This window comes from Oryx dammah, unplaced genomic scaffold, assembly GCF_014754425.2.
Source record: "Oryx dammah isolate SB20612 unplaced genomic scaffold, SCBI_Odam_1.1 HiC_scaffold_27, whole genome shotgun sequence".
NCBI lineage: Eukaryota > Metazoa > Chordata > Mammalia > Artiodactyla > Bovidae > Oryx > Oryx dammah.
In genome coordinates, this window is record NW_024070211.1 from 16614447 (window position 1) to 16685889 (window position 71443).

At 48.4% G+C, this 71443-nt stretch overlaps 1 protein-coding gene and 1 non-coding gene across 2 annotated transcripts; both read right to left on the reverse strand.

The window, feature by feature from the left end:
- Window positions 1–15378: 15378 nt before the first annotated feature.
- Window positions 15379–55014, reverse strand: LOC120854264 (lisH domain-containing protein ARMC9-like). Its single transcript, XM_040228124.1, has 6 exons — window positions 54883–55014; window positions 41115–41230; window positions 34358–34494; window positions 27313–27442; window positions 18147–18319; window positions 15379–16696 (listed from the first exon to the last, which is right to left on the reverse strand). Exons 1-6 carry the CDS (start codon window positions 55003–55005, stop codon window positions 16674–16676), a joined length of 702 nt encoding a protein of 233 aa, XP_040084058.1. The 5' UTR covers window positions 55006–55014; the 3' UTR covers window positions 15379–16673.
- A 3692-nt stretch (window positions 55015–58706) lies between these two features.
- LOC120855249 lies at window positions 58707–58813 on the reverse strand. Its single transcript, XR_005719213.1, has one exon. It is a non-coding gene; the product is annotated as a U6 spliceosomal RNA (small nuclear RNA).
- Between the last annotated feature and the right edge of the window lie 12630 nt (window positions 58814–71443).

The window sequence follows — 71443 nt, forward strand, 5'->3', positions numbered from 1 at the left end:
TGTGACTTCTGCAAGTTCAGGTATCCATGCCCACTCTGCAGGTCACTGGGGAGATGCCTAGGCCCTCCTTGCCCTCCCAGAGCTCCCAGCAAGGACCCTCAGGGTGTCTGTGCTGTGACAAAAAGAGTGAGAAAGGTCTATTGGAAGCTGGGGTCCCAGTGGAGGCCCAACGAGGAATGGAGGTGAGTGGGGAAGGGTAGGAGGGGGCCAAAGCACACGTGGGATGTTGGCCAGCGAGAGAAAGGCAGGAGACGCCCAGCTCTGTGTCTCCTGGGGTCTGACCCCTCCCCAGGGGTCCGCAGGGCCTTCTTCCATCGTGGGTGTGGTTCCCCGACTTCCACCTGGGCCAGGGCGAGCCTCCCAGACCCAGCACCCCCACTCCCTCCATGGCCCCCCCTGCTGGTCTTGCTTTCCTCCCCCCAGCCCCAGCACAGGGCAAGGTCTCAGGAAGCCCAACTCTGCCCAGAAAGTGTTAACAAATACGAGGTGTGATACATACTTCAGGGTGCTGGACCTCTGTCCCAGTGGAGGCCTCAGCCTGCTCCTGGCACTGTGGAAGGGCATCCTTCAGCCAGGAATAAGAGGCTGATATGATCCTGTCCGGTGTTGAGAGACCTCCGATCCAGTGTTGCCAAGAGAGGCTGGGCACAGACATGGTGGCGCCATGCGCCAAAGTTGTCTGGGCTGCAGGCAGCTGCCCACCTGTGCGCCTCCCCCTTGGGCTTGGACAGTGGAAGAAACGAAGCTGCGAGGCCCACCTTTCTTCTGGCCTTTCCTGCCTTCTTGCAGCTAGAGGTGCTTTGGGAAGGTGAAACCCCACACCCAGTCCTACTTGACAAATGAAGCTGGGCTCAATGTCCCTTCCTAATCTCGGGCGAGGCAACAGTGAGCAGTGATGCGAAGTGAGATCTTAATTTTCTGCCCAGGAATTGAGCTTGGGTAGCCTGGAAGAAAACCAGGGATCCTAGCCACCAGACCAGCAAGGTCTAGAGGCTATTTTTCCCTGGATCTTTGCCCTCAGTAAAAAATGCATTTGTCACACAGGCAGAAGCTGTAAATGCAGGTACAACATAGCACAAGTGGGAGAACGCACAGAGAAATGGTTGGTTTATTATAGTTGAGACAGAAGCCAAGCAGAGATGCACATGGGGAGAGAAAGGGTATGGGCATCCCACCTTGTGAGGAGGAGCACAGTAAAGAGGAGGTTAAGTCATTTATATAGGGCAGTTCTTTCGGGGTTTTGTCTTCCTTCAGGCCATCTATCTGGTTTCTTTATCCACACCTGACCTACCCTGAGACCCTCTCCTAGGTACACACGCACCCCTTAGTCAAGATGGATCTCGAAGTGAAGGCTTCTGGGAGGAGCAAGACTCATTAGGGCTTGGTGTTACCTCTTGACTTTTGACCCACAAGGACCCTTTCTGTGCATGCGTAGTGTCTCCCTTGTCCCCAAAGAGGGGAAAGCAGAGATCCATTAATCTTTTACTCAAAAAGGATTTTGCCCCTCTTTGTCCTTGCCATGGCTATTACCCTGACTATTGCCTTGACTGTTACCTCAAGGTGTTTACAAAAAACAAACAATGACTATTTATCCTGTTTCTGTTGTTACTTTCATTTTGGAGGGCAAACAGGAGGCTGATTGTACATGCCTTAACTGGAGCCCACATATCTTGCCTCAGACAATGTTACACCCTTATGGCAGAAAGCAAAGAGGAACTAAAGAGCCTCTTTACGAAAGTGAAAGAGGAGAGTGAAAAAGCTGGCTTAAAACTCAACATTCAAAAAACGAAGATCATGGCATCAGGTCCCATCACTTCATGGCAAATAGATGGGGAAACAATGGAAACAGTGACAGACTTTATTTTCTTGGGCTCCAAAATCACTGCAGATGGTGACTGCAGCCAAGAGGTGCTTGCTCCTGGAAGAAAAGCTATGACCAACCTAGACAGTATCTTAAAAAGCAGAGACAATGCCAACAAAGGTCCATCTAGTCAAAGCTATGATTTTTCCAGTAGTCATGTATGGATGTGAGAATTGGACTATAAAGAAAGCTGAGCACCAAAGAATTGATGCTTTTGAACTGTGGTGTTGGAGAAGACTCTTGAGAGTCCTTTGGACTGCAAGGAGATCCAACCAGTGAATCCTGAAGGAACTCAGTCCTGAATGTTCATTGGAAGGACTGATGCTGAAGCTGAAACTCTAATACTTTGGCCACCTGATATGAAGAACTGACTCATTGGAAAATCCCCTGATGCTGGGAAAGATTGAAGGCAGGAGGAGAAGGGGACGACAGACGATGAGATGGTTGGATGGCATCACCGACTTGATGGACATGAGCTTAAGCAAGCTCTGGGAGTTGGTGATGGATAGGGAAGCTTGGTGTGCTACAGTCTATGGGGTTGCAAAGAGTTGGACGTGACTAAGTGAGTGAACTGAAATGATAAGTATCCAGTCTGAAATCCACTTCTTTGTGCCCCAGGAAATGTAAACAGGGGGCCACTTGTAAATGTTTAACCTGGAGCCTCACATCATTCATATCTCCTACATCATTCCCACTGTATTCTCCATGGACAGATATTCTCTAAATAGCCTCAGGCTCCCTGTGGGAGAGCAAGGCCTCTGGGCGTGGAAGGCTGAGCTGGTCCACTTCTGCAGAAGACACGGGGCTTCATTCTCAGGAGTACCCCACTTCTGAGTGGCAGCTCTTTTCCCATTCTCCTCCTCCCAATCCCTGACCTTCTCTCCCCATCAATATAGGGAGGGGAGATGCTGAGACAATCATTTCTTCTTTGACAGGGAGCTTCCTCTCTGGGATTTGTGACTCAAGCCATTTCGGCCCAGTCGTGCGGGAACCACAATTCTGACTTGGTTTGAGGCTGACATTAGACCCAGGAGACCGTTTCCACTTCCAGAATTTAAGGAGCCAGAGGCACCCAGGGACAGAGAGGGAGAGATGGTCGGTCCCCTTCTTTCTGCTTAGGCCTTCTTATCATTGGATGGAGTCTCTGGTGCCCTTCCACTCTCCCAGATGGTCATCTGTCTGGAGCAGGCACTGGGAGATTGGTTGGATCCCCGGAAAGATGAGACAGGAGTGCTGGGAGGAAGTGGGCCGGTGAGGGCTGGGTGAAGGGCAGGAGTGGATAAAACCATTTTTAGAGCCAGCCCTCGCACCCCTGATTCTGGACAATTGGACCCAGGATCTTTCCTTAACGTGAGCAGACCTAAAAAATATCCACAACCTAAAAGTTGAAAGTTTTATTTGGTGGGAATTTTTAGGACTTCAAAGCTGGAGGCAGCATCTCAAGTAACCTTGAGAGAACTGCTCTGAGGAGGCAAGGAGGGGATCCGGGTTATATATAAGGTTTGTAACAAAGAGCAGGGAGTTGGAAGATCAAAAGATGATTGTTAATTGAAGACAATCAGATAACCCAAGTTAAGGAATTTAGTGCTTTTCTGTGTCTGGGAAGATGCAGGAGACTGGGCTCACTGAAATCATTCCTTTGATATGCACCTCAGCTCTCTGGGGCCAGGGTCCTGTGTTTTCACATCCTGAGTTTCCTCAGGGCTCACCATAGGGAGTGATTGCAGTTTGATGGCAGTGGGGTGGCAGGTCTTTTCTCTCCTGAGTTTCCTCAGGGCTCACTGGCTCATATTGCAGGGCTGCAGTCACTGGTGGCTGTGACGTCCTTGTTTGCTGATATGGGAGGAAATACTCAATGTCTCACCCGGGAGGGTCACTGCAGGTGTGGGGAGCCACTGATTACAGATGTTTGATTATGGATGTTGGCAAACCAACAGAGGAGAAAAGAAAAGTGGGTCCTGGACCTGATGCTATAACAGCAGAAGATGACCAGCACAGGTGTGAGTGGCGTGGGAGTGGGGGTTGCTGAGCCTGGAGCCCCAGTCCTGGAAGGTCAGCTCCAGGACACAGAGAGGGCAAGGCCAGAGCCATTTGGGGTGGCGGGGGTGTGGTGGGTAGAAATAGCCGTGAGGGCATTTTCTGCCTGCCTGGTCCACCCCAGGCACCAGCTGGGTGCCTTACCTTCTGGCAGAAAACTTTTTTGTTAGCCACAGAGCCATGCAAGAAAAAGGAGGTGGTGTATTTTATCCCTGGGTCAGACTGAGTTTCTGTGAAGACGTTATTTAACTACAACTATGACCTTGGACTTTTGGGTTCAGTTTGCTTGACCTGCTGCTGCTTCTGCCTTACAGTGACCTCAGGATCCTTGCGGAAACCCTGACCCTCACGATGGAGACTGTGGAGGGAGCCTAGTCCTCACAAGACCTTGAGGTCGGCCTGCAGTGGCCTCCTGGTCCCACCTTAACTCCTTTTGCTGATTCCCCAGGGCTTCCCTTGTGGCTCAGCTGGTAAAGAATCTACCTGCAATGCGGAAGACCTGGGTTCAACCCCTGGGTTGGGAAGATCCCTTGGAGAAGGGAAAGGCTACCCACTTGAGTAATCTGGCCTGGAGAATTCCACAGACACAGTCCATGGGATCACAGAGTTGGACACGATTGAACAACTTTCACTTTCATACCTGGCCTCATCGGTCCCATTCTTGTCCCCTCCTAGTCTTGTGTTTGTCACAGAGGGTGTGTTAGTCGCTCAGTCATGTCTGACTCTTTGTGATCCCATGGACTGTATAGCCCACCAGTCTCCTCTGTTCATGGGATTCTTCAGGCAAGAATACTGCAGTGGGTAGCCATTCCCTTTTCCAGAGGATCTTCCCAACCCATGGATAAAACATGGGTCTCCTAAATTGCAGGCAAATTATTTACTGTCTGAGCTACCAGGGAACCCCACAGAGGGGGTCCTCACTATTTTGCAAAAACCATACAGGTGGAAAGTTTTTCTTTCAAGAATTTAAGGGTGAGTGGTTTGGAACTTTGTAAGGCAGTGTTTGTTGCTGAAGAATCACCAGGGACCCAATCAGATGACATTTCCTTGAAGGGACCTGAGGCCGAGGGGCAGAGCCGCAACATCAGACCACACTTCCTGAGGGCCAGGTGGGGAGCACGTCCGTGTGTGTGTGGGTGGGTGGGTGGGAGGGAGAGAGGGTGGTTGCACGAGAAAAAATTCACAAGTTGAGTTAGAGACGCTTTTCTCCAGCTGCTAAAAGAAGGTGGGTTTGGAAGAAACATTGGGAGTGATGTAGCTAGCAGAGCCTGACAGCAACCCACATCTAAGTGGGTGGGGTCACTGTTTTGGTTGCTATTAAGTGACTATGCCAAAGCCTTTGACTGTGTGGATCACAATAAACTGTGGAAAATTCTGAGAGAGATGGGAATACCAGACCACCTGACCTGCCTCTTGAGAAACCTGTATGCAGGTCAGGAAGCAACAGTTAGAACTGGACATGGAACAACAGACTGGTTCCAAATAGGAAAAGGAGTACGTCAAGGCTGTATATTGTCACCCTGCTTTAACTCCTATGCAGAGTACATCATGAGAAACGCTGGACTGGAAGAAACACAAGCTGGAATCAAGATTGCCGGGAGAAATATCAGTAACCTCAGATATGCAGATGACACCACCCTTATGGCAAAAAGTGAAGAGGAGCTAAAAAGCCTCTTGATGAAAGTGGAAGTGGAGAGTGAAAAAGTCGGCTTAAAGCTCAACATTCAGAAAATGAAGATCGTGGCATCTGGTCTCATCACTTCATGGGAAATAGATGGGGAAACAGTGGAAACAGTGTCAGACTTTATTTTTGGGGGCTCCAAAATCACTGCAGATGGTGACTGCAGCCATGAAATTAAGACGCTTACTCCTTGGAAGAAAAGTTATGACCAACCTAGATAGCATATTTAAAAGCAGAGACATTACTTTGCCAACAAAGTTCCGTCTAGTCAAGGCTATGGTTTTTCCAGTGGTCATGTATGGATGTGAGAGTTGGACTGCCAGGAAAGCTGAGTGCCGAAGAATTGATGCTTTTGAACTGTGGTGTTGGAGAAGACTCCTGAGAGTCCCTTGGACTGCAAGGAGATCCAACCAGTCCATTCTGAAGGAGATCAGTCCTAGGTGTTCCTTGGAAGGACTGATGCTAAAGCTGAAACTCCAGTACTTTGGCTGCCTCATGCCAAGAGTTGACTCATTGGAAAAGACTCTGATGCTGGGAGGGATTGGGGGATTGGGATTGGAGGAGGAGAAGGGGATGACCGAGGATGAGATGGCTGGATGGCATCACTGACTCAATGGACATGAGTCTGAGTGAAGTCTGGGAGTTGGTGATGGACAAGGAGGTCTGGGGTGCTTCGATTCATGGGGTCGCAAAGAGTCGGACACGACTGAGCGACTGAACTGAACTGAAGAGACACCCTCCTGGAGAAGGAAATGTCAACCTGCTCCAGTACTCTTGCCTGGAAAATCCCAGGGATGAGGAGCCTGGCGGGCTGCAGTCCATGGGGTCATGAAAGACTGGAGCATGGCTGAGCGGCTGAGCGTGCAAGCACATGCACACCCGTGACACCCAACCTGAAGAATCATTAACCAATCAACAAAGTAGGGATTTGTTGGTGAATTATTTGCCCAGGTAAGCAGAAAAGGTCAAGGTGTTACTGGAGACATCTGCAAGTGGACTCTGCCAAGGGATCATGGCTCTGTCTCCTCCTCAGTGGCATCTCCTTCTCTGCTCCTGCAGAAGGGGACTCAGCCTAGGGAGCCAGCACTTCAGCTTTGCTGTCCAGAGGGAGAGGGGCCTTGGGGCCTGACCCCTGAGGCTCCAGCCCACCTCCTGCCCTGCATGACTTCAGAGGGCAGGGGCAAGGTGGAGAGTGGTATTTCCCTTTGGACCATGTGGCTGCTGGTAGGGAAGGAGATGCCACCCTACTTGGAGGAAGTCTGCTCAGGCATCCCATGTGCTGTGCTGTGCTTAGTTGCTCAGTCCTGTCCAACTCTCTGGGATCCCATGGACTGTAGCTGGCCAGGCTCCTCTGTCCCTGGAATTCTCCAGGCAAGGATACTGGAGTGGGTTGCCATGCCTTCCTCCAGGGGATCTTCCTGACCTAGGGAATTGAACCCAAGACTTCCACATTGCAGGCAAACTCTTTACCATCTGAGCCACCAGGGAGGTTGAAGTGTACTGGAGTGGGTAATCTATCCCTCCTCCAGCGGATCTTCCTGACCCAGAAATTGAACTGGGGTCTCCTGCATTGCAGGCAGATTCTTTACCAGCTGAGCTATCATGGTAGTATCCTAATTTCTGATCGTCAAGGAATCCCAGGCACAGGTGGGACGGCCCTCAGATGTTATGGCAGAGTGTCACAACGTCCATGTCCGGATGTTGGGTGACGCTGCTCTACCCCCCAGCTTTGGTGGTGCCTCTGCAGCCTGTGGGTTAAGGCTCTCCTTCGCTGGCTGGCTGCCCCCTGCACCCTACTTAGTGCTAAATCCTCCTTGAAGTCATTGTAATGGAAGTGCAACTACCTCCATTCTTCCCCTCTCTTTGTAGTCACCGGGACAACGGTCCAGTTGCCAAGGTGCAGGCGCTCAGGTTGCTCAGGGGAGGGTCTGGCCCTGCCCAGCCCGGATCCCTTTCTGACGATGGGGGACTTGTTCTCCTTGGTGTTCCAAGGTGGTCCAGTGAGAGCCAGGTTCCCACCTCCCTCCCTATTTCCATGAGCCCCCCGTCAGGGACCCTGAAACCTCAGAAATACTTCCTTTGGCCTGAATTTTGTGTTTTTCCACTTTTCCCTCCTCCCTCCACTCCACGCCCTCTAGTTCAGTTCAGTTCAGTCGCTCAGTCGTGTCTGACTCTTTGCGACCCCATGGACTGCAGCACACCAGGCCTCCCTGTCCATCACCAACTCCCGGAGTTTACTCAAACTCATGTCCATTCAGTCAGTGATGCCATCCAACCATCTCATGCTCTGTCATCTCCTTCTCCTCCCGTCTTCAATCTTTCCCAGCATCAGGGTCTTTTCCATGCCTTCAGTGGAGGGCAAGTCCTGGTCACCGACTCCCTGCCTGGGAGCCCACGCCCAACACTCTCCCAGCTTTTGGGCCCCTCTGCCCAGGGTTCTTGTCTGTGGGACTTTGGGCTCAGAAACTGGGTCCCCCCAGAAGACGGTCCCGCAGGGAGGCTCACACGAGGCTATAAATCGATCCTCAAGCCCCGGGGCCGGGGGCTCCCAGGAGGCTCCAAGCTCCTAGTCACGCTGCTTCCCAGGTGGGGCCCTGGAAGGCTGGCCTTCGTCCTGGGGCTCGTGTCTCCCCAGCTCATGTCCTGGCCACTTTTGCTCCTGCTCTTCTTGTCTTTCGCTCAGACATTTAACCAGACTCGATGCCTGTCTTCTCCCAGTGCAACCAGTCTCCAGGACACCCAGACTCTGCCCCTTTGGACTTACAAGTCACTGAGTCCCTCTGCCTGGCTTCTCTCTTGAAGATGCTGTTGCCTGAGGTCAACCTGGCCTGAGTGCTGCTGGTGTGAGCAGGGCATCCACTCTTATCTGCTGGGCGTTGAAGAACCAGATCACAAAGTCCTCAGAGTGTAGCTAGGGAAGCCCTCCTGGCTCCTTGGGAGGGTGACCCGCCACGATGACGGGTGGGCAGGAGCAGTGTCACACCCTTGAGCACACACGGTGTGTGCGTTTCTAGGTGGCACAGAGATTGCTGAAGGGCAAGCAGCAGCAGTGTGCCAAGAGGGAGGTGTCCAAGGACACCCGGGGTCACTGGACATCACCCTCAGTTGGCGCATGACTCACACGGAAGGCTCCGGCAGGGCAAAGGCCTGGTCGTGAAGTGATGTAACCATCACCTGTCCCCTTCACTTGCCATCTTTAGGGTGTCCCATGCCAGGGGACACACACTGCCCTGCTCCTTCCACCTTGTCCCTGATCCACCCAACCTTCTGCTTCAGGCTGCACTGGGGGTGCGGAGGGCGGGGTGCCCTGGTTTGTGAAGTGAAAGTGTGAGTAGCTCAGTCACTTTCAACTCTTTTGTGACCCCATGGATTATAGCCTGCCGGGCTCCAATGTCCATGGAATTTTCCAGGCAAGACTACTGGAGTGGGTAGCCATTTCCTTCTCCAGGGCATCTTCCCAGCCCACGACTGAACCCTGGTCTTCTGCACTGCAGGCAGATCCTTTACCATCTGTGCTGTGAGGGAAGCCCTATCTCCCCCCATATGGATGTTAATACAACACGGTGTAAGAACCCTCCAGGATGCAGACAATGGTAAATGGTAAAATTAGGAAGGGATGAGATTTGAGCATTTATTACTTTTATTTTTAATAGAAATTATTTAGTTTTTTTCTCCCAGCAATCTTGATTCCAGCTTATGCTTCATCCAGGTCGGCATTTCCAATGATGTACTCTGGATAGAAGTTAAATAAACAGGGTGACAATATACAGCCTTGATGTACTTCTTTCCCAACTTGGAACCAATCTGTTTTTCCATGTCCAGTTCTAACTTGCTTCTTGACCTGTATACAGATTTCTCAGGAGGTAGTCAGATGGTCTGGTATTCCCATCTCTTTAAGAATTTTCCACAGTTTGTTGTGATCCACACAGTCAAAGGCTTTGGTGTAGTCAATAAAGCAGGAGTAGATGTTTTTTTGGAACTCTCTTGCTTTTTGTATGATCCAATGGATATTGGCAATTTGATCTCTGGTTCCTCTGCCTTTTCTAAATCCAGCTTGACCATCTGGAAGTTCTCAGCTCACATACTGTTGAAGCCTAGCTTGGAGAATTTTGAGCATTACTTTGCTAGTGTGTGAGATGAGTGCAATTGTGCAGTAGTTTGAATATTCTTTGGCATTGCCTTTCTCTGGGAAAGAAACTGTGGACACTGCTGAGTTTTCCAAATTTGCTGGCATACCGAGTGCAGCACTTTCACAGCATCATCTTCCAGGATTTGAAATAGCTCATCTGGAATTCCAATAGCTTTGTTCATAGTGACAGTTCCTAAGGCTCACTTGACTTTGCATTCCAGGATGTCTGGCTCTAGGTGAGCGATCCCGCCATTGTGGTTATCTGGGTCATGAAGATCTTTTTTGTACAGTTCTCTGTATTCTTGCCACCTCTTCTTAATATCTTCTGCTTCTGTTAGGTCCATACCATTTCTGTCCTTTATTGTGCCCATCTTTGCATGAAATGTTCCCTTGGTATCTCTAATTTTCTTGAAGAGATCTCTAGTCTTTCCTATTCTAATGTTTTCCTCTGTATCTTTTCACTGATCACTGAGGAAGGCTTTCTTATCTCTCCTTGCTATTCTTTGGAATTCTGCATTCAGATGGTTCTATCTTTCCTTTTCTCCTTTGGCTTTAGCTTCTCTTCTTTTTACAGGTATTTGTAAGGCCTCCTCAGACAATCATTTTGCCTTTTTGCATTTCTTTTTCTTGGGGATGGTCTTGATCACTGCTTCCTGTACAACGCCAGGAATCTCTGTCCTGAGTTCTTCAGGCACTCTATCAGATCTAATCCCTTGAATCTATTTGTCACTTCTACTGTATAATCATAAGGGATTTGATTTCAGCTGGAATCAAGATTGCTGGGAGAAATATCAGTAACCTTGATATGCGGATAACACCATCCTTATGGCAGAAAGCAAAGAGGAACTAAAAAGCCTCTTGATGAAAGTGAAAGAGGAGAGTGAAAAAACTGGCTTAAAACTCAACATTCAAAAAACGAAGGTCATGGCATCAGGTCCCATCACTTCATAGCAAGTAGATGGGGAAACAATAGAAACAGTGACAGACTTTATTTTCTTGGGCTCCAAAATCACTGCAGATGGTGACTACAGCCATGAAATTAAAAGACATTTGCTCCTTGGAAGAAAAGCTATGACCAATCTAGACAACATATTAAAAAACATAGATATTACTTTGCCTACAAAGGTCTGTCTAGTCAAAGCTATGGTTTTTCCAGTAGTCATGTATGGATGTGAGAATTGGACTATAAAGAAAGCTGAGCACCAAAGAATTGATGCTTTTGAACTGTGGTGTTGGAGAAGACTCTTGAGAATCACTTGGACTTCAAGGAGATCAAACCACTGAATCCTAATAGAAATCAGTCCTGAATATTCATTGGCAGGACTGATGCTGAAGCTGAAGCTCCATTTGGCCACCTGATGCGAAGAACTGACTCACTGGAAAATCCCCTGATGCTGGGAAAGATTGAAGGCAGGAGGAGAAGGGGATGACAGAGGATGAGATGGTTGGATGACATCACCGACTCAATGGACATGAGTTTAAGTAAGCTCTGGGAGATGGTGCTGGACGGGGAAGCCTGGTGTGCTCCAGTCCATGAGGTTGCAAAGAGTCGGATATGACTGAGTGACTGAATTGAACTGGCTGACTTAATTTTTTTAAATGATTTTTTTGATGTGGACCATTTTTAAAGTCTTTATTGACTTTGTTACAATGTTGCTTCTGTTTTGTTTTTTGCCCTTGAGGCATGTGGGATCTTAGCTTCTTGACCAGAGATCAAGCCTGTACCTCCTGCATTGGAAGACGAAGTCTTGACCACTGGACTGTCAGGGAAATCCCTAATTTTAAGCTTGTAAAAGTTGAGCTTTGGAAATGGCTGTCTTCAACACCAGCTCAGGGAACTCCTGAAAACGTAGCGAGCAGGTACGAGCTGGCTCCAGAATAGCACTGCCTCCCATCCAGGTGGACGTGGCTCAGGGCCTGGTGGACACCCTGCTCCCAGCAACTTAAGTCCACTGCTCGGTGGCCTTGGCTCCAGCTGCCCGTCTGAGAGGTCATGCCATGGCCTTGTCCTTCTCCAGCCAACCCCCTGACCTCAACGCCCCTAGCATCCAACTGATCACCTCAGTTCTTCCCGGGCCAGGCTCACCTCTGGCCCAGGACTGCTCTCTGGAATGTGTCCTCAGGCAGCCCCACCCTCCTCCGGCTCTGACCATGGTGACCATGGTGACTACCCGCCATGCACTGCTTTCCTGCCCCGGTTCGAGAGCACGTGTTCCCAGGCTACCTCCTCCCCTGAGACTGTCTCCTGCAGCAGACCCTCTTTCTTCTCTCACCCCTGGTTCTGCCCCAGGTTTCTTATTTCTCCAGTCCTCTCCTCTGAGATTCTATCCACTCCCAGGCTTCAACTGACACCTTAATTTACAACTCTGGGTAGGTGTCTCTAGACCTGACTTTCTCCAAATTCCACAACCTCCTGGAAATCTGCCCATGGCTTCAATCTGGCACTGATGCCTGCCCTGAACCCCGGCTATCCGCAGAGTCCAGGGATTCTTCCTAGAAGATGGATGGCAACTCGCTGGCCAGTGGAAATTTGTCTCCTGCTTCAAGTTTAACCGAGCTTCTCTAGGATGTTGCGGCGGCATGTGCTCTGTGTGGGTAAGGGAGGCTGCAGGGTCCTTGAACTGATCCCAGCCTCCTCACCAGTGCATGGCCCAGTGCAGCCGGCAGCTTGGAGCTAACAGTAAGTTTCCAATAGGGCTTCCCCAAGGGCCTTGTGACACAGTCTCCCCTGCCTCCCGGGACCCTCCACTCCCAAAAGAGCCGTGTGCCTCCCTGGACTGTCTCCATTGCACTTTCCCTTCACCAGGGTTCAAGCTAACCAATGCTAATTTAACATAATCACAACCCCCAACAACCCAGTGCAGAACAGTCCCCCAGGATACGTTGAACTGAATTAAAATGGAGAGGTTATGCCCCGGTGGAAAATTCATGCGGGAAGATTCAATTCTGAGATGTGTAAGTTCTGAACACCCTCTCTGGGGCAGACTGTTGCAGTCCTATCAGGTTTGTCTTTGTTTCCTTTTAGTCCCTCTGCAGAGACTAGGCCTTGGCTGTGAGACCTGCATTGGCCAATAGGAGAGCAGCAAATGTGATGCAGGCAGAAACCTGAACAGCATGCGGGCTTGATCTCTCTCATTGCAGATGTCCTGAGAACACCAGGTGAACTAGCCTGAGCTAACTTGAGCGTGAACCCAGGATCCAGCCCACAGCCAACTCCCAGACCTGAGTGAGGCCCTCAACTGCCCTCTGATCACATATGTGCACCTAGGTCCAGCTGAGCCCGAGAGAGCTGTCCATCTGGGCCCGAGAGAGCTGTCCATCTGGGCCCAGCCCCATCACTGATCCACATAACTGCAACACTCACAAATTTTTAAAATATTTATTTATTTGGCTGCACCAGGTCTTAGATCTTCGTTGTGGCATGCAGGATATTTAGCTGCCACATGTGGACTTAGTTGCCACATGTGGGATCTAGTTCCTCAACCAAGGGTTGAACCTGAGCATTGAGAGCTCGGAGTCTTAGCCACTGCACCACCAATGCGTCGCTTTAGTCACGTCTGACTCTGCAATATTATGGACCACCAGGCTCCTCTGTCCATGTGATTCTCTAGAGATGAATACTGGAGTGGGTTGCCACGCCATCCTCCAGGGGATCTTCCCTACCCAGGAACTGAACCTGCATCTCTTATGTCTCCTGCATTGGCAGCTGGGGTCTTTACCATTTGTGCCACCTGGGAAGCCCAGGGAAGCCCCATAAATTGTTGTTTTAAGCCATTAAGTTTTTGGGGTAGCTTTTTTGTGCCAAGGTGGACTGCATTGCTCCTTTAGTCTCTGGAGAGCTGAAGATGATCAGACAGGCGGGTCTGGTGCCTCAGCCACAAGGCTATACCTCGAGCACCCTGGGAAGCCCTGGAGGATTCCCCCCACCCCCAGGTCCTGGGTGAGGCCAGTGCGGCTTCACCTTGCACACAAAATGGAAGGGGTGCCCTGAGACTCAATAACGTTTTCATGCAGTTCACTAAACTATGGCTCGTGGGCTGGCTGCCTATTTGTGTAAATAAAGCTTTATTGGAAAAGGTGCTGGATCAAGGTTCTGCAAGCAGGGTAGGGTCACAGAAGCACAGGCTCAGATCCTATCCATATTAAAAATTTGAGACTTTGTCATGGATTTTTTGTGTTAATCTTATTTATTTGTGCTTTTTTTTTTTTAAGCTCCTTTGATTTGGGCCAAGTCCTTTCCAACGTACTGAGTGAGCCCTTTTATCTGACTGGATCTCAAATCTCTACCTGATTATTACATTCCCACCAAGGGTCATCATTTAGGCTGTTGCTGGACATTTACATCCTTTTGTGAATGAAGATCAAGTCCTACTCAGGGGAAATCAGAGGGCCAGGTAACCAGAGAGCTGGGGTCAGCTTCCAGGGAAAGAAGGGCTCTTCCTAAAGGTCCCCATTTCTTAAAAGTTCCATAGACTCCTCTCCGTGGCCTCCCTGGGTAGGTGTCATGGGCAAAACCTAGGAGCTGTAGGATTTGGTCTCCAGATGACCTGTGAAAACATTTGTTTATTTGTGTATTTGATTCTCACCCCTCTCCCACCTTAGACTATGGTTGTATCCGGCTCCCCGTAAGGCCGGATACAACACATAGCTGGAATATTTATGCTAGTTGGTATTTTCTAAAGTCTCTTTTGCACCATCAGCCCTGGGATGCAGAAGTGTGTGTCTGCAAGAGGGCTCTCCCAGAGACCATATTTACTCCCCAGAGAACCATCCAGGCCGCACCTGGTGACCTCAGTGTAGTCTGTCCACATTTTTTTTACCCGAAGTGGCCAGACATCTTCAAATCAGACTCGAGCTCATCTGTGGGCCTGAGGGAGAAACAGAAGTCACCCTGGCTCCGGGCAGACCGTGGGCGGTAACGGACAAGTCACCCACTCCCTCTGGATTCTGGAGACGGGGCTGCTCTCTCGTCACGGCAGGGCCAGGCTGTGTCAGTCGGCGGCATGTGAGGAATCCGAAGGGAGTGGATTTGCTGGGAGAAAGGGAGAGATCTTCCCATGATGCTCCTCTGCTGCTCATCTGCAAACACTCTCTGCCTTTTCAGGGTTTCTCCAGGAGCGCTTCCATTTCAGGGACCCAGTCTCCGCTTCTCCTGCTGGTCCATTATCCACAACACCGAGAGAAGCGTTTGCGTTTTCTCTTTATCCCTCCAGAGGTCAAGCCAGGAGTTTGGAAGGGCTGGAGGGCAGTGTTCTGCCCAGCCTTCCTCCCCCCAGAACAGAGAAAAACTCACATATTTCCAGAGGATCGAGATGGGCTAGTCACGTGACCACAGAGTTCTACTGTGCCCACCCTGGCACCACTGCCAAGAACTTGTGAAATTAACCCAGGGCCCGGCTCATGATGCGTCTACGGTCGTCACAGGGCTAACCTGGCGTCTCTCCTGCTCCAGCGTTCTTCTGTTTGCCTCTTCTGCCTGCTCTCCTCAGGAGTTGGAAGGATACTGAAAAACGCAATGTTGTCCTTTATTTACACCCAGTGGGACCACCGAGATGACTCCCAGTGGGCCTGGCCAGGGCAGATGGACTGCCTGGGGGACAGCACACGCACGCACACACACACACACACACACACACACAAACTCACACAGAGACACATTCACAAGTGCCATCTCAATACTCATCATTTTATTTTAGTATTTCTGTTTTAGGTGAGGTCAGACCCTGCTACAGGCTTGGGTAACAGTGCTGACTCTGCAGGTGAATGTTCTTTCTCTGTCCCAGTGCTGTGGAATACGGAGTTGCAAAACACACCCTGGAGGACACTTAAGACAGTGGAGTCTAGTTTATTATGCCAGCATGTCCAAGGGGGAATTGGTTTCCAACAAGGACCCTGATGTCTCTGAGAGGCCAGGGTTTATACCCCCTACTACGTGACTGGTTACGTGTTAGCAACCTCTCTGTTGCATATGATTGAGTTTTAGAACAAGTAGATGCTAGGAAAACAAACAATTAAGGTTAAAGGAGGGGGGACAATGATTATACATCAAGGGGGGGTGTCTCCAAGGTTAATCTAACAGGGGCAGCCTGACTTCAACTACAATCTCTGTTTGCCATCTGTAGGGAGGGAAGTCTCCAGGAGACCTGGTTTTCACTAGCGACCGTTTCCTCACTCCTGGGCAGGGTTCAGGCCCAGCTCACATCCTGTCTTTAAGATGGGTGACAGGCTTCAAGATGGAGTCTCTCCTGCTTTCCTCACATGGGCCCCAACACTAGGATGTGGCCCTGATGTCACCCTGGGCAAGGAGGGAGCAAAGGGCCTCCCCCAGTGGGGACCAGTCACCCTGCTGGGGGCACAGTTTGTGCTTGTGGTCTTAACGGACGGAGGGAGGGAAATAGCTTTAAACTGGTCAATGCTCTGAGCCCTTAGAACACGTGTGCAGAAGCACAGGGCCACTTTGGAACAGCTGTATTCCAGCCACAGAGGGGAACACCCCATATTCTTACCAGGTTTTAAGAGGAAGAAAATACCAAGTCTGCCGCTCAGGCAGTCGATGTGAGAAGGACTTTCTCTTATTCTAACCCCCTTCTGTTTCTTCATACTTGGTCTGGGTGAAGAGGACCGGTTTCCTCCAAGGTCAATGGCCTGCCTCTGGCTGAGGCTTGCTCCCCGAGAAGGACGAGCTCCCGGCTTTGGCTCTGCTGTGCCCCGCTGCCACCAGCCCCAAGCTGGGTGCTGGTGGGGAGGGTGGGCAGGAAGGGCAGTGGCAGGACCCTGGGGCAGGGGCTACGGTGGACCTGCTCCCGGACGCCTGGAGGGCTGTCCTCCTCAGCTTCTCGAGTCACCTGGTGGCGTGATGACAACCGTCTCGTCACTTCTGTCATCTGCAGCTGCCAGCTGCCCGAGAGCAGGGAGCGGGCTGGTCACTGGGCAAAGGGACGGTGACCTTGGGGAAGAACCCATCCTCACTTCCTGGAAGACGGGCTGCCTGGAGAAGAAAAGCCAGGCAAGCTGCCAGCACCAGGGCGGGCTTGGGCACAGAGACCCCCTCTGTCCCTGCACAAGCCCTCCTTTCAACGGGCCCTGTGCAAACCGAGTGCAGAGCGCCTTCCTCCCAGGTCACCTGCTCTGCGGCTAGGGGGCCCTGACTCACTGGGGTGGCCACGCACTTTCCTGACAGGAAGCTCGGTGTGGGAACTCGGTGAGCCTCGCTGCCAGCAGCTCCTGTGTTTGTGGAGGCCGAGGGGGTGGGTGTGTGCTGCCCCCCACCCTGTGCAGCCAGCCAGCCGGGCAGCCTGCCTGCTCCTGGGCACTGCTACTGTGGTTACTTCAGTGGGGGCGTCCAGCCTGGCGGCCGGGCAGGGCCCCGGGGAGGCCGGCCTGGCTTGCTCCTGGCCGCTCTCTCCCTGTACTTGCTGGCGTTTCCTCTGGGCTCGTGTGCAGAAGCACTGTGGTGGGGAGATGGGGCCGGGGCTCCGCTGGGAGTTTCTCAGCAGAGAGGTGGTGAGAGCAGAGGGAGGCCTGCCTACCCACCACAGGCTGCCCAGACTTGGCTCATGAACCACAGTCCCAGCCCAATGCTCCCTGGTTGGCCAGAGCCCCCAGGGCCCTGTCAGGAAGGAGGGGGTGGCCAGGTCACAGGACTCACACATCCTGAGTGTGACTGATTTTCTGTCGCTTGACGTCCTTTTGTTCGGTTTTGCCTTCCCTTATTTTTAGTAAAGCCCTATTAGAAAGTTCCAGGCTTGGGTTGGGGAGTGGAAAGGGCGGGGGTGTCAACTGGCTGACTGGGAGGCGACAGCGAAGTGGTCTTTATCAGGAGCAAAAGAGTGGGAGAGTGGCCCCAGGGACACAGCGGGTTCCCTAGGGCCCACCCCACCCCCAGGCCCTCGGGGGGGGCCTCTCCACCCAGCCTGTGAGGAAGTACCTGCTTCTGTTTCCCACCAGAAGGTCGATTCTGGTTTCAGGCTGACCCGTAAGCCCCCAGGCAGGGGAATCTTATCCCCGAGTGACTGGAAGGGTCTCACTCCGCCAGCTTGTGCGTGAGCCGCTGAAGTGTGAAAGTCGCTCAGTCGTGTCTGACTCTGCGATTCCATAGATTATACCGTGCATGGAATTCTCCAGGCCAGAATACTGGAGTGGGTAGCCTTTCCCTTCTCCAGGGGAATCTTCCCAACCAGGGATCGAACCCAGGTCTCCTGCATTGTAGGCGGATTCTTTACCAGCTGAGCCACCAGGGAAGCCCATGACCCGCTGAGGCCAAGGGCAATTTCTTAAACAGAAAGATGAGTGAAGAACCGGTCCCTGGGGCAAAGGAAGTGGAGCTAGAGCCCTGCTTGTGGGGAGGGGAGGTGGGCCTTTCCCCTTGGTCTGGTGGGCACAGAAGGAGCACGAATCAGACGGGGAAGCCCAGTGCCCTCCCGTACAAGGTGACTTACTCTGCAGGCTCCTTGTGGAAGACATTGTGGAGCTGGGACGGCTGGCCTGCTGGGGGCCACACGAGGAGAACTGAGGGCCCAGAGCCGATGCCTTGACCTTGGGTGGGTTCATGTCCAGCATCTCTGGGGTGCGGGGGGCCCGGGGCTTGCAGGCAAAGCTTGATGTGAATCCCCTAGAACAAAACATCCAACCTAAAGTCACAGGAGGAAGAAGGAAGGACTCCCCCTTCTGGCTCTAAGAGATGTCAGGCAGGCACCATCCTGGGCACCGGGGGTGGGGTGGGGTGGGGTGGGGTAGAGCAGGGCACCTGGTAGCATAAATCCCTGCCCGTGGGGCCCACACTTTGGGGGAGGAGGGAGATGATGAGAGAGGAGATGAAGCAAGGGAGCAGAATAGGGAACCTGAGAAAGTATTACAGTGTCAGACCCAGTGGCCAGGAAAGGTGTGTCTGGTTCCAGTTAGTTCCATGTCCCAGTCCCTGGAACCCTACATGACAACAGGAAATCAGGGCTGCAGGTGTGGGGTTATCCTAGGTTACTGGGATATCTGTAATCACAAGCATCCTTAAGAAGGGGAGAGAGGCAGAGGAAGAAAGAAATAGGCTCGGCTGTGGAAAAAAAGACACAGATGTAATGCCACTGGCTTTGCGGATGGAGGAAGGGGCCATGGGGCTTTTCAGGTGGTGCTAGTGGTAAAGAACCTGCCTGCCAATACAGGAACCTGGTTTGATCCCTGGTTTGGGAAGACCCCCTGGAGGAGGGCATGGCAACCCACTCCGTTATTCTTGCCTGGAGAGTCCCATTAGACAAAGGAGCCTGGCGGGCTGCAGTCCCATAGGGTCACAGAGTCAGACACAACTGAAGCGACTTCTCATACGCCCGCAGGAAGGGGCCACAAGCCCAGGAGGGCAGGAGGCTTCTTGAAGCCAGAAGGAAGAGAAAAGAGATTCTTCCTTAGACTTCCAGGGTGTAACCTGTCCTGTGGACACCTTGATTCCAGCCCATGAAGACCCATGTGGGACTTCTAATCTACAGAACTGGAAAATAATAAATTCGTGCTTATTTAGTGACTAAATTTGCGCAATTGGAAGTTTATTACAGCATCAATTGGAAGCTGACTTTAGATGGGGTGACCAGGGAAGACCACAGTGAGAAGATGACATTGAGCCCCCAAACAACCCTGCCAAGCAACCCTACCTTATTTTTCAGATGTCAAAACTGAGGCTTCAAGTTGGTCAAGTTTCCCAAATTTACACACATAACAAGCAGGCAGTCAACCTGGTGGGATCTTATAGCCAGCCATTCTCTAGACGCCCTCAGGACCCCAGCCCACTGGGTCGGCTTCACAGAGACAAGAGGCCACGTCTTAGAGCCTGTTCCCTCGTTCCTACCAGCGCCCGTAGCCACAGCAGCTAGGGCTGGGAACGTGATTCCCCACCCAGCCCTTAGCTCCCTGGCTGTCACTGAGGTATAAACATGCTCAACTTTTATTCCCATCTCAACTTCGGTTGCTATTGTTGTTCCGTCGCTCAGTCGTGTCGGAATCTGTGACCCCATGGATGGTAGCACACCAGGCTCCTCTGTCCTTCACCATCTCCCAGAGTTTGCTCGACTTCTGGGGACTTTGCTATGTGCCCATTTTTCTGACACCTAACTCTGAAGACTGGAGTCCCGGGGGCCGTCCCCCAGGGCTGTGGTCACCACTGACTGAGCTGATGTAAGCACCATCCCAGCTCCTGGCAGGCAGCGGGGCTACTAGTCTGACCCTCCTTCAGTAGGTGGGCACCTCGGTCTGCAGGCTCCAAGTGTGAGTGCGCAGCAGACACTGTGGGCTTGGCTAGAAGGGGGGGCTCTCCCCACTGCACCCCCAGGACAGAGAGATGCTGACCGGCTGCAGGGCTCCTAGTGGGCAGTGTGTGTGTGTACACCGTGCTGGGGGCTGAAACTGAGGACTGGGGCAAGTGAAGGATCTGGTGGCAGGGAGGAAGGTGAGGGCCCTGGAATGGCCTGGACTCTGTCTTGCTCTGTTGCTTTCTAGCAGGTAAGGGAGGGTGAGCAATCTGCTGACATCTTGGGAGCCTCAGTTTCCCCACCTGTGAAATGGCTTCTGTAGTACAGCTCTGAAGGTTCAGGTGATATCCCTGGGCCCAGCTGTGGTAAAGCGCTCCATGAACGGGGATGATGGCTCTGGGGAGTGAGACTCGGGAGGCAACTGCATAATTTGTTGATTCATTTCATTATGCCTCCCCCCGCCTTTTTTTTTTTTTTTACATTGAGAATCTATTACTTTAATACTCAGGAAAATAACACTTAAATATTTGAAAAGTCCCCAAATTCAAATTTAGGAAAAGACATGTAAAAAACTGCCTGTACTTTAGACAAGAAATCTTTCATACCTGGTTGAAAAGGATAGAGGAGAGTTAGCCCTCTTACAATTTTTAAACTTTTTTTTTCTTTAAAAATCAAATTTATTTTCATGTCATGTATAACATTGTCCTTCCAGGTGAACTGCCTCAGAGCAGCAATTTGGTCTAGTCCACTTTGACATCCACTGTCCAGCACAGTTCTGAGCACACATGTGCTAAGCTGCCTCAGTCGTGTCTGACTCTTTGCAACCCCATGGACTGTAGTCCGCCAGGCTCCTCTGTCCATGGGATTCTCCAGGCAAGAATACTAGAGTGGGTTTCCATTCTTCCTCCAGATCTTCCTGACCCTGAGCACACACCCATGTGCATTATCAGTGAATGAAAGAAATCTAAAAAGTTAGAGTAAACTGATCACGTGAAAGAGTATGCAATCATCTCAAATAACTGTGGGGGCTACTCAGGCACATGAGACAGAATGTAGTGAGGCTCAGAATAGAGGAAAAAAGCTGCTGTATAACACAGGGAGCTCAACTTGGTGCTCTGTGACAACCTAGAGGGGTGGGATGGGGTGGTGGGAGGGAGGTTCAAGAGGGAGGGGACGTATGTATACTTAGAGCTGATTCACACTGTTGTACAGCAGAGACTAACATACCAGTGTAAAGCAATTATCCTGCAATTAGAAATAAATTAAAAACAAAGTAAACACAAACACACACACCCCAAAATCCCAGAGCAACACAGCGTGTTCAGTTGCTAAGTCTTGTCTCTTTGTGACCCCATGGACCCCTGTCCATGGGATATACCAGGCAAGAATACTGGAGTGGGTTGCTGTTTCTTCCTCCATGGGATCTTCCCGACCCAGGGATCTAACCCACATCTTCGGCCTTGGCAGGCGGATTCTTTACCACACAGCTGCCTTGGAAGCCCTTGGAGCGATGCTGAAAGTGGCTCAGTTGTGTCCAACTCTTTGTGACCCCATGGAATTCTCCAGGCCAGAATACTGGAGTAGCCTTTCCCTTCTCCAGGGGATCTTCCCATCCCAGGGATTGAACCCAGGTCTCCTGAACTGCAGGATTCTTTACCAGCTGAGCAACAAAGGAAGCCCAAAGGAGTGATACCGAGCAGCATGTAAATCTGACTGCAAGTGTGTGAAAACAGGCATGCATTGCTGACATTTTTCTGACACACACAATGAAGCTTTTCTAATTTTGAGATATATATTCTTTTATTTGTTTGTTTGGTTTTGGCTGTGCCGCATGGCTTGCAGGATCTCAGTTCTCTCTCCAGGAACTGAACCCAGACTATAGCAGTGAAAGCCCAGAATCCTAACCACTAGACCTCCAAGGGACTCCCTAATGTTGATATTTGTTATCATTCTTATGGTGGTAAAATATACATACCATAAAATCTTGATTGTTTTAAAATGCAGCCCCATTACACTTTCAGTTCAGTTTGGTCACTCAGTCATGTCCGACTCTTTGCGACCCCATGAACCGGAGCATGCCAGGCCTCCCTGTCCACCACAAACTCCCGAAGTTCCCCAAACCCATGTCCATTGAGTCAGTGACGCCATCCAACCATCTCATCCTCTGTCGTCCCCTTCTCCTCCTGCCCTCAATCTTTCCCAGCATCAGGGTCTTTTCAAATGAGTCAGCTCTTCGCATCAGGTGGCCAAAGTATTGGAGCTTCAGCTTCAACATTAGTCCTTCCAATGAATATTCAGGACTGATTTCCTTTAGGATGGACTGGTTGGATCTCCTTGCAGTCCAAGGGACTCTCAAGCGTCTTCTCCAACACGGCAGTTCAAAGGCATCAATTATTCGGCACTCAGCTTTCTTTATAGTCCAACTCTCACATCCATACAGGACTACTGGAAAAACCATAGCCTTGACTAGACAGACCTTTGTTGACAAAGTAATGTCTCTGCTTTTCAATATGCTGTCTAGGTTAGTCATAACTTTCCTTCCAAAGAGTAAGCATCTTTTAATTTCATGGCTGCAATCATCATCTGCAGTGATTTTGGAGCCCAGAAAAATGAAGTCAGCCACTGTTTCCACTGTTTCCCTATCTATTGGGCATGAAGTGATGGGACTGGATGCCATGATCTTCATTTCTGAATGTTGAGCTTTAAGCCAACTTTAAGAAGGAACAATTGAGAGACTCTGGTAGAAACTCCTCAGGTGAGCCCTGGGGCTGTTCCTGGCAGTGGTAGTGGCAGAGAGTCAGCCTTGGGTTACCTGGGGATGTCCCCTCACACAAGGGGGCCAGATCTGGAGGAGCTAGCTGTGCAGATTTAGGACAGCTTGGCCTACTTCACCCCGCGGGGCCTTAGAGCCAATGGACAGCAAGGTCAAGTTGTAGAGTCTCAGGGATAGCTGAGGTGAGTTGTCAAGTGAAGGGAGGGGATTTTCCTGGGGGGTCCAGTGGTTAAGAATTTGCCTACCAATGCAGGGAACATGGGTTCGATCCCTGGTCCAGGAAGATTCCACATGTTGCAGGGCAGCTAAGCCTATGGGCCCCGAATGGAGAAGCCTGTGCACTGCAATAAAAGATCCCGTGTGCTGCAACTAGGACGTAGCACGGCTGAATAAACACAGAAAGCAATGAAAGAAGAAGTGAAGGGAGAGAACAATCAGGGCAGCAGGGCTGGGGGTCTACTAGCCTCCCCACCCAGGGCACCCAGGAGAGGGCCCCATCCTTCTGGAGAGCCACATGGTGATGCGTGCGAAAAGCCTACACACAGGTTAATTTTACGTGGCAGTGTCGTCGTGGGGCTGAGGGGCTCAGGTATCTGATCAAACACTGTCTGCATATTTCTGTGCAGGTGTCTCTGGACAAGGCAGACATTCCACAGCGGGGACGCTGAGTAAAGCAGACTGCCCTCCAGAAAGCGAGTGTGCCCCATCCACTTGCTCTCGGGTTCTGGACTTGCCTCTGCAGCCATGTGAGCCGATTCCTTAATTAAATCTCTTTCCACACACACTTCCTGTTGGCTCTGTTTCTCTGGAGAATCCTGACTAATACACCTAAGAGAGGGCCTCCTCTTGGCCCTGGGACATGACCTTTGTTTGACTGGGGTCATGTTGTTGCTTTGAAAGAACATCTCAGACACAGCCTCCCTCTGGCTGGCACCTCCCTCTGGCACTGGGGAAAGTGGCCCTTGGCACACACCAGGGAACCACCCCTTCAGCTTGGCAGACCCTTCACCTCCATGGGGTCCCCACCTGGGAGGCTGCAGGAGGCGGCTGTGTTGACTGAGGGTGCTGGTCACTGTCGCTGAACTCTGAGTTTGGGGCCCCCTGGAGAGGACACTGTGGGAGGCAGGGAGGGATGGCTGTCGGGAAGGGTCAGCTTGGCCCCTGAGCGGTCCCCCAGCCCCCTCAAGCCCCTGAATGGTGTGAGCTTATTAGTCTAGGCAGCCAGGAGCCAGAGCCAGGAAATGGCGATGGTCTGGCCGGGGATGCAGCCAGATTAGGGCAGAGCAGAAAGAGCACATGGGAAGTGCACATGGGTAGCAGTCGGCTCTGACTCAGGAAGATGTGACCGGCTGCAGGAACACACGGTGCTGGGTCCTAGAAAAAGGTGAATGTCGATCGATATATTGGTAAATTGGGAGGTGCCCTGCAAGGTAGGCAGTTATGTATCAGAGAAGCCTGGCTGGCTTCTATGATCTCTGCTTGTCAATAGGAACACTGTGTTGGAAGGGAGTCACAATAAAAAGGTTCTGGAGATATTTAATCTTTATTTGTGTTTGGAATGCTGCTGAGTCATAATCCCAGAGCTGAGATTCCCACGGCAGAACATCCCCGTGTCCCTTCATTTCTTCAGAGGGAGATATTGTCTGTATTAAGATACGAATCAAAGCACTCAGGGCTTGCCTAAGTGGACTCTGCTCATCAAAGTTCCTAACTGGTTCCTGACTTGGTCATTGCTGTGGAATTTCATCTGGACTGCAACAAAGTCCAGGGAGGAGAATGGGGGCTGGGGAGAGCATGGCGGCTGGGGAGGGAGCATGCCAGATGAAGGCAAATTTCACTCACGGATATTTGGTGAAGGTGCACACATGTCTGTATAAATACTCAGGCTACCCCAATTTCCCTGACCTGTTAGTTCTGTAGTTTCTTTTAGCTCAATACTGTCATATATCCTTTGGGAACAAATGTGAGGAGGGAAAAGCATATATGGGATGTATATGTAAGGGCTTCCCTAGTGGGTCAGTGGTCAAGAATGTGACTGCAATGCAGGAAATTCGAGTTTGATACCCGGGTTGGGAAAATCCCCTGAAGAAGGAAATGGCAAGCTGCTCCAGTTTCTTGCCTGGAAAATGCCATGGACAGAGGAACCTGGAGGGTTACAGCCCATGGGGTTGCAAAGAGTCGGACACAACTTAACCACTAAACAACCACAGACATACGTAAAATCTCGTTCTTCCTTATTTTCTTAAAAGCCACAATACTTGTGGCTGGACAGAATTTTGACAGTTTGCTTCCCATCTCAGGCTGGCACTGGTGGACGTCTGTGGGGCAGTGAGAGCTCTGACTGGAGGAGCCAACTCCCTCACCTGCCCTCGGCCACACGGAGGGAATGTCCAGACAAATGCCCTCCTGTTCTGGCTGGGTTCCTCGGCATCTCCGTGTACATGCCAATGCCGTGCAAAGCAGGGCCCCAGCAGATGGCGGGCGGCCAGTGGGCGGGCAAGGCCATGTGACGTCTGGGCAGCCTGGCCCCTCACCTTCCCGGAGGTGATGGCTGGAAACCAACCCTGTACATTCCAAGGTGGGGGGTCAGCCCCTCCAGGTCGGGACTGACAGATTTCCCAGGGAAAGTGCCTTGGTTCTCCTTGGGATAAATGCTTGTTTTCTTTGAAAATGCATTTTCATAGTCTGGTTAACATTTATTCAAAGCTAAGGACTGTAAGAGGTGGAGAGAAAAAGGAAAAGGAAGACGTGGGCTGTGGGGAGGCTGTGCGCTGGTGGAGTCTGAACCTTTTCATTCCTGGCTTCCAAGAAGCCAATTTCACAGCAAGACCAGTTGCTGGAAGCCACTGGGGCTGCAATTATCTTTACGCCACCTCAAAGTCAGGGCTAAGCAATGGGGGCTATCATTTTGTCTACCATCGACCCACATCCAGGGCTTCAGGGCCTTCCTTCACCCCACAAGCAAGGGCACAACCCAGCCAACTCATCTTCTGGGGCCAGGGGCTGCCCTCCTTTACAGACTGAGAGAGTAGAGCTGTCAAGTCAGAGAGCTACGCTCTCTTCTTTTCTCCTAGGGATTCATCCAATGTGTATTTCAAGGTCCCGCTCTGTGCCAGGAACACGGGGGACAAACACCCTACCCATGGCCCCCGTGTTTGAGGACCATGGGAGACAGTCACGGAGCACGTGACCACACAGCGGAACTCCAGCTCACCATCTTTGACACCCTCTGCCCTGTAGACACATCCAGGACTGCCCCTCCCCAGTCCAGATCCCAAGGTCCTTGCGGTTCATCCCTACACAGCCCTGCCACCCTTCTGCCCTTGAAGCAGGAAAGGAAGGTGCAAGGTAGCTTCCTGCTCACAGAGGTGTAGGCTTTGACAGTCTCCCCGCCCCTCCTCTCCCTGACTTTCCCGCCAGTGGGTGTGGCACTGCTGGGCCTTCTGCCTGTCCTCGGGGGCCCCTGACCCCTCCAAGGTGTCCAGCAGCTTCTAGAACTCGGCAGGAATCTCTGTTTCTGTGGTGTTTCCATCAGTGGGAGATTGCAAGAAGGCAGGAAGGTCCCCACAGGGGAGGACCGGTGGGCTGGTTTCTTGGACTCCCCTGCACTGTGATGGGGGCCACATCTGCAGGGGGTGGGTGGTTTCAGGCCTCGAGGGGCCTAGAATGCAGGCCTCCCACAGCCTCACCCAGCTCCGCAAGGGCTCGCTGCTGGAGGAGCTGCAAGTCAGCTGTGACCACAGCGGAGGTGGGGGCCTGCTCACTGCAGACACAATAACGGACGTCCCTCCCTGTTCTATGGGGAAAGTGGGGCACGGATGGCCTGACCGGTCACCATGCAAAATTCCTCTACTCAGAGACTCCAAGGGTGTCATCATGACGCTCAGCATGACTCTCTAGAGCAGTGTTTTGGTGCAGGAGCAAGGCTCCTCTGTCTTGAAACTCAGCCTGCGGGGCCAGGCCGGAGGAAGCGGTGGGCGGCAGTCAGAAGACAGGTTGGGTCTGAGTCCAGGGCCAGGCCCCTCCCCCAGGCAGGTTCCCTCAGATCTGAAAGAAGGAGCCTGTGAGATCATTAAAAAAAAAAAAAAGTCCTTTCGAGATTCTAAAGAATCCCTCCTCACCCACTGATTGCCGGTTTGTGCTCATTTGACACAGAGGAACAGAAAACATCTTTTTTTTTTTTTCTTCCTGGGGGTCCAGTTTCTGTTTTAGGAAGCTGACATCTGAGCCAAACGCTTTTACTGACCTCAGGCCTCACCTTTCTCCCCTCTGCAGCCCCCTCTCCAAAAGCGAACTGCTAAGAGAGGCCACTGACCTCAAATTACTTCTCTTCACTCACCCTCCCAAAAGTCTTTACCCAGCAGTTCTTAAAACGAGTCCCTTGGGTGTGTTTGTAACTTTTTCTCTCCTTCCGGCCTGACGACTGGTGATTCTCAGGAGGGCAGGTCCCTCCCCATGGGCTCTGAGGTTGTCGGGCAAGCTGACCACACTCCCCTGAGGGTCTCAGAACGGCACTTGGGGCCCCAGCGGAAGGCTCCTTTGCCTCCGTCGTCAGAGGTTGGGCCTCAGAAGAGCCCTCCCGGGACACTGCTCCACCCCTACCTGGTGGTGTCTCCACTTTCCGGGGCCCGGGGCCCCTCTCGAGGCTGGCTTGGGGCCCCTGCTGGGGGTAGACGAGGCTCTCCCTGACGTCCTGCTGGCGACCACTCTCCCGGCTTGGCATCGGTGGTGGCTGGGAGGAGTCAGGAGAGAGAGCTCAGTTGACCTCTGCTCTGGAAGCTCTTTGAAGATGCTCTTCTCTGGGCTGGGCCCTGGAGCCAAGAAAAGCACACAGCCCGGGGGCCAGTCCCTCACAGCTCCCCGGCGCCTATGGATGGGGACTTGTTTACTTGTGTAGGTTGGGACCTTTCAAGACGACCACTTCAGGTACTTGTAACCTGAGGGTGCAGTGGGTACGCTCTGGTTGGAACACACACACACACGCAGGGAAGATCGGACCCTTGGCCCTGTGGCCTGCCCCCTCCCCACCCCCGCCCCAACCTCTTGGGAAAAGCCAACAAAACCTGGAATTGTCTCCTGGGTCCCCTGCTTGGCACTGATGCACAGTGGCCCAGAGGCACACTGAAAAACTATTCATGACTGTTTGAAATTCAACTTCAGCTGGGTGTCCTGTGTTTTTATTTGCCAAATCTGGCAACCCCAGAGGTGGGGCTCTCTGAGCTGCCCCTGGATCCTTCAGGCCTGAATCCCTGCCCTCCCACAAGGGCAGAACCTCCCTAGTACCACCCAGCAAGGACCAGGCCGCCTGGGTCACCCCCAGATCACAGGGAACGATGGGAGGAGACCCTGATGACACTGCTGAGGGTCCCTCCCAAGGGCCTGGGGACGGGCCTGTTCTGTACTTCAAATGACATGCACCCCTCCTTCTCCAGCTCAAAGGGGTTCAAGTCACTGTCTCAGCAACACTGTGACAGTCTGAATTCACTGCCCCCTTAAGCCAGGCTCCTTTCAGTTCATTAAAAAAAAAAAAAAAGAATGTCTCTAGCACCTTTGCAATGCCCTCAGTTTTATCTTAAATAATCTTCCCTACCTAAACAGACATTTCTCTAACAGGCACACGAAAAGCTCCACATCACCAATTATTAGAGAAATGCAAATCAAAACTACAGCGTGATATTACCTCACGCTGGTCAGAATGGCCATCATCAAAAAGTCTACAAATGACAGACGCTGGAGAGAGTGTGGAGAAAAGGGAACCCTCCTACACTGTTGCTGGGAATGCAAACTGGTGCAACCACAATGGAAAACAGTATGGAGGTTCCTCAAAAAGCTAAAGATGGAGTTGCTAGATGATTCAGCAGTCCCACTCCCCGGCATATATCCAGACAAAACTGTAATTCAAAAAGATACATTCACCGCTATGTTCGTAGAAACATTATTTGCAATAGCCAAGACATAGAAACATCAGTGTCCACCAACAGATGAACGGATAAAGAGGTGGCACATGTATGCAACGGATTACTACTCAGCCATAAAAGGGACGAAACCGGACCACTGGCAGAGATGCGGAGGGACCTAGGGCTTATCATACCGAGTGAAGTAAGTCAGAAAAAGAAATACCATATGATATCACTCGACATGTGGAATCTAAAATATGACAGAAATGAACCACTCTATGAAACAGAAACAGGCTCCTAGACATAGACTACAGACTTGCGGTTGACAAGGCGGGGAGGGATCAGGGAGGGCTGGACTAGGGACTTGGGATTAGCAGATGTAAACTATTATATATAGGATGGGTAAACACCAAGGTCCTACTATACAGCATAGGGAACTATATTCAAGATCCTGCGAGAAACCATAATGGACAAGAATAGGAAAGAAGAATGCATATACATGTGTAATCGAATCACTTTGCTGTAAGAGTAGACATTAACACAGCATTTTAAATCAACTATACTTTGATTTAAAAATAAAAAGAATCCTCCCTGCAGGTTTTCTCAAACCCATGGCACGGGGGCACAGCTTTGACTTCCAGATAACTCTCTTTTGACCCAAACAAGGACTCTGTTTCTGGTACGGAACCCATGGGTGGCTTTATTTACAGTCCACACTGGACAGTCTCTGGGCTTCTCTGATAGCTCAGTTGGTAAAGAATCTGCCTGCAACGCAGGAGTCCCTGGTTCGATCCCTGGGTTGGGAAGATCCCCTGTAGAAGGGAAAGGCTACCCACTCCAGTATTCCGGCCTGGAGAATGCCATGGACTGTACAGTCCATGGGGTTGCAAAGAGTCAGACACGACTGAGCGACTTTCACTCACTCACTGGACAGTCTCCACCCAGAACTGTGACTGGAACTAGGATTTCAGCCTTCTCTGAACTGCTCTTCAGTGGATAACAGGCCGGCTTGTCTGTGCTCTCTGCTGACTGGGCTTATAATAACGCTCAGGAGACCACACTTGGGTGTATAGAATAATGGTTGAGTAGAACCACACGTGAGAGCTGGGCTGCACATGGAGAACCCCCTGAGAGTCAACAGTGTTCCAAGATGGCGCCCAGGTGTAGGCAGCTCTCCAGGATCATGTGCTTTCCTGGGTGGGTGGTGGTGGGGGACAGGTGCCAGAGGCCCCTGGCAGGAGGAAGGAGGAACTGAGCTGGGCTCTTGGGAGACCTTCTCGGGTCTTCTTGGTTCAGCCACCCCTCCCGCCTCCCCTGCTCCCTCTGCTTAGGCCACACTGCAGACTTTCAGAGCAACCCCTATGGCCCCCGATGCCATCCCCCCCCCAAAATATATCTCAACTGAAAGAGCTAGGAGCTGGGAGGAAGAGGGCAGCCATGTGCATGCACCTGAAGCTTCCTGGGACAAACCACTGTTTCTCTACCTCTTCATCCATTTCAAACAGGGCTGGCATTTTCCCTCAGGGTCCACCGACAGGACATGCGATTTTGATATCCCAGCCGTGGTGGATGGGGAAGGAAATGAGAATAACTTTCCTCAGGCCAAAATCATACAAGATTCTAAATCACATTCTTGGCTTTTCTTTTTTTTTTCTCCTTGGGAGCTATTTCCTTTTGGCTCTGTGGGGCTGAGTCCTTTGCTTCAAAATAATGTATTTTCTGGCCCCTCACAGAACTAATGGAGCCACGTAAGGATCCCACGGCCTCCTCATTCCGAGTCCTGCCTTAGTGCTGACTCAATGCACAGCATGAAGGGGGGCATCCTGAACAAACCCGATGTTTGGGCCGGGGTTCTGGGACCCCGCGGGTCTTGGGTGGGGCATTAATTCCCAGCAGGGCTGAAGGTCATGTGTGAGGGGACCTGTTGGGGGTTTGGTGGCCTGGCGAGGCCAGAATGGGCTGAGGGGACAAGGTGAGTAGGTGCAGAGACCAGGGAGAAAGGGCTGGAGGAGTAGGACTGGATGGGCAGAAGGGTCAAGAGGAAGTTAGATCAGCTCTCGCTGGGGAAGGAACAAAATGGGACAGTGAGGATCAGGAGGCTCCTGCCACACGCTGCTGTCCTCTTCTTCCCTCGACTGTGGTGCTTGGTTGTCCGAGCCCAGATACGGCCTCAGAACTAGCCTCAACACAGCATTTGAGCATGTTGGCTGAAGCCGGTCTGCACCTGCCCCCTCAAGGAGGCTGAGTGAAAAGAGGAAGAGAAGGCGGTGGCCAGACCGGATGGAAAGCTCACACTGGTCCACGGAGGAGGCGAGGGCCTGGGGTGGTTGTGCTGGGCAAGGAAGGAAGAATAGAAATCTACACCACAAATGGAATCCACGCTCATTAAATGACCCCAGGAGCGGGGAAGGATCAGGGGGAAGGGAGAGTTAGGGAGTTTGGGATGGTCATGTACGCACTGATATAACTAAAATGGATAACCAACAAGGACCTACTTACTGCACAGCACATGGGACTCTGCTCAGTGCTGCATGACAGCCTGGATGGGAGCGGAGTTGGGGGGAGAATGGACGCATGTATGCGTATGGCTGAGTTACTCGCCGTTTTCCTGAAACTATCACAACATCGTTAATTGGCTATGCATGCCCAGTTGCTAAGCTCTCTGTGACTTCATGGGCTGTAGCCCACCAGGCTCCCTAGTCCGTGGGATTTTCCAGGCGAGAATACTGGAGTGGGTTGCCATTTCCTTCTCCAGGGGATCTTCTTGACGCAGGGATGGAACCTGCATCTCTTGTGTCTCCTGCACTGGCAGGCTGATTCTTTACCACTGTGCCACCTGGGGAGCCTATCCCAGTGCAAAATAAAAAGTTAAAAGAATTTTTAAATAAATAAATGACCCCAGGAAAGCCAATAAGCTGGGCCCTTGGCTTCTTCAAGGGGAGAACTTTTGTCCTATAAAAGGATTTTGAAGGAGAACTAAGTAAGGGTGCTGGCTTGAGGAAGAGAGAAAGCATGGGGGTGGGTGTGTGCTCAGTTGTGTCCGATTCTTTGTGACCCCGTGGACTGCAGCCCACCAGGCTCCTCTGCCCATGGAATTTTCCAGGCAAGAATACTGGAGTGGGTTGCCATTTCCTACTCCAGGGGATCTTCCTGACCCAGGGATCGAAACTGGGTCTTCTGCATTGGCAGGCAGGTTCTTTACCACTAGTGATACCTGGGAAGCCTCTGGGGGTGGGGGAAATGATTAATATGCCTGGTATCTGTCAGGGGGAGTGAGGATGGACTGGGGGTCAGTGTAGGGGAGTCCACTGAGGCAGGAGGGCAGCAGGTGGGCTCCCAGCCAGGCCTGAGTGAATGAGAGTTGGTGGAGGATGGGACCTGAAAAGTATGGCCTCAGTGCTCAGATCAGGCTCCTGGGTGCAGCAGCAGCACGGCTCCAGGTGGCCCATCTAGAAGGGCAGGTGAGTAGCTGCTGCCTCCCCAGGGAGAAGCACTGGGAAGGGCTGGTGATCTGAGGGATGAGTGCCCTGGTGGGTGCCCACTGTTTTCATGCGAGGAACCAGAATTTGCCAGGGCCCAAAGCAATTGTTCTTGAAAATAACAATAACATCTACATCACCAGCAACATCAGCCACCACTCAGCTTCCTCCACCCCTGACAACCTCCAGTGACTCTACCCTACAGGTAATACCACGCCGAATCTTCCTAAAAGATAAGGCCACACTTAGAATCAGTGCAAGACAGAGGGTCACCTGGTGGCAATTTGGGTAAAACAAGGATGTTACTGATAAATAAGTTAGCCTAAATGCAACTCTTTGGAACAGTGGTGCTGTGTTCAGTCGTGCCCAACTCTTTGAGACCCCATGGACTGTAGCCCGCCAGGCTCCTCTGTCCATGGGATTTTCCAGGCAAAAAAAATTAAAAATAAATAAATTAATTAAAAAAAAAAATACTGGAGCGATTATTTCCTATTCCAGGGCATCTTCCTGACCCAGGGATTGAACCTGCATCTCCTGAGTCTCCTGCATTGGCAGGCGGGTTCTTTACCTCTGCACCACCTGGGAAGACCAGCCCTATAGAATTTGAAATCATTTTTAACTCAACAGCATTAGGTCAAATTGGCAAAAATCATTAGACCACCTAAAACCTCCACCCTGGCAGCAGAAATCTCTAGGTAAATGATTGAGCTAACCATCTTTTAAAGAAGGCATATTAATATTTGGAGCTCTAGCAAAACACATGTAAAATAACAAATGATCAAAGCTGGCAAAAAAAAAACAACCCCAAACCCTCTAAAACTGCTGTAATCAAAAGACCCTTTCCCAGGGTAGCCAAACAGCCTGGCTTTGTTCCGACTCTGTGATAGGCCTACTGCTCTGAATCAGGGATCAGATGCATTTGAATCCAATTCTGAGCAGATTATAAAAGCTCACAGATGTTTCTCATACTGGAATCTGACCTGCTCCTCTTGTTGTTTTTCCTATTTGAATGGAGAAATTGGAGTCTTATCTGATCTGTTCATATCCTTTTAATTTCCTCTTGAAAATTAAAAAAAAAAAACTTTGTACATTTATAATTCAAAGCATATATTTTTTTTTATAGCATCTAAAAAATACTTTTATTCCCCATCAGTCTCTGGTGAGCTCAACTAGAAGCTTCAAAACGTGTCTGGGGAGCTTCCCTGGTGGCTCAGTGGTAAAGAATCTGCCTGCCAGTGCAGGAGACACGAGTTCGATCTCTGATCCAGGAAGATCCCACATGACGCCTGAGAATCTAAGCCTGTGCACCACAACTATTAAGCCTATGCTCTGGAGCCCTGGTGGCTCAGATGATAAGGAATCCGCCTGCACTGCGGGAGACCTGGGTTCGATCCCTGGGTTGAGAAGATCCCTTAGAGGAAGGCATGGCAACCCAATCCAGTATTCTTGACTGGAGAATCCTCATGGACAGAAGAACCTGGCAGGCTACTTGGGTCTCAAAGAGTCAGACACAACTGCTCGACTAAGCACACTAGAGCTGGGGAGCCACAACTGCTGAGCCCGTGTGCTGCACCTACTGAAAACTGCAAGCACCAGAGCCCGTGCTCTGCAACAAGAGAAGCCGCTCCAGCGAGAAGCCCGCGCGCAGCCGCCGAGAGTAGCCCACGCGCAGCCGCCGAGAGTAGCCTCTACTCGCCGCAACCAGAGAAAAACCTGCAGAAGGTTTTTCAGGCAGAAAGACCCAGCACAGCCAAAAATAAATGAATAAAATTATTTTTAAAAATGTGTTGGGATCTCACACTAGCTTTTGCTCCTGGCCGCACATTTCTAACTCAGTTCAGCCTTCTACCGTGTAGCTGACCACCTCAGCAACAGAGTTGGGGCATCAGAGTTTTGGTCAAAGATCTACACTGTTCCGAGAATTCTACTTCAAAATCTCACATTTAAACGTGGCTTCCCCAGTCAGAAATCTTGCTCAAATAGCTTGCAGAGGTGACCACTGGACACAGTGCTCTGAGAGAAGGGAGTCTGGAGGAAAAGCCCATGGTCAGGTCTGGCTGTGGTGTCCCATGCCTGAGAACCTCTGTGACATGGGGCAATGGTTGAGATCAGAGGGCTTTTCAAGAGCAGGTGTGAGGCTGAGGTCTTCCAGGGTTTGGAACTGCTGCAGTTCCATAAGATCCTAGGCATCACCAGGCCTAGAGCTGCCCCCAGTCCCAGAGCTGCCCCCAGTTCTGGAGCTGTCCCCCCATATGCTGCCAGTTTTCTTACATGAAAAGGAAGGGCAAGGCTCAGGAGCAGCAGGTTTGCCCCCCCTGCAGACTGGAGCGTGGGTGTTTGGCAGGGATGGGAGGCAGCCATTTCTGGCATGCTGGGCCATCTGGAGGGAACTGGGATGATCTTCCAGCCTGGAGGGAAAAATGAAAAGTAGCAGTCAATACAGACAGGAGATATCTGACTGCTGACTACTGTGTAGCATCACAAACAAATACAGGAAGTGGAAGCACCTGAAGGCCTTTTGTTAAGCTAGTATTGGCAGATATTGGATGTCTTTAAGAAATAGGAAGTGCCCCTTGCCTCACTCATGTGAGCGCTTACACATTTTAAACATGGCTATTATTTTTCTAACACAGAGTTGGATCTTTTGACTTTGGGTGACACGAGAACATAACATTTCAACTTAACAATTAAAGTATCAATCTTCTGGCTTTCCTCCAAGGATGAAGCAGATTAGTTCAGGGATGAGATCAGTCAGAAAAGATGGGATGTGTCTCAGCCCTGACAACAAGAGTTACTCGGCACAGGAGTGGGGAAGAGCTTGTTCTCTGGAACACTATCTAATGGTGTATGTCGTGTCTAATGCTGCCACCTGGGTCGGTGGAGACTGGTCCACTCAGCAGACGTGCACTGGGCGCCTGCGAGAGATGGTGGCCTGGGCAAGCACATCAGAGAGAGGCAGGGTACCTTCACAGCAGATCCCGGGAGGGTTCTGCAGCGCGCCCACAGCAGCACGGTACTCGCTTCCCATCTACGAGGAGACACGAGCCATCTGCTCGCAGCAAGGGCTTGGTGGGGACATACCATGGCAGGCCTGTCCCTGCTCTGTCCCATCAAACAGCTGTTCTTGAATGTCAGTTCCAGCAGCAAAGATAAGCAGACACCTAACTGCCCTGCAGGGCAGAAAGGCTTGTGTGTGTGAATGTGTATGTGTTTCTGTGTATGAGTATATGTGTGAGTATATGTGTGTGTGTATGTACCTGTGTATATGTATGTGTGTGCACATGTGTATATGTAGTGTATGTATGAGTGTATGTGTGTATCGGTGTGTGTGTGTGTTTCAGTGTATGTGTGTTTCGGTGTTTGTGTGTGTGACTCAGTTGGTTCTGATCTCTGGGCTGGGGTTTGCCAGGGGGCTGAAGAGGGAAATTTCCCAGCAGAGGTAGCACCACGAACAAGTAAGATGAAGCAAGAGGAGGCAAAAAGAAAGCATACATTTACACTGCTTTGTTACAGAGAGATTTAGGGCACCCAAAAAATGCAGGCCAGAGGGAACATAGTGCCCTGGGGAGCATGTGACTTTGAGGGTGGAGATTGGAGAGTGTCAATTAAGAAGGACCTGATCGGCCAGGGTTTGAGTAGTTTGGTCTTCAAATAGGGGTTCCTAGCTGGTTCAGAGGTAAAGAATCTGCCTGGCAATGCAGGAACCATAGGTTCACTCAATCTCTGGGTCAGGAAGATTCCCTGGAGGAGGAAATGGCTACCTGCTCCAGTATTCTTTCCTGGGAAATCCCATGGACACAGGAGCCTGGTGGGCTACAGTCCATGGAGTCACAAAGAGTCAGATATGATGGAGCGACTGAGCATGCACATAATAAAGGAAATAGAAGACGCAGAAATGAGATTCCATGATGATGTGCTAGAAGGATCACTGTGTCTATGGTCCTGGAGGGCAGACTGTGGCAGGCCGAATGGTCTGCAGGCTCTGCCCAGGCTGGGGAGAAGGAGCTGGCTCAGGAGGGCAGAGAGGAGGTGCCAGAGCCAGGGGAAGGGGTGGCTGGGCACCCTGGGGTGGGATCCTGGCTCCGTGTCTGGGAGTATTAACTCCATTCCCTGAAGCAGGGGGCTCAGAAGACAAGGGTGTTCATCTAGGAGGTAGTGATCTGGGAGTGACGGGACACACGTACACTGGGGGCAAGAGTGGGCTGGGGTGGGAGATTTGGGTGTCAACAGAGTGTAATGGCAACCAGAGGACCAGCAGGATGGGATGGGGACCTCAACACAGGACGGGGCCTGCACCACCGTGTTTTAGGAGGAAGAGGGCGGAGAATTGGGGACCAGCACATAGCGGCCACGGGGCAGAAGTTCCAGAGCTCCCAGGAGGGTAGTCAGTAGGGTCTGGGAGGTCATGGGTGTGATGTGGCAGCATTAACTTGAGGAAGTCACCGCCAGACCATGTGGGCTTCAAAGAGGAGGATGGCCCAGGGAAGTAGCCAGAGGGCCAGAAGGTAAGGGAGCCCAGGAAACACGGAACCTGGGGACAGGCCTTGGGGAGGGGGTCGGGAGGTGCTGTCAGATGCAGGGTGATGGAGAGTCCCATATTGCACAGGGGCGACTGTAGTCGTTATTTTCAACCTTTCTTTTCTTGATTTTAAAACCAGCATTTATCATGAGAAATCAAGAAAACATATGGAAAACAGATTGCCCTGTCCTCCCAATACCTAGACACAACTCCAATTAACATTTGATAGCTTCTCTTATTTTATTTGGTATCTTCTTTTAAAAGAGCAAATATACGCCTAAAAAACAAACAAAAAACCACACTCAAAACTTGGGATTGCTATATTTGGCCAGCAGGTTCAGTTCAGTTCAGTTCAGTTCAGTTCAGTCGCTCAGTCGTGTCTGACTCTTTGCGACCCCATGAATTGAAGCATGCCAGGCCTCCCTGTCCATCACCAACTCCCGGAGTTCACTCAGACTCACGTCCATCGAGTCCGTGATGCCATCCAGCCATCTCATCCTCTGTCGTCCCCTTCTCCTCCTGCCCCCAATCCCTCCCAGCATCAAAGTCTTCTCCAGTGAGTCAACTCTTCGTGTGAGGTGGCCAAAGTACTGGAGTTTCAGCTTTAGCATCCTTCCTTCCAAAGAAATCCCAGGGCTGATCTCCTTCAGAATGGACTGGTTGGATCTCCTTGCAGACCAAGGGACTCTCAAGAGTCTTCTCCAACACCACAGTTCAAAAGCATCAATTCTTTGGCGCTCAGCCAGCAGGTTAGATCCACACTATTTCATAATTTGCTTTTTCACTTAGTAGCATCTTGTGAGGCTCTTCCCATGCATTAAATATTCTTCTAAAATGTTATTTTCAATACATTTTGTGTGGATAATAATTTAACCAGCCTCCTGCTTTGGGCATTTAGATGATTTTTCAGTAACTCCTTTTGTGTGCATGTACATATCTGGTTATCTCAGTGTAAAACCCTAGGAATGGGATTACTGACTGCAAAAGTACTAGCGTCTGGAATGCATGTAATGCATATTGTCGCTAAGATTCTTGCTTTATCTACACATCTGGCATCACTAGGTTATCAGAGGACACTGGTTGGGAACGGAGACTCATATAATCTTTTTAAAGAGGTGATCTGAAGATCCTGCCTCTTACCTTTGTGCTGCCTGCCTGAGGGGAACCCCTATGCTCTGCCATCACCTACTTACTGAATTATGAGCACTGTCTCTCTTCCCTTGCTCTGTGTGCGCCTGAGGGCAGGGACCACATTGTTTATTTTTACACCTCTAGCAACTTTCCTAAAGGAAATCAGTCCTGAATATTCACTGGAAGGACTGATGCTGAAGCTGAAACTCTTAATACTTTGGCCACTTGATGTGAAGAACTGACTCATTTGAAAAGACCCTGATGCTGGGAAAAATTGAAGGCGGGAAGAGAAGGGGACGACAGAGGATGAGATGGTTGGATGGCATCACCGACTCAATGGACATGAGTTTAAGTAAGCTCTGGGAGTTGGTGATGGACAGGGAAGCTGGTGTACTGCAGTCCATGGGGTCGAAGAGAGTCAGACACAACTAAGCAACTGAACTGAACTGGGCAATTGGCACTAAGAATTGTTATAAATGTTCATTAAATTGGCCTAACGGATGGAGTTGGTTATGGGGCAAAGGCTTCGTTAGAATCAGAAGGTTCAGGGACTTCCCTGGCGGTCCAGTGGTTAGGACTCCACCCCAGGGGGTACAGGTTCGACTCCTGGTCGGGGAATTTCAGGAAAATGAAGGGCTCTCATTCCTTGCAGGGAACACTTCCACAAGTCAGGGGAATGCCATGTGTGCTCCCCAGGCAGGGAAGAATGTCCTCTTTTTCCTCTCCATAAGGTAGAACATTTGACCCAATTCACTGTGCCCATTGGTTGGCTCTTGTATTTATTAGATTATCTTTGCCCTCCTTCCTGATTAAACATGCGTAAGTTATTGTTGCCTCTCTGTAAAGGCAGAGTTTTAGTAACTTAAAAAAATTTTTTAATGATAATTCAGTGTCCTCTTTCCCATCTCAAACAAGATGAATTTTATTAGTTCCTCTTACTTCTTCCATTCAAAAAGATATTATATTTATAAACTGGATCTACTCGTAGTTGATACTTGGCTATGGTCTGAATCAAAAGGTCGAGTACAAAACTTCTTAGACATAAATGACATTTGGGGGACAATTAGGGAATATTTATATGCTCGTATTTTTAAATTAATGTTAACTTTTTAGGGTGTGACTATATGGTTAAAAATTATGGGCTTCCCTGGTAGATCAGCTGGTAAAGAATCCACCTGCAAGGCAGGAGACCCTGGTTTGATTCATGAGTTGGGAAGATCTCCTGGAGAAGGGAATGGCTACCCACTCCAATATTCTAGCCTGGAGAATTCCATGGACTGTATAGTGCACAGGGTTGCCAGAGTCAGACACGACTGACTTTCACTTTCATGTGGTTAAATAAAAAGATATTCTTATTCTTTGGAGATGTGGGCTGAAAATATGCTACCTGCTTTCAACAACTCAGCAAACAAAAAATGTATATGTGTGTAAATTATATTTTATGCACAGAACGAGAGCAAGAGAGTAAGCAAGAGAGCACAATTATTGCAGGATGCTAACAGCTGGAAGCTCTTTATTGTTAATAATTCTTTCAACTTTGCTGTAGGTTAAAACATATTGGTTGTAGGTTAAAGAGAAAAAGACATATTAGTTTAGACATTAATAATGAAAAATAAAAACCCTGAAATATGAAGCACATGGTAACTAGTTGTGAAGTCAAATCAAACAGATCTCAGCACTGATCCACAGCATGGGCCCTGAAATATTCACAGGTCAGGTCCTGGACGGGCAGTCAAACTCCACCAGGTCTGGGTGCAGGGTCTCTGGCGTCCCTTAGCATTCATGGACCCAGATCTAACAGGGCAGGTGCTTCTGCGTTCTGTCTGCTGCTGTAGCCCCGGTGCCTGGTTGTTTGTTACAAATGACTATAAAGCAAACCTGGAAACAAGCAAACTGCTCGGCTATAGGGGAAAATGAAGCAAAATATATTATATTCGTTTGAAATATTTTAGGGCCAATAATTGAAAGAGGAGAGTGAAAAAGTTGGCTTAAAGCTCAACATTCAGAAAACAAAGATCATGTTATCCAGTCCTATCACTTCATGTCCGATAGATGGGGAAACAGTGGACACAGTGGCTTTATTTTTCTGGGCTCCAAAATCACTGCAGATGGTGATTGCAGCCATGAAATTAAAAGATGCTTACTCCTTGGAAGGAAAGTTATGACTAACCTAGACAGCATATTGAAAAGCAGAGATATTACTTTGTCAACAAAGGTCTGTCTAATCAAGGCTATGGTTTTTCCAGTGGTCATGTATGGATGTGAGAGTTGGACTGTGAAGAAAGCTGAGTGCCGAAGCATTGATGCTTTTGAACTGTGGTGTTGGAGAAGACTCTTGAGAGTCCCTTGGACTGCAAGGAGATCCAACCAATCCATCCTAAAGGAAACCAGTCCTGAATATTCATTGGAAGGACTGATGCTAAAGCTGAAACTCCAATACTTTTGCCACCTGATGCGAAGAGCTGACTCATTGGAAAAGACCCTGATGCTGGGAAAGATTGAGGGCAGGAGGAGAAGGGGACGACAGAGGATGAGATGGTTGGATGGTGTCACTGACTCGATGGACGTGAGTCTTAGTGAACTCTGGGAGTTGGTGATGGACAGGGAGGCCTGGTGTGCTGCGGTCCATGGGGTCACAAAGAGTCAGACACGACTGAGCGACTGAACTGAACGGCCAATAATTGTTGCATGAACAAATGTAGGTTTTTGCCTGCTCTCCATAGTCCCTTTTATGTGCACCTATTTCTCTCCAGTGTTCTCTCTAGAAAGGTGAAGAGGTCACCCAGACCTCCAAAGAGGCCCAAGCTGGACTGCCTGGCCTAGGGCTCCCCAAAAGTCCACAGCGGTCTGGTCCCTGGGTTCCCAGGCAGACCAGAGGCTCTGGGTAACCAGACTAGATTTGTTTATATAAACAGAGTTGGAGCAAGGCTATGAAGAATGAATAAAGGCTTGGCAGCCAAAACTGCATATAGTTCTTTTTAAAAATCCTCTAGAAAAAGAGGCTGGTGGCATCTTAAACTGTGACACTCCTTCCCAATGAAGGGCCTGGTGCTGCGGTGAGGGGCTGCAGAAAAGACTGAGTCCCCTCTGGGTAGACACCCTGCCCCTTTCTGGTCCTTTCCTTCAGAATCAACACTGGCCAACACCAGGCTTCTCCTAGATAAAGGCTGTTAAGTGTCTTGGAGACCCTGAGAAACGTGGCGGGGGAAAAGGGAGACTTTCCTTTCAAAAAATCCCCCAAAGATGAATAATAAAGAGAGAAATACTTTATAGTACGAACATTTTATTTTGACTTCTTAAATACGTACATCTTTCACTGCAGTTCATCAAAACAAAGCTTAGGAAAATAAGTCCCTGCCTCCTTTAGCCCGGACTTACGCTGGGTACCCGGTCCTGTGGCCACTGGGGGTGACAGGCCGGCGCAGGGGCTCCGGGCCACCCCACTGCACGCCAGCCGTCCCCTTCCGCCTCGCCTTCCCCGTGTTGGTCATGATCTGGTGGAAGCAAAGAGGAAACAGGGCTGGAGCGGTCATCTGGCTGAGAGCAGACCACACATTCTAACTCACTGTATTTAATACATTCATTTATAGGAATAAGAGACTTTGCAATAAGTGAGGAAGGGTCACGACACAGATTATTCAGATAAACAGGAAATGTCAGGAAAAATCCCTTTAGCTTGCATATTATACCATCTAGCAGTATAAATTAAAAAAAAATCAGACCATGGAAAAAGGGGAAGAAAAGAGTTGAATATAGTAACTTATCACATCTCTGGAGTATACTGACTTTTGAAAGTGAGAAGGGAAAAAAAAGATGGACAGATTTGGTTTTATAAAAAATTAACATTTCCATATATAAAGTATTTGATAAACCAAATTAATAGGTAAAACAATGAACTGGGAAGAAATACTTGTAGCACAGTTAACAGGTTAAAGGTTAAGATTTTCATTAGATAAAGAATTCTTATAAATCAGTTAAGTAAAACACCATACAGATAATAGGGCAAAGATTTTGAACAGCCAAGTCACAAAATAATAAGTATCACCAGTCAAGAGAAGAAAAAAATCATCAACTTTACAAGTAACTAGAAACTACAATTTCACAAAAACCATATCATCCTTAAATTATTAAATGAGTGACAATTAAAGAAATTACCCCATCTGCTTCTGGCAACAGTTTAAGATGTCAGTGGCATGGAAATTAGAGACAGTGCTTTTGGAAAGTAATTTGGCATTTTATATCAAGAGTCACTGAAATGTTCATACCCTTGGGTGTTAAACTCTAGAGTGTTAGTTGCTCAGTTGTGTCTGACTCTTTGTGATCTCACAGACTGTAGCCTGCCAGGGTTCTCTCTCCATGGGATTCTCCAGGCAAGAATACTGGAGTGGGTTGCCATTCCCTTCAACAGGGGAGCTTCCAGACCCAGGGATTGAACCTGGGTCTCCTGCGTTGCAGGCAGATTCTTTACCGTCTGAGCCACCAAGAAAGCCCCTAGAGGAGGACTCCAAAATATGGAAGTTGTTAAATAAAGCTGTTTGTTACAAAATCACTGTAGAGTAAAACTGCAACAATCTGTCTAGTAATAGGGTAGCAATGAAGAAAAATATGGCATATTCATCTGAAATATTATATGGCCATTTACAAGGATAAAGACTAGGTTATGAAGAAACATGTTTATTTAAAACATTGTAAGTCAGGTAATAACATGGTACATAAATGATGCTTTCCATTATGCTAAAAGTACACAAAAAGACTGGAAGGAAAGGGACACTAATGCTTATAGTGGCCACATAGGACAGTGAACCAAGAATCATTTTTTTCTATTTTCTGTAACAGCTATGTTAATAATTAAGAAAATTTGTTTAAAAAAGAAATCGCTTTTTTGGCGAAATCTGAACGAAGTCTGTGGATTGTGCCAACATCGACCTACAGTTTACTACAGTTGCCACTGGGGATGCTGGGTGCAGGGTGTCTGGCACTTCTCTACTACTGTTGCAACTTCCTGTGAGTCTATAATTATTTACAAATAAAATGTAAAAAAAAAAAAAATCTGAAGGATTTCCCTGGTGGTCCAGTGGCTAAGACTCTGTGCTCCCAGTGCAGGGGGTCTGGATTTAATACCCAGTCAGGGAACTAGATCCCACATGATGCAACCAGGAGTTCACATGCCACAATTTAAGGCCCAGCGCGGGCAAAGAAACAATTATTTTTAAAAAATCAGAAAATATATGAATGGGAGTACATCTTTGATTTCTTGATTTTTGCTTGAAAGTTATTTGGGTTTATCTAGTATTTGAGGTTCAGTTCAGTTCAGTCGCTCAGTGGTGTCCAACTCTTTGTGACCGCATGGACTGCAGCATGTCAGGCCTCCCTGCCCATCACCAACTCCCAGAGTTTACTCAAACTCATGTCCATTGAGTCGGAGATGCCATCCAACCATCTCATCCTCTGTCATCCCCTTCTCATCCTGCCTTCAATCTTTCCCAGCGTCAGGGTCTTTTCCAATGAGTCAGCTCTTCGCATCAGGTAGCCAAAGTATTGGAGTTTTACCTTCAACATCAGTCCTTCCAATGAATTTTCAGGACTGATTTCCTTTAGGATGGACTGGTTGGATCTCCTTGCAGTCCAAGGGACTCTCAAGAGTCTTCTCCAACACCACAGGTCAAAAGCATCAATTCTTCAGTGCTCAGCTTTCTTTATATTTTTTTAAATATTTGAGGTAGGAAGAAGAAAAAAGGGCCAGCTTCCAGTGGGAGGGAAGCACCAGGTCTCAGCTGTGCTGTGGGGACAGCCAGCAGCTGGATGGGCAGGCAGGGCAGGGTGGTGAGGCGGGGCGGAGGAGGGAGGGGAGAAAGGCAGGGGAGAGGAGATGGGAGGCCTCCACCCTTGTGTAGGAAACGATGGGCCACAAGCTTCCCAAGTAAGAGCTAGTGCAGCTTCATCTCCCTTGTCCTGTGAAATATGCCAAAGAAGGCTCTCCTACCTGCCATCACTGGCACTGCCCTCCTGTCTGCTGCTCCTCCCATTTCCCTTCTGACCCGCTGTCCCCGTCGTCAGGGCAGGCTCCTCAAGTCCGATATTCACTGGTACCTTAGGATCCCCTGGGCCTTCTCTTTCCCCCTCCCTTATGCCAGCCGGACACCTGGGTCCTTCCACAGGAGCTAGGAGAGGAAGGCTAGGGCTTAAGCGCTGGAAAAGGGAGATGGCGAGTGTGTGGGTTGCTCACCCCAGGCCTCCTCCCTGCTCCACTGTCCCTCCCAGGTCACCCTTCCAACTCCTTCCTCAGGAGAGAGAACACAGCACATACTCGTGTTTCAGCCTTTGGAACCCGCCCTCCCCCATCACACCATTTCCCTAAAACTTCACAGGCCTAAGAAATCACCTCAGGTGGGTGGTATTTGTCCTCTCCAGTGGGTGGGGAAGGGCTTCCCAGGTGGCACTACTGGTAAAGACCCCGCCTGCCAATGCAGGAGACATAAGAGATACAAGTTCCAGCCGTGCGTCAGGAAGATCCCCTGGAGGAGGGCATGGCAACCCACTCCAGTATTCTTGCCTGGAGAATCCCATGGACAGAGGAGCCTGGTGGGCTACAGTCCGTAGGGTCGAAAAGAGTCAGACACGACTGAAGTGACTTAGCATGCACACACCCATGCACTGGATGAGGAAACTGGGTCAGCCTGTGGGCAGAATCGCCTGGTGGGTCCCTGGTGAAGAGCATTCGTATGAGGGCCTAGAATGACTACCTTAGGTGCTGGGTATCTCAGAGGAGCCCAGAGGGCTTGTTTCCTGTTTACCTCACAACCCCCTGTGCTTGTGGGGAGCTCCAGGGCCCTCTCTGGGTACCTCGGCTGCAAAGGAGCCTTTTGGGGATGAAAAGGTCTTAAAGCATATCTGTCTATACTGAGTTCCACAGAAATGCTTCAGGGTGTGTTGGGAGAGAAGGGAAAGGGTTCCCAACAACCACCCTCCCCATCACAGAACTCAGCACCCATCTGGGTTACACATGGAGACGCTCTCTGAAAAAACATTCTGCTACCAAAAAAAAAAAAAGAGCATATTTAACCACACACACACACACACATACACAAACCCAAAAAATGCAGCATGTGATTTAGCTGAATGTAATTTGTTCTGTCAATCTTAAAGGAAATCCACTCTGAATATTCACTGGAAGGGCTGAAGCTGAAGCTCCAATACTTTGGCCACCTGATTAGAAGAGCCAACTCACTGGAAAAGACCCTCATGCTAGGAAAGATTGAAGGCAAAAAAAGGGCAGCAGAGGATGAGATAGTTGGATGGTTTTGCCGATTCAACGGACAGGAGTTTGAGCAAACTCCAGGAGACAGTGAAGGAGAGGGAAGCCTGGCCTGCTGCAGTCCACGCTCAGTCCATGACTGAGTGACTGAATAACAACAATTTGTTCTGTAGCAAAAGATGGTCAACACATATCAATTTAGGTAAAAAAAAATTTCCCAGTACTAGTTTTTGAGTACTGGTGAAATCACTTAAAGCAATTATGGCATGTTCTAAACAGTATGCATTTTTGTAAGAAAATACAGGCACACAATACATCTGTCTATCCGTACACACAGAGAAAGTCCTGGAAGCTGAAGGAGGCACTGCTAGCTGTCCACTCAATACTCATTCTCTCTCTCTTGACCAACAGCCCTCTGATTTTGTTGGCCCAGAAATGCGCCTACTTAAAAACACCTTTCCAGACCCCCTTGCAGCTAAGGGCCATGGGACCCAGCTCTGACCAGTAAGCAGTAAATGGAGGTCTCCAGATGGAGCTTTGGAACCCTAGCAATGTGTTCAGTCACATGTTTTTGTAAAATTTGCAAAAGTAGCAAGTTTTAATTGCAGTCATGTCAACCCTGCTTATTTAACTTATATGCAGAGTACATCATGAGAAACACTGGGCTGGAAGAAGCACAAGCTGGAATCAAGATTGCTGGAAGAAATATCAATAACCTCAGATATGCAGATGACACCACCCTTCGGGCAGAAAGTGACCAACTAAAAAGCCTCTTGATGAAAGTGAAAGAGGAGAGTGAAAAAGTTGGCTCAAAGCTCAACATTCAGAAAACGAAGATCATAGCATCCGGTCCCATCACTTCATGGCAAATAGATGGGGAAACAGTGGAAACAGTGTCAGACTTTATTTTTTGGGGCTCCAAAATCACTGCAGATGGTGATTGCAGCCACGAAATTAAAAGACACTTACTCCTTGGAAGGAAACTTATGACTAACCTAGACAGCATATTCAAAAGCAGAGACATTACTTTGCCAACAAAGGTCCGCCTAGTCAAGGATATGGTTTTTTCAGTAGTCATGTATGGATGTGAGAGTTGGACTGTGAAGAAGGCTGAGCGCCAAAGAATTGATGCTTTTGAACTGTGGTGTTGGATAAGACTCTTGAGAGTCCCTTGGACTGCAAGGAGATCCAACCAGTCCATTCTGAAGGAGATCAGTCCTGGGTGTTCTTTGGAAGGAATGATGCTAAAGCTGAAACTCCAGTACTTTGGCTGCCTCATGCCAAGAGCTGACTCATTGGAAAAGACTCTGATGCTGGGAGGGATTGGGGGCAGGAGGAGAAGGGGACGACCAAGGATGAGATGGCTGGATGGCATCACCGATGGACGTGATATTTGAGTGAACTCCGGGAGTTGGTGATGGACAGAGAAGCCTGGCGTGCTGCGATTCATGGGGTCGTAAAGAGTCGGACACGACTGAGCGACTGAACTGAAGAGTGCTGTTTCTTTCTACTCCAACTTCTGTTGTTATACCTCCCCACACGGTATTAGAATGCCCAAAGACAATCTGGAACTTAGCTAAGGGGGTGTTGAACCCAGATGACATACAATTTGGGTTTAATGAGAAATATCATTCTCAGTCGCTTCTGTGCATAGCCAAACGACGAGCTGTCCTGGTGTAGAAGCTACCACAAGGAATTCCCCAGGTCATCAGAGTATTTATGAAGAGTCGGTGCACAAGGAAACTTGAAATGTCCCTAGTCTTCCATTTTCAGAAGTTTGAGGAAGGTTTTCTCAAATTTAATAGAAATCCTAAAAATTTACACAGCATTACCAAAAATGAAATGTGAAGTAGAGAAAAATTTCTAATCTCTCAATAATAAGAAATAAAACTTCTTTTCTTTCACTGTAGAAAATATTACAAACTCCTCACATATGTAGAAGCAATCAAAGAGCATAAGACAAAAAATATCCAGAAAGAAAACTATGAAGCATGTGTGGAGTCCTGCCCCAAGGCCACAGGTGCAAGGCCTCGCACCAAGGCCTCAGAAGTGGAGCTCAGAACCAGGTCCCCTCTGAAGTGGACAGAGCTCCTTTGTAACCACTGCCAAAAGCCCCGGTGATCATCACCAGCAGGCTTCCTGACCCCAAATTAGGCAAAGATGCCCATCCAGGTAGTCACCCTACAGTGCCCTAACCAATCACCTAATGCCAACCTTCCAGCAGGAATTTTCTTTGTTTTGAGGCTATAAAAGTTGACTACTAACCCACGAAAACTGTCAACTCTCCCTGGTCTGTCAGGAGGTTGGTCCACTGCGCTCGCAGTGCCCACATTATCTCTGCTCTTTGTTCTTAATAAAATCACTCCCTTCTGAAATGCTCTGTGTCTGGAAATTCTTTTCCAACCCATGCAGATTACCTCAACAGCGTGTGGCAAGCCACTAGTTAATAAAACATTATTTTTCTGATGTTGGTACCTGTCATTTTTTTTTCCTTTACCTACTTAAAAAAATGGAACTACAGTTGATTTACAATGTTGTGTTAGTTTCAGGTACACAGTAAAGTGATTCGGTTATACATATATATATATTTTTAGATTCTTTTCTATTATAGGTTATTATAAGATACTGAGTCTAGTTCCCTGTGCCATATGGTAAATCCTTGTTGGTTATTGATTCATCAATTCTTAAAATTTGAATTTGTGATTTATTTCTCTAATTCTCACTCTGGATACTCGCTTTAATACCTAAACTTTATATTGTGTTGTTTTACAGAAGGCCTCCACAACCCTGTGACTGGAGGGCCCACAAAACCTGGATGCTCCCTTCTTCCTGATAGTCTGGGTGAAGGAAAGTGAAAGATGAGCCCTGGGTCTGGTAAGGCTGGATTTCTGGCTCTTTGCAGTTGAGCTCAATTCCAACTGACAAAGGAAAGATAAGACACAGAGATAAATGGAAGGAGAACAGAGGGAGCGGTGGTTGTTGCTGGGTGGACAGAATTATTACGGTGGCTGTTTACGCCGTGTTTACTTTTGGCTTTTCAGTAATAAGCATGTACTTCATTTGTAATCATAAAAAGGAATCCCAGAAACAAGCTGAAAAAGAAAAAGGACTTGGAATCTTTGGAGGCTGGGGCTCTCCCCACTGCTCATTTGGTTGGGTTTTCACAGAACATGGATTTTAAGTTAGTTCCAGCTGACTTTTCAACGACAGGGTGAGGCAGAGCACAAATAACGGGTAGAAACGTGAATAGAAAGCCCCCCAGGGACTTCCCTGGTGCTTCAGTGGCTAAGACTCGGCACTCCCAATGCAGGGGGCCTGGGTTCGATCCCTGGTCGGGGAACTAGATCCCATGTGCCGCAACTAAAGATCCTGCATACTGCAACTAATAGCCGGCACAGCCAAATAAATAAAAACTAACAAGACGAAACAAAAAACCCAACGTGAAGACAAATTTGAAAAAAAGAAAAAAAAACAACTTGGAAACTACAGCCCTTCCTTTCCTGGTTTTGATTTTGACTGAGTAAGACAGGGCCAGCTGCAGGCGCCCCAGCTTCTGTCCTGTCTCCGGGAGGCTGGGCCCTGCCCCTTGGCAAGCTGCACCCACTTCCCGTGCAGAGGCCCATTCACCTAGAGGTCTGCACACGTGGCAATGTGTTTCATGGCGCAGACTCTGGCTGCAGAAGCACTGAGGGGTGTAATAAAGATGCAGATTCCCAGGGCCAGGGCCACACTCTCAGTCTCTCTGGGGGTGGGGCCAGGACTCCTGCTTTAGCCAGCTCTTTAAGAGAACTCTGGAAACCTAAATGAACTTGGAGGAATAAGAAAGTGTGGAAAGGGAGAAATTAGCATTGACAACAGGCATCCCCCCAAAAAAACTGAGCCTATGCTTAAAAATCATTGCTGTTGCTTCAATTTCAAGAAAAGCTATGACAAACCTAGACAGCATATTAAAAAGCAGAGACTTCACTTTGCCAGTAAAGGTCCATCTAGTCAAAGCTACAGTTTTCCCAGCAGTTATGTACAGATATGAGAGTTGGACCATAAAGAAGGTTGAATGCCAAAGAACTGATGCTTTCAAACTATGGTGCTTCTCTCAGAAGACTCTTGAGAGTCCCTTAGAGAGCAAGGAAATCAAACCAGTCAATCCTAAAGAAAATCAATCCTGAATATTCACTGGAAGGACTGATGCTGAAGCTGAAGCTCCAGTACTTTGGTCACCTGATGTGAAGAGCCAACTCACTGGAAAAGCCCCTGATGTTGGCAAAGACTGAGGGCAGGAGGAGAATGGGATGACAGGATGAGATGGCTGGATGGCATCATCGACTCAATGGACATGAGTTTGAGAAAGCTCCGGGAGATGGGGAAGGACAGGGAAGCCTGGCGTGCTGCAGTCCATGCGGTCTCAAAAAGTCTGACATGACTTAGTGACTGAATAACAACAGTGTTAGACCATAAAGTAACTTTGAATATTTCATACAGTCAGAAACTCTAAACTTTCAAACACAGTGCACTGGAAAATCAACAGCTCTCCCAGAAGAGAGCACAGCTTAGTGGTAAAGAGCAAGCAGGCTCAAATAACACTTGAGCATGTTCCTCAACCTTTCTCAGCCTCAGCCTCCTCATCTATAACATGCAATGTGAGCAGAATTCACCCCATTGTTGGTTGGGAAGATTAAATAAATGCAATCAGAAGTGTGAAGCAGTCAGCACAGGACTTGGCCCAGGACACATGCCCAACTAATTTAAGACACACCTATGACTGTTGTTAAAAGTAACTGAACAATAAATTTAAACTTCAAAATAAAAACAAAAAAACTGAGATTCTATGAAAAATACCTACAGCCCTTTAACCAAGGTATTGAGCATTAAGTGGCATAGTGTGGATGATTCTGAATTAAGAATTATTAATTAAGACTTATTTGGCATAGTATGGATGATTTTTAAAAATTTAGATATAACCAAGCACGCAGAAGTTGGCAAGTCATCAATCTTGCCCTGCTACTGAAGAAGAAACACAAAAGGGTGCTGTTCTTCACCAGAATTGTGAGTAAAGGATACATTTGATGTGACCACTGCTATTCTCAGGGACTCTCTGAGCTCCCTGTGGTCGTCAGTATTTTCATAGCCCCCAGGCCCTGCAGCGCTCAGTGCTGTCTGCTTATCCTTGAGGGGGTGCGGACAGGCAGTGAGTGCAGCCTTGTAGGGTTCAGGGGTGCCCATCAGTGCTCAGAAGGGGAGGAGCCATGAGTACAGGAATCCTAGGAAAGGGCTTCCTTTCACTCTCAGAACACCCTGAGGGGGAGGGGAGAGCCACCCTCGTACTCCATCCTCACTCTCAACATAGCAGTTTTTCAGTTACTGGTGTGTGACTGAAAATAACCACAATAACCACTCCTGAGATTATGGTAAGGGGATCTGGGATGGGGCCTAGATTCTATGTGAACCCACATTCAATGAGAAGCCCTGGGCCAGCCACACAGGACGAGAACCATCAACCCCCTGATCATTCCTCCCTGTTATCTCCAGCCCTCATCAACAGCACAGGTTTATCTGCTCTGTGTCCTTTTATAAACTTCTGGAAGATAACAGCTTGTCAGACTTTTCTAGGATTCTGCGGAATGTTCAGCAAATGACTCGGGTTCAATAAAATTTTTTTGAATACAGTTTTCAAAAAAATCAACATTTTTCTACTGATCTTGATAGATCGCCCTGGTACATCAGAATGGGAGGTACAAGTTGTGCTTTGGGGGCACATTCCTTAGGGAAATGCAACTCCTGTCTCTGGCAGGTTCCCTCCTTCGGCACAAGCAGTTAGCAGCCCCCATGTGAACAAGTGTACAGGGCACCCCCCCACCAACCCTCCCTAGTGTGAACCACCAGAGACCAAGGGGGGCAGGTGAGGGGAGTTGCAGTGCTGGCCAGCTGCCAATTTCAAATCAGGACTGGGTGTCTGGGACTTCTCTGGTGGTCCAGTGGCTAAGATTCTGTGCTCCCAATGCATGGGGCCTGGGGTTCGATCCCTGGTCAGGGAACTAGATCCCACATGCCACAACTAAGAGTTTCCATGTCACAGGTAAGGATCCCAGATCCCACATGCTGCAACTAAAACCCAGCACAGCCAAATAAAAAAAAGAAAAAGACTGGGTGACTAAGGGCAGCTAAGGAGATCTAAGGAACTAAGACACAAACAGAGAGTGTACGTATAACCTCAGTAATTATTGCTCGACAGTAAGTTTTCTAATAGAAACTTTACAGTTCTTCCACAGGGGATCCTCCGGTGACTGGGCCCGGTGGGTGGCATGGTGGCCGCTCACAGGTCTGTCCAGGTACTAACCCCAGGAACCTGTGCATATGTGGTCTTTGCAAATTGTAGTTAAGTTGTTGCTGTTGTTTAGTTACTAGGTCATGTCTGCCTCTCTGCAACCCCATGGACTATATCTTAGATTATCCTCAATCCAGTGACAGTGTCATTATAAGAGACAGAGAGAACACAGGGACTTCCCTGGTGGTCCAGTGGCTATGACTTTGTGCTCCCAATGCAGGGAGCCTGGGTTTGATCCCTGGTTAGGGAACTAGATCCCACATGCCGCAACTAAAAAAAAGATTCCAAGTGCCACAACTAAGACCCAGCACAGGCAAATAAATTTTTTTTTTTTTAAAGAGAGAGAACATAAAGAGAAAAGGAGACGGTTATTGGAGATAGAGGTAGAGTGTGGAGGTCCACAGCCACAAGCCAAGGAGGGCCCAAGAGCCAGAAAGGGTTGTGGGACAACTTGAGTTTGGATTTCTGGCCTCCAGAACTGGGAGAGAACACATTTCTGTTACTTGAAGCCATCTAGTACAAATACACTGGGGCTTCCCGTCTCTGTCCTGAGTTCTTTCTGTACTTCATTCTTACCACTCACATTGCCACTGAAAAGAGACTGACACCGATGAGATAAAGCATGCGTGCAACTTTTCTAAATATCTCCTTCTGGTAAAAAGAACAGTACCTATGCATTAAGATTTAGAACTACAGACTGTGGTAAAGTGACACCATTTCCGGATGCCATTTTCGGGCCACTGGCTGATTTCAAAATTCTGTCCCTTCTGCGTCTTGCCAACCTGCATGATCCAGCTGGGAGTCACAGCATGCTCAGGGTCTTGTTTTTGTTGTTGCTGTTAAAAATCTTCAGTTAACAAGTTAACATCTCAGCCACGGCATTTCATTGTACAGAGGTGCTAAAAGCTATTAGGGAAGGGGCCGTGGTGGGGTTTCCGTCTGAACATCCCTGCTTGTGTGCTGGGAAGACCCAGCATCTGAGGGCTGTGTTCTCAACAGCTGTACCACCACCCTCCAGAGAACCCCCACTAGCGTGCCTTCTGCTTTTCTCACCATCTTGCTTTTCAACAGGCACATCCTCTCCAGTGCTGCTCCGTCCTTCCTGACAAAGCCAGTGTCCTCCCAGATGTCAGGGCTCAGCGACTTCCATCATCAGTTCGGAACCCGGGTGCCTCACTCCCCGCCCTTCTCGAGCACCTCCCCGCTTGACCTCCATCTGCGGTCAGTTAAGGTCCTTTGATCCCTGAGTCGTTCTGAGGGGTGGTGGTGCTTGTCCATGACTGGGGGCCAGTGGTCACCCAGCTTCCTACGTCATCTCCCTTCTTTCATCCACTCTTGCCCCTCTATGTTCTAGCCTTCACAAAGCAGTCCAAGTGAAAACAGAAGTTAACGTAGTAAAACATGAATCAAACTGAGTCACTCCCCGGCTCTGCGCCCTCTGACAACCTCCCAGCTCATGCAGGGTAAACTCCAAAACCCTTACCAACAATGCCCTCATGCCCAGCCCTTGGCTGTCCTCCAAACTCAAGTTCTGCCAGCATACACTGGCTCCAGCCAGGAGCCCCTGGAAATTCCACAAACAATGAGGTGACCAGGGAGACCAGTGCTCAGGATGAGGTGATGAGGGCCTGGGTGGGGCAGCAAGGGGAATGGACAGGCTTTCTGCTTCCACCTGCCCCTGTGAAAGCTCACGCACCTGCACCCACCATCTTTTTCCTTCCCAAGTCACTGTCTCTGCTTCAGCTGTTGAGAGCCTGGCTCCCAGCTCCAACACTGACCTGTCCAATCTGAGGAGACTTTACGGTCCACGTAACTGACCCAGTCAACCACCAGCATCAGAATTTCAGGAGTCCCTTTTAAAGCCTTCACTCCCGTGCGCTCAGCTGTCTGTCATGGGGCTTCAGTCTGAACTGGCCTCAATCTTTGCATCTGCTTCTCCTTTCAGATCTTAGCTTTGAGCACCCACTGCTCACCCGTGCACTCTCGGATTGATGTTCTGTGACACTGCCATCCTCTCCCAGTCAATGGGTAGCTCCCCCAACTCACACCTACCCTGTGGGTCCCACGGCAGCGGAGTCTTTGGGGAGCTCAGATCATGGCCCCTCACTAACATGTGCCTCCACAGGCCTCTCAAAGCTTCAATTGACTACTCAACCCATCCGGAAAGATCTCTCCCTCCTGTTTTCCACGGCACTGTTTTCTCCTGGTTCTCCTCAAGCCTCTCTGACTGTTCACCTTTCTGTCCATCTCAGGGGCCACCTTTCGTCTTCCCCTACTCCCGACATGCTGGTGGGCCCTCTGTATTCAGCCCCGTCCTCCTCCCTGTCCACCCTCTGCCTCAGTGGGTGACTTCATCTGGTCTGATGGTTTTGGCCATCCCCTATGTGCTGGTCCATCTAGTCAAAGTTATGGTTTTTCCAGTAGTCATGTATGGATGTGAGAGCTGGACTATATAAAGAAAGCTGAGTGCCAAAGAAATGATGCTTTTGAACTGTGGTGTTGGAGAAGACTCTTAAGAGTCCCTTGGACTGCAAGGAGATCAAACCAGTCAATCCTAAAGGAAATCAGTCTTGAATACTCATTGGAAGGACTGATGCTGACGCTGAAACTCTAATACTTTGGCCACCTGATGTGAAGAACTGACTCCTTGGGAAATCCCCCGATGAAGGTAGGAGGAGAAGGGGATGATAGAGGATGAGATGGTTGGATGGCATCACCGACTCGATGGACATGAATTTGAGCAAGCTCCGGGAGTTGGTGATGGACAGGGAAGCCTGGCATGCTGCAGTCATGGGGTCGACAAAGAGTCGGACATGACTGAGTGACTGAACTGAACTGGATTGTTTGCTGATGACTGACAAACCTGCAGCAGTATTCCCTTCTCGTAGATAAGGCACAAAAAACCCCAAGAATCTAGATGGGTAAATGATTACTCCTAAGGATAGGCATTGGAGAAGGAAATGGCAACCCACTCCATTGTTCTTGCCTGGAGAATCCCAGGGACGGGGGAGCCTGGTGGGCTGCTGTCTATGGGGTTGAGTCAGACACGACTGAAGTGACTTAGCAGCAGCAGCAAGGATGGGCATAGGGCTTTCTGGGTAGTGCTGGTGGTAAGAACCTGCCTGCCAATGCAGGAGACATAGATTTGGTCCCTGGGTTGGGAAGACCCCCTGAAGGAGAGCATAGCAAGAATGCCTGGAGAGTCCCATGGACAGGTGGGCTACAGTCCATGGGGTCGCAAAGAGGTGGGCACAACTGAAGCGACTTAGCACGCGTGCACACACACAGGGACGAGCATGCCTTTAGACACTGCGAAGGCTCTAGAGTGTGCCTTTTAGCTGTACTCTACCCGCCTTCTGTTTGCCAGCGGGTCTGTTTAGGATAGTAACTAGGGCCACTGTGCCCTTTAGGGCCCCTGGAAGCAAGCTGGCCACGATGGAACTTCTCATAAACCCAGTACCATAACAGATCAAGCCAAATCCTCGTGTGTTACTGTAAACACTAAGTCCATCAACGGCCCATCTCTCCTTCCTATTATGGGGTCCCCACTTCCTTCACATTGTACTTACTCCCAAGTACTCCGTGGTCAGAAGCTTCTCCCCCGAGAGCTCTCCAAGCTGGGGCTGGATCAGTTCGTCCTTGTCCAGATCAGCTTCCATAGTGTCATGGTCCTCCTGTTTCAAAGGAGACATGAAGTGTGAGCTCTGACCCCGCTGGCAAGTCCCCAGAGGGTGGCTCTCTGAGCAGCCACCTGTCGTGAAATGGGAAGGCCTTGGGTTGGCATTTCAAGGGTCTCAAGGGCAGAACGCCCTCTGCTCATGACCTCCGTGAAGATGAAAAGGAAAATGCCAACCCACCTCTTTAAGAAGTCTCATGCCTAATGACCACTTCCATGACCACAGGTGGAACAGATTCAACAAGATGCTATTGAACAGGCTCTCCTAGTTACAGTTCTCAGAATGTTTTTCTCTGTGAGATCAAGACCATGTGAACCAGCCAGCCTACAAATAACTATTAAGCCCCTCCATATGCACAGGCCTTACAGGGGATACAAAACTGTATACTGTAGGCTTGTTCTTCTCATGAAGTTTACAGTGTGTAAGTGAGAAGACTCAATAAAAAGATAAGAGTTGTTCTGCTTCCAAGGAGAAGGAGTGGACATCTTTTCCCCTATTGCTCTCACTAAGCAAAACCAAAAATACTGGAGATTATGTACCAAATAAACCTAGGAGACCCTGAAAGGTGGCGAGGAGGAGGCAGACTGGCTGGCTGTTCTGGGACACAAGGAATGAAAGGTGGTGAGTCCCCGGCTTTACTTTTTGCCTTAGAGATTCTAGGCTTGGCGCTGAAGAAGGCAGCAACCCAGAAATGAGAATGGGAAGACAAACACTTGCCCTCTCTAGCCAAAGAACCAGCAAAGGGGGGTGCCCAGTGTGATGGGACTTCTGGACACTAAGCAGACACCGGAGAAAACACTGTCACCCCTCCTGCCCAACCAACCCCCAAGCATACACCAGCAAAGGAGCTGGGACTTCTGCCCTCGCCAGGCTGTGACATCACTGTGTGTGGGGGGTGATATCAGAGAAGGACAAGTAGGGAGGGGGAGTTTTGACCCTGCTGGGTGGTAATGAGCCACCCCACACCCCAGCACCAGGGAGAGAAGGGACCTGGTGGAGAGCCTGGACTTCCACCCCAACTCGGCGGTAGTGAGATGTCCTGTCCCCCAACTGGGGATGGGGTCAGAGGAGCCCTGGTGAGACTCCAGATGTCCACCACTGCCTTGTCTCTCCACGCTCCTGTGGTGTTGGGGGGCTGTGTGGGGAGCAGTAGTGTGCCGTTCCTATGGCAGAAGCCTCGTAGAACTCCCACCCCCAATTCTGCACTAATGAGGAGTCTCCTCCCCGCTTCCCCTCCACTGGGACTCCAGAGACCACGGGCAGAATCTGGACTTTTACGCACTTCTAACAGTAATGAAGAGGAGCCCCTGCTCCCCTGCCAGAGCAGCGTCAGAAGAAGCCAGATAAAACAGAAGATTTACGTAAGACAAAAGTTTCATCACACAGTATCCAAAGTATCGGGGTTTAAATTAAAAAATCACTCATCATACCAGGCATCAGAGTTCTCAAACTGAATTAAGAGAAAAACGATAGATGCCAGTATCAGGATACAGAGATGTTAGAATTATCTGAAAAAAATTTAAAGGATCCATCATAAAAATGCTTCAGTGAGCAATCACAAACACTTTTGAAACAAATGAAAGAAACAAAGTCTTGGGGTTTCCCTGGTGGTCCAGTGGCCAACACTCCGAGCTCCTGTTGCAGGGCACCTGGGTTTGAACTGGGTCCCACATGCTGCAGCTAAAAAGATCCTGAATGCTGCAATAAAGATCGAAGATCCCATGTGCTGCAACTAAGACTCAGTGCAGCCAAATAAATAAGTAAATAAAAATAAATATTAAAACAACAATTAAAAAAACCCCAGCAAGTCTCAAGAACATAGAAAAGGAAGAACAAAGTAAACCCAGGGCAAGCAAAACGAAGGCAACAATAGAGAGAAAAGCAGGAATCAATGAAAAGGAAAACAGAAAACAAAAGAGAAAATTGGTGAAACTACAAGCTGGCTCTGAGAAGAGGAATATAATTGTCAAACCTCTAGTGAGACTGACAAAGAAAAGAGACATAAGTTACTGATATCAGGTATGAAATAGAAGCTATCACTACAGACCTGCAGACATCAAAAGGGGTGGGAGGGAGGTTCAAGAGAGAGGGGGTATGTATATTTATGGCTGATTCACATTGTTGTATGGCAGAAATCAATACAACATTGTAAAGCAATTATCTTCCAATTAAAAATAAATTTTAAAAAAGGATAATAGGGACTACTATGAGCAACTGTACATAAATTTCACAATTTAGATAAGAAACACAAATTATTACATTCTCATAACCTGAGTAATCCTATAACTATTAAGAAAATTGAATTCATAATTTTAGAATCTCCCCCAAAGAAATCTCCAGGCCCACATGGTTTCACTGGAGAATTCTATCAAACTTTTGAAAAAAAAAAAAGTAACATCACTTCATGGCAAATAGATGGGGAAACAATGGAAACAGTGACAGATTTTATTTTTATTTAAAAAAATTTATTTATTTTAATTGGAGGCTAATTACAATATTGTAGTGGTTTTTGCCATGCATTGACATGAATCAGCCATGGGTGTACATGTGTTCCCCATTCTGAACCCCCCTCCCACCTCCCTCCCATCCCATCCCTCAGGGTCATTCCAGTGCACCAGCCCTGAGCACCCTGTCTCATGCATGGAACCTGGGCTGGCAATCTGTTTCACATATGATAATATACATGTTTCAATGCTATTCTCTCAAATCATCCCACCCTTGCCTTCTCCCAGAGAGTCCAAAAGACTGTTTGTTACATCTGTGTTTCTTTTGCTGTCTTGCATATAGGGTCATCATTACCATCTTTCTAAATTCCATATATATGCATTAGTATACTGTATTGGTGTTTTTCTTTCTGGCTTACTTCACTCTGTATAATAGGTTTCAGTTTCATTCACCTCATTAGAACTGATTAAAATATATTCTTTTTGATGGCTGAGTAATATTCCATTGTGTATATGTACCACAGCTTTCTTATCCATTCGTCTGCAGATGGACATCTAGGTTGCTTCCATGTCCTGGCTATTATAAACAGTGCTGTGATGAACATTGGGGTACACGTGTCTCTTTCAATTCTGGTTTCCTCAGTGTGTATGCCCAGCAGTGGGATTGCTGGGTCATAAGGCAGTTCTATTTCCAGTTTTTTAAGGAATCTCCACACTGTTTTCCATAGTGGCTGTACTAGTTTGTATTCCCACCAACAGTATAAGAGGGTTCCCTTTTCTCTGCACCCTCTCCAGCATTTATTGTTTGTAGACTTTTTGATAGCAGCCATTCTGACTGGCATGAAATGGTACCTCACTGTGGTTTTGATTTGGATTTCTCTAATAATGAGTGATGTTGAGCATCTTTTCATGTGTTTGTTAGCCATCTGTATGTCTTCTTTGGAGAAACGTTTATTTAGTTCTTTGGCCCATTTTTTGATTGGGTCGTTTATTTTTCTTGAATTGAGCTGCAGGAGCTGCTTGTATATTTTAGAGATTAATTCTTTGTCAGTTGTTTCATTTGCTACTATTTTCTCCCATTCTGAAGGCTGTCTTTTCACCTTGCTTACAGTTTCCTTCATTGTGCAAAAACTTTTAAGTTTAATTAGGTCCCATTTGTTTATTTTTGCTTTTATTTCCACTACTCTGGGAGGTGGGTCATAGAAGATCCTGCTGTGATTTATGTCAGAGAGTGTTTTGCCTATGTTTTCCTCTAGGAGTTTTGTAGTTTCTAAAAATATGGAATACTTCATGAATTTGCATGTCATCCTTGTGCAGGGGCCATGCTAATCTTCTCTGTATTGTTCCAATTTTAGTATATGTGCTGCCGAAGCAAGCAAGACAGATTTTATTTTCTTGGGCTCCAAAATCACTGCAGGTGGTGACTGCAGCCATGAAATTAAAAGATGCTTGCTCCTTGGAAGAAAAGCTATGACCAACCTGGACAGCATATTAAAAAGCAGAGACATTACTTTGCCAACAAAGGTCCATCTAGTCAAAGCTATGGTTTTTCCAGTAGTCATGTATGAATGTGAGAGTTGGACTATAAAGAAAGCTGAGCGCCGAAGAATTGATGCTTTTGAACTGCGGTGTTGGAGAAGACTCTTGAGAGTCCCTTGGACTGCAAGGAGATCAAACCAGTCAATCCTAAAGAAAATCAGTCCTGAATATTCATTGGAAGGATTGATGCTAAAGCTGAAACTCCAATACTTTGGCCACCTAATGCAAATAACTGACTCCTTGGAAAAGACCCCGATGCTGGGAAAGATTGAGGGCAGGGGGAGAAGGGGACAACAGGATGAGATGGTTGGATGGCATCACTGACTGGATGGACATGAGTTTGAGCAAGCTCTGGGAGTTGGTGATAGACAGGGAAGCCTGGCATGCTACAGTCCATGGCGTCGCAAAGAGTCAGACAGGACTGAGCGATTGAACTGAACAGAACATCAATTTTATATAATGTTCTCCAGAAAATAGAAGAGGAAGAAATATTTTCTAATTCATTTTATGAAGCTAGCATTACCCTGGTACCAAAACTAGACAATGATAATATCTTCATGAAAAGAAGTGTGTGGAAGTATGCTCAGTCATGTCCAACTCTTTGTGATTCTGTGGACCGTAGTCTGCCAGGCTCCTCTCTGCCCATGGGATTTTCCAGGCAAGGATACTTGAGTGGGTTGCCATTTCCTTCTCCAGGGGATCTTCCCAACCCAGGGATCGAACCTGCAACCCCTGTGCCTCCTGAATTGGTAGGCAGATTCTTTACCACTTGAGCCACCTGGGAAGAAATACTTGGGTATAAATCTAACCAAATACGTATAGGACTTGTATGCTGAGAACTACAAAACACTAATGAAAGAAATCAAAAAGGTTTAAATAAATGGAAAGACAAATCTTGTTCATGAATTAGAAACCCAACATAGAACTTCCCTGGTGGCCCAGTGATTAAGAATCTGCCTTGCAATGAAGGGGATGCAGGTTTGATCCCTGGTTTGGGAACTAAGATCCTACATGCGGAGGAGCAACTGAGCCCATGCCTGGCAACTACAGAGCCCAAGCACTCTGGGACCTGCACACCACAGCTAGAGGTTCATATGCCTGACGCAACAAAGATCCCATCCGCTGCAGCTAAGAACTAACACAGCCAAATAAATAAATACATATTGAAAAAAGAAACCCAACATAGTTAAAATGTCAATTCTCCCCAAGTTGATATATAAGTTCCATGTAGTTTCTACAAAAATCCCAGCAGGATTTTTCTGTAGATGGACCTAAGACTATTCTAAGATTTATATGGAAGGACAAAGGAAGTCGAATAGCTAAGATAATTTTGAAAAAGAAGAATAAGGGAGAGGAATCAGTCTACTAGATTTCAGGACATTATTGTTGACAAAGATCACTGCCTGTTATTTCAGTAAATGAAGGATGTGTGTGTACCTAGTTACTAAGCTCGATTCAACTCCTGTGAGCCCATGGACTGTAGCCCACCAGGCTCGTTTGTCCATGCGATTTCCCAGGCAAGAACACTGGAGTGGGTTGCCATTTCCTTCTCCAGGGGATCTTCTTGACCCAGGGATTGAACCCATGGCTCCAGCCACATCTCCTGCATTGCAGGTGGATTCTTGACCACTGAGTCACCGGAGAAGCCATCAGTACTCACAGAGCTATCAGCCAGTGAAGCTGGTTCTACACAGTTAAGATGACTATCACAGGAGTGATTTCAACAAGTCCAGACACTTGCATCTTCCCAGACACAGAAAAGCAATAAAATCATTAACTTGAGATGTCTAGTAAAACTCCTATTATAGCTGGCTCCTCCCTTATCTCTTTGGAACAATTCTTCAGAGCTCTCTGAGAGGCTGTCTCCCAGGCTATAGTCCTCAGGAAGGTCCCAAATAAAACATAACTCTTAACGTTTAGGCTGTGCATTTTTTTTCCAGTTGACATTATGCATATACTAGAATTACGATTGATAATCTTGATACTGGCAGAGAGAGAGACATACAGATCAACTGGACAGAACAGAGAACTTCAAAACAGACCTACACAAATATGTCCAACTGTTTTTTGACAAAGATGCAAAAGTAACTCAACAGAGGAAGGACAGTCTTTTCAATAAGGAGTGCTGGAGCAACTGGATAGGCACAGGGAAAAAAATGAACCTTACACTAATTCTCACACCTTATAATATAAAAAAATAACTCTAAATGGACTATGGACTTACATGTAAAACTGTCAAATCATCAGAAAAAAACAGGAGAAAATCTTTAGGATCTATGGCAAAGCAAAGGGTTCTTATACTTGAAGTACAAAAGGAAAATTTGATAAATGGGAGTTTTATTGAAATTTTAAAAGCTTTTGTTCTCTGAAAGACCCCGTTGAAAGGACAAAAAGAAAAGCTATAGACAGGGAGAAAATATTTGGAAACCATGTATCTGAAAAAGGACTAGTATCTAAATATATAAAATATATAAAGAACTCTCAAAACTCAACAGTAAGTCCCCCAAACAGTCCAATTAGAAAATGGGCAAATATATGAAGAGACATTTCACTAAAGAGGACATGTGGATGACAAATAAGCACAAGAAAATGCTCAACATCGTTCACCATTAGGAAAATGTAAATTAAAACCACAAGAAGTCACTCCATACTTATCAGAACGGCTAAGTTAAAAAAGAGTAACAACATCAAAAGCTGGTGAGGATGCAGAGAAAGTAGATCTATTCCTAGCGGGAACACAAAACTGGTACAGCCACTCTGGTACACAGTTTGGCAGTTTCTTAAAAAGCTAAACATGCAACTACATACAACCCACAAGTATGTTCCTAGATGTTTATCCTGGAGAAATGGAAACTTACTGTCACACAAAAACCTGCATATGAATGTTCACAGCAGCTTTATCCGTAGAAACCAAAACCTGGGAACAACAGACGTTCTGCCACAGGAGAATGGTAAACAAACTGTGGTCCAGCCACACCATGAGCTGTTGACCACATAGGCACCTGGATGAACCTCCAGGAAATACGTTGTATGAAAAAAGCCAGTCCTTAGTGGTTACATACTATATGACTCCATTTACATAACATTCTCTAAACGACAAAACTCTGGAAATGGAGAACAGATTAGTGGCTGCCAGGGTTTAAGGAGTAAATGGGGTGTGACTGTAAAAGGGATCCGGTGGTTATAGAAATCTTCTGGCTCTTGAATGCATCCGTGTTAATACCCTGGTGGTTGTTATACTGTAGCTTTGTATAATGTTAGCAGTGGATGGCAGAGAAGGCAATGGCGACCCACTCCAGCACGCCAGGCCTCCCTGTCCTCAAACTCACGTCCATTGAGTCCGTGATGCCATCCAACCATCTTATCCTCTGTCTTCCCCTTCTCCTCCTGCCTTCAATCTTGTCTGGAAGATCCCATGGGCAGAGGAGCCTGGTAGGCTGCAGTCCACGGGGTCGCTAAGAGTCGGACACAACTGAGCGACTGAAGTGAACTGAACTGAGTATTATATGAACTGTCCCCAGCCTGCGTTTAATCAAATGCCAGCTGGCACTGGGGAAGCTGTGGTACTCTCCCCCATTCCCTGCCAGCACTTCGGAGACTACACTGTCCTCTGTAGGTTAAATTATGAAGATCCATACAAGACAGACCAGGGACTTTCCAGTTGTTAAGTCCAGTCATTAAGACTTCATGCTCCCAATGCAGGGGGCACAGGTTCGATTCCTGCTTAGGGAACTAGAGCCCACGTCCTGCAAGTAAGACCCAGGGCAGTCGAATAAATACATGAATTAAAATAAGTTATAAATAAATAAATAATACGAAACTGACTATCCTGTCACCTGACTGAGGTAGAATCCAAAGAAAGAATGTGTCTGTGTGAGGGGAGCTGGCCTGCTGTGAAGTGAGGCCAGAGGAAGGAAGAGGCCCTGGAGGGGCAGCAGGCCCAGGGCCCAGCAGTCTCAGGGCAGAGGGCTGCCCCAGGCCGGCATGTCTGGGTGACAAGGGTCCCTGACATCCTCAAGCCAGGCCTTCTCCTGAATCTTCACCCACTCAACCACGTGGAATTTGCTTCCTCTAAAACTTGCCAACAGGAAGAGGAAGCTCTGCTCTGCAAACCTAAGTACCTGTCCTTATTTCCAAGCTGATTCCTAGCCATTTTGGTGAATGTGATTTACCTGAGTCAGTTTCCAAAGGATGCCAAAGCCCCCAGTTCCCATGAGGACTGCCTTTGCGGGGCTGGGGCAGGGAGGCTGTTCCAGGGCGCATCCCTGTCTCCACAGGTCTCTTCACCACACGGTCAGTCAGTGCCACCTGCCACCACTCGACCCTGTCACCCCGGGGTGGGGTGGGGGGCAAGGGGGAGGCTGTCTTAGGAAAAGGGGATTCGACTTATCCTAGGTGGCCCCCAGAGCAGACCAGAACCAGCAGACTCAGGAAGGTTCCAGTCCATCCCGGAGCGTGTCCTCGCCCTCCGCAATGTCTTACTCGCCGCGGGGGGCTGCTGAGGAAACGCTACCCACTCCAGCTTACGTGCGAGCACGGAGGAAGCCACCGTGCACTTCCACAGCACTCCACCTCAGCTCTCACAAGGACTCCGTGGGGGTTCCTTTCATGACACCTGCTTTGTGTGATGTGGAACCTGAGCTGGAGAGGCGTGACAAGCCCACAGGGAGAGCCTGGCCTGGAGGGGGAGGTCTGGACTCTAAGCTCAGGGCAGCCCCCTTTCACCCAGAACTTTCTGACTCAAGACCTGGGCCCCTGCAGAGAAGCCTGTTTCCAGGGAGGCGCAGGCTGGACCTCAGTGCCTGGTGGAGATTGAGCACAATGGGGCAGAGAGAGGGGAGAGGAGGGCCAAGGGCTGGATCCGCACCCCCATGCCCCCATTCCTCTCCCAATCTCCCCACCCCACCCCTGCCTGCCTCGTCCTCTCTCTTTCCATCCATCCTGTCTCATCGTGGATGGAGAACCCATTCTTGACTGAACTGGAACACCAGGTTCATGGTCATTCAGCCCCTCGTCCTGATCATTCTCCACGCAAGGGCTACTGCCTTCTTTTGCTGTTCACCTGAGTTGGCAGCTCTGCCATCCTGAAATTTCACTCGGGGTTCCTTAAAGGTAATGCTATGTGAGGCCCCACCCGAGGTCAGGTCTGGGACAGCCAGGTAAGGTTTTACTGCTGCCTGGGCTATGAGTTTAGCTTTACTTAAAACACCAGCATCTTGGTGATCAAATAGTGTGTACATTATATGACTATTTTAGGAAAATGACTGCTCTTTGTGGACGAAGCACTGGGCTCTGTGGTCAGAGTGAGTGGCTAAGGGTGCTGGGCAGTGGAGTAGGATTTCATTTCTTTTCTAGGGAATGAAGCCGTGGAGGCACCAGCTGGCAATAGGCATGTGAATCACAGTTTCACAGAAGTATTGGTGATACACCACTTCCCTGCCAGGATGAAATAGGAGACCTTAAGAAACAAAACAAATGTCCACATTCCATTTCAATGAAAAATAAAAGGTCAATGGCTAAGCTCAATCAACACTAGCAAAAGTATTTCTCTACTCTGGACAACAAGTACTTATGTAAGACATTCACTTGCAAATACACAAACTAACAAACATATTCTCAATCATAAGTTAAGGCCTGACTTACTAACTTCTTGTTGATGTTTGACAGAAAACAGTAAAATTCTGTAAAGTGATTATTCTTCTTAAAAAACAAATTAGTAAGAGATTCACTGAGATATTCAATTTTTTTTAAAAAAAAAGCAAATTGATGCTTTTTTAAAAAAAATTGAAAGTACTTCACAGTTAAATTCATTGATAACTGATACACTTTGGAAAACACAGGACAGTTTCTATACTGACTCCCTAATATATACGGCTCTGTAGCAGAAGTTAACTTAAGTCAGAGTGTCATATGCAAGTGTGGGGCCCGAGAAAGAACCAGGGCACCTCAGCCAGCCTGCTTCCACCTGGAGACTTTACTTCTTCTGCCACAGTTTTTCTTTTGCCAACATACAGGCAAATACACTGGATGCTTTCAAGAATATCATGTTAGTGTAAGATGCAGAAATGTAAGAAAATGGATGTGAAAGTCATTATTAAATGGACAGCTCCTGGTTTAGAGAGTTAGTAGTGAGGCTCTGATTAGACCTGATTCTTATCAGTGCCTGAGCTTCTCCCTCCAGCAAATGAGATCATTTAAAATCCTGCCCCTTTAAAATCAGGACTTACTGACTAAGGAAATTTCTTAAGTTTTCCATATACTGTATAGACATAAACAAGTCACTGTCATGGTTTTCCTAAGAAACACTGATATCAGCAAAAAGGAAACAGAAGCATCGTCAAGACTCCTGAAACGTAAAGAACAGAAGGAAAAGGAGCTGTACTGGATGAGCTGGAAGGTGCTATTAAACAGCGTTGTTGCTGTTGAGTTGCTGAGTCCATGCTCTGCAACCCCAGGGACTGCAGCCTGCCAGGCTCCTCAGTGCATAGTATTTCCCAGGCAAGAATACGGGAGTGGGTTGCCATTTCCTTCTCCAGGGGATCTTCCCGATCCAGGGATCGAACCCGCGTCTCCTGCATTGGCAGGCAGATTCTTTATCACTGAGCCATCAGGGAAGCCTTTAACTTCATACTATTGAGGCAAGAGCTTAATTCAATACTAGTCTGTTTGCAGCAACACTTGGGAAACCAGATGCAGAGGGAGGTTCGGGAAGGCAGAGGAAATCACGAGATGTGGTGGGAAACGTAAAGAGAGAGCCCATAACACTGACGCCTGCTGAAAGCGGGGCACTGGGCTCACCTGTGCCGTTGGGGCCGAGTGGGTGGAAACCACTGAGGATGTGTCAGAAGTTTCTGAAATGGGCACACCTAGGAGACACTCAGGGATGACCTTACAGCTTCAGCCTTCTCTCTGGGACAGGAGAGACTACTTTCTACCAGTTTTCCCCGATTTAAGTGGGTTTCACTTGCGTAGAAACAGTACCAGCCACACTGCTGGCTTCCCTGGGCTGCTTGTGAATTCCAAACGATGCATATTTTGCAATCTACTCTGTGAAGTAACCAGGTGATGGATAAGGAGTGCTTGGAGAATAAATGCCTCCAAATTAGGGTGGGTTTTAAATACCATTGTTGGGAGGAATTTTACTAAAATTACTGGTCTTTATGTACTTGGGCAGAATGCATCAGATTACTAAAGGGAGAGCCCAAGGATAACTGATCACGTCAAGAAATTAAGAATGCCTCAATAAAAAAGGCACTTGAGCTGAGATGAATTTAGATGCTCTAATACGAAGCTTCCCCATAGTGGCTCGGTGATCTTATGACACTACAAGATTCTTAACTGAAGGCTTTAGATACATAATACTCCAGACAAACCAGATTCTAAGCAGTTGGCCTGAAAGCAAAACTAAGGTTGACCACTAAATGCATTTGAAAACTCAGATTCTTGCAGATACAATGCAGAGCACAGAATGTATTCAAGTCGTTTTACATATGACAAGCGAAAGTATCGAGTGTGTTTTCCACTTGAAATAATTATAGGACTTCTAGCAGCAGTTTAAACTTGAGATACCTTCTCAGACCCTGAATTGGAAATCTTGCTCTTTGTAAAAATAAGGAAAAAACACTCCACATGGGAGAGAAAGGGTGGACCAAGGTGACCAGGTAGGCAGTGTAATCAACCTATTTCCCCTAGCATAATGGATTTTTTTCCAATTTTGCAGCTTTCTTTTACATGTGTTCCAGGACTGTGGATGCAAGCAGGTTTTGAGCCCTGGAGGACTCGTTTTGAGGCTGAGCTGTTCTAAACAGCAACTTCCCGTCCACAAAATGACATTCCTGGGGGGCAACGACAGCTGGTTTGACAACCAGCCCAGTTCATTAACTAACCACATTATAGAAACCAGAAAATCCGTAACACCCTTCGCTTCCTTGATTCTTCTAATCCAAGGCTTTAGGTAAGGTGAGGTGAAGTCACTCAGTCGTGTCCGACTCTTTGCGACCCCGTGGACTGTAACTTACTAAGCTTCTCCATCCATGGGATTCTCCAGGCAAGAATACTGGAGTGGATTGCCATTTCCTTCTCCAGGGGATCTTCCCGACCCAGGGATCGAACCCGGGTCTCCCGCATTGGAGGCAGATGCTTTAACCTCTGAGCCACCAGGGAAGATACAATTTGCTTGCTTAAACTTCCCTGAAGTCTATGTGAAAATGACAAGACACGTGGAAATGACAGTAGTGTTGCTCTGAGAGAAAGTGAAAAAGAAAATGAAAGTGTTAGTTGGGCAGTCGAGTCCGACTCTGCGATCCCACAGACTGCAGCCCGCCAGGCCCCACTGTCCCTGGGATTCTCCAGGCAAGAATACTGGAGTGGGTTGCTATGTCCTGCTCCAGGAGAATCTGGAGAATCCCCAACCCAGGGACCAAAGCAGCACCTTCTGTGTCTCCCGCATTGCAGGTGGATACTTTACCGCTGAGCCACAGAAGCCCTGAGAGAGGCCGAGCTGACAAAAATATGTAACACAGAGAATCAGAGGAGACTGGAAGGCTCAACAACTCTGGAAGTGAAAGACAGTAGAAAGATTTGGTGGGACAGAGGAGGGAGCCACCATCATAGCAGTGTCTAGACACCGTGCTGAAGGCAGACAAGAGGACTCAGGTAACTGAGTTCCTTCTTTAATTTTTAAAAATTAATTATTTTTGAATTTTTGGCTGTGCTGGGGCTTCGTTGCTTTGCAAGGGCCTTCTCTAGTTGCAGAGAGCGGGGGTACTCTTTCTCTAGTTGCAGAGAGCGGGGGTTGTGGTGCATGGACTTCTCATTGTGGTTGCTTCTCTTGTAGCAGAGCACAGGTTCCAGCCAATCGGGCTCCAGTGGTTGTGGCACCCAGGTTCAGTAGTTGCTGACTCTGGGCTCTAGAGCGCAGGCTCAGTAGTAGCTGCTCCTGTGAGGCATGTAGAATCTTCCCAGACCAGAGATCGAACTGCACTGGCAGGCGGTTTCGTATCCACTGCACCACGAGGGAAGTCCTGAGTTCCTTCTAAACAGGAGTCGCTGAGTGTGCTCAAGAGATGCGGGGGTGGACCTGGCACTTCGGGAATCAAAACACCCCAAGTCTGGGTGTGTCCCTCCTCAATCCTGAGTAACTAGGGAGGGGCTAGCTAATAAGCAAAAACCACCACCCCTGATATGGAAACGTATCTGATACAATGAAGGTATACCAGCAAGCAAAGTCACAGGGAAAAACTCTTATTCTATAAATCATGTCAAGTTCTGAGATAATGTTTAGATGAACTTCAAAGTCCTCAAAGAACTAGATGAAGGAGATTTGATAAGTAAGGATTTGTCATTATTTCTCAAGCTCCCTAGGTAGGGAGGATGTGTTTGTGGGGGGGTTGATTAGGAATCTGAATTTGGTATTTTAGGGAAAACAGGGACATTTAGGAAGAGTTAAGAAAATTTTTCACAGGCTGGGTGTTATGAGAATTTTGCTGTGGGAATAGCCTCCCTCTCCCTCCTTTCACCCATTGAGGGTATCCAACCCCTTCTTCCCCACTCTCCACCCCCAGCTCCATCCTGGCCACCCATCAACAGGCTACAGCTCTAGCCAGGCACCACACCAGGGACTTCCACTCTAGCAGACAATACTGAAATGTCAAAACTGACTAATAAGCTCTGAGTCTGTGGCAGTAGTTCACAGGGATCATTTCATTCGATCCTCCCAACCACCTGATGAAATGGATATTTATAGCTGTACTTTACAGGTGAGAAGGAGAACACAATGGCACCCCACTCCAGTACTCTTGCCTGGAAAATCCCATGGACAGAGAAGCCTGGTGGGCTGCAGTCCATGGGGTCACTAAGAGTCGGACATGACTGAGCGACTTCACTTTCACTTTTCACTTTCATGCATTGGAGAAGGAAATGGCAACCCACTCCAGTGTTCTTGCCTGGAGAATCCCAAGGACAGGGGAGCCTGGTGGGCTGCCGTCTATAGGGTCGCCCAGAGTTGGACACGACTGAAGCGACTAAGCAGCAGCAGCAACAGGTGAGAACACCGAGGTCTGGGGTGCTGAACCGTGTGCCCTCAGCCACAAGGCTGGTGAGAGGAGGGGCTGGGCTCAAACCCTGGCAGGCTGATTACGGAACCACTTTCTCTGCATTGAGATTCAAATACTTGCTGTTTTCCCATTAAGCAAGTATTTGTCATTTCCAGGGTCTGTTGGGGCTACAGAGATGCTTCTGTGCTTGGCTCCTCTTACCTTGGACTTGAAATGAGGACACGGGCAGCACATACGATCAAATGCACCCATGAAAGGAGACAAGAACGTGATTCAAGACCCCAATGGATGTAACAGTGAGATAGTAGATCAAGAGTGTCCTAGCCTTGGCTTTAACATGTCCCCTTGCCCAGCCCCAACCCCCAGCTTTTCTGGATTATACTTATTCCGCATAGCTCCAGAAGGAGCAAGTGGATATTATATAGACACAAAGGAAGAAATGGAAACTATCAATTTTTGTGTGTCCATTGTGTGCCACAGACTAATTCACTGATCTCACAACAATTCAGCAGTAATTATCTTTATCTTTATAGATGAAGAAACAAAGCTAGTAATGAGAAAGAAAATATAAACCTTGACTGGGGTCTCAATGGAGTGGACCTTTGAATACCACCATTAGCAACTTAATTTTCTTAGGTGATAGGGAGCATGGGAATATTTTTAAGAAGGAATCAAGTGAAAGCAAAAATGGGTTCAGCCACCTTCGAGAGCAAGTGGCAGCATCTACTGGTAATAAAGACAAGACCCTTGTGCAGGGGTTAAGAGGATGAACTAGGGTGGCACATCTTGGTATGAACAAACCTCTAACATGTAATGTTGAATGAAAAAAAAGCAAGTTGGTAAATGATTCATAGAGCATTATGCCATTTATGTAAAATTGAAAACCATAAAACAATAGTGTACACAGTTAAGGGAGACACAGAATTATAGAAGCACAGAATTACCGTGGAATGTTACACACCAGGTTCCGAAAGGTGGTTAATTCTGGGGAAGGTGGGAGAGGAGAGCAGGGAAGTGATGGAGTCACAGCGGTCAGGTTAGTTTCTGGACTTAGAAAGTTGAAAATGCTCCAAAATTTAAGAACGAAGTGATCATGGCCCTGCGTGATCCAGGCCCTGCTCTGGGAAGATGGTCTGGTGGCCACATGCAGGACAGGCTGGGAAGGGAGGAGACTGAGGCTTAAGTCAGGATGTGGAGCAGAAAAAGGAAATGAAGGGGAAGATGAAAGTGACTTTTAGAACCATGAGCCATAGCGTCTGGAGGATGATGGCAAAGTACGAGGGAGAAGGAAAAACCACAGATTCCGGAGCCACTGAAAGAGTACAGGTGCCTGGACAAGTGGGCAATTTAAGAATTTCAGTTTTTGTGAATGTCCACATTTGATTTTTGGGCTTTGCTGGTGGCTCAGATGGTAAAGAATCTTCCTGCAATGCAGGAGACCCAGGTTTGATCTCTAGATCAGGAAGATCCTGGAGAAAAGAGTGGCAACCCACTCCAGTATTCTTGCCTGGAGAATTCCATGGACAGAGGAGCCTGGTGGGCTACAGTCCATGGGGTCACAAAGAGTCAGACATGACTGAGCGACTAATACTTAATACACGCGATTTAGAGCCACTTATTGACCATACGTCACACATGTTAGACACTAGACAGTTGGCTCATTTAGAGAAAGAGTCTTGTACATAGTAGAGTCTGGACCTCAGTGAGGGTCCTTGATTCTAAGATGAATGATGTTAGATGCCTCTTCAGCCAAGAAATTCACAAGGTCCACAGGCTACCTGGTCCCAGTGCCTCAAAGCTCAGTTAAAGGACACAGATGCCAAGCCCTGTTAATGACTTATTGTGTTCAGTTGGCAACTGCAGTTCTCACTGTGATGCAGTCACTGGGCACTCTGAGTGACCCTTTAACACAAGATGAGTGCTAATGTCACTTTTCACTTAATATCTTCCAACAACTTCCCTCTTCTCTCAGAAAAAGAGCTAATGTCCTTATATACATTACCATGTGTAAAACAGATAGCTAAAGATGGAAAGCTGCTGTATAGCACAGGGGGCTCAGCTCGATGCCCTGTGATGACCTAGAGGGGTGGGATGGAGAGAGTGGGGAGGAGGCTTAAGGGGGAGGGGAATACACATATATATATACTTAAGGCTGATTCACGTTGTTGTAGCCAGAAACCAACACAGCGTAAAGCAATTATCCTCCAGTTAAAAACTAAATTTTTTAAAAAAGAGCTAGCATCCTTCTCAAGGCTCCAGGTGGTCTGACCCTGCCCTCTGACTCTGTATCCGATTCCCTCCCCACTTCTCGTGGGTCCCCAGGAGGTTTCGACTTTGACATTCGCTGTCCCCAGGGTCCACCTTGGGGCTTCTCCCTCAAGTCCTTCTTACTTTTATTGTTCTTTGAGGCACTCA

Coding starts and splice junctions, on each gene's coding strand:
- LOC120854264 (XM_040228124.1), bottom strand. CDS start 55,005: ATGTCTCCTTTGAAACAGGAGGACCATGACACTATGGAAGCTGATCTG. Junction 41,231..54,882: donor TGACCACGGAGTACTTGGGA/GTAAGTACAATG, acceptor TGCTTCCACCAG/ATCATGACCAACACGGGGAA. Junction 18,320..27,312: donor GAAAGTGGAGACACCACCAG/GTAGGGGTGGAG, acceptor GTTTTGTTCTAG/GGGATTCACATCAAGCTTTG.